The 64,776-nt window shown below is 39.2% G+C and overlaps 1 protein-coding gene and 1 long non-coding RNA gene across 2 annotated transcripts; both read right to left on the bottom strand.

Annotated features, from left to right (window-relative positions):
* Window positions 1-7,052: 7,052 nt before the first annotated feature.
* LOC141378704 (E3 SUMO-protein ligase ZBED1-like) lies at window positions 7,053-9,781 on the bottom strand. The gene is made up of 2 exons (XM_073929789.1): window positions 9,543-9,781; window positions 7,053-8,993 (listed from the first exon to the last, which is right to left on the bottom strand). The coding sequence occupies exons 1-2, from the start codon at window positions 9,591-9,593 to the stop codon at window positions 7,305-7,307; spliced, it is 1,740 nt and encodes a 579-aa protein (XP_073785890.1). The 5' UTR covers window positions 9,594-9,781; the 3' UTR covers window positions 7,053-7,304.
* Window positions 9,782-32,508: 22,727 nt separating this feature from the next.
* On the bottom strand, window positions 32,509-34,768 carry LOC137488301 (uncharacterized). The gene is made up of 2 exons (XR_011007297.2): window positions 33,131-34,768; window positions 32,509-32,940 (listed from the first exon to the last, which is right to left on the bottom strand). It is a non-coding gene; the product is annotated as an uncharacterized lncRNA (long non-coding RNA).
* Window positions 34,769-64,776: the final 30,008 nt, after the last annotated feature.

The following is a 64,776-nucleotide window of genomic DNA, read 5'->3' as shown; positions in this document are numbered from 1 at the left end:
CAGACCAAACTCTAAAGATGGACCATCTACACTTTAAAGGATGACAATGGACTGAAAGACATCTGGAGACTAGTTAACCCTAGAGAAAGGGGATGCACTTTCTTTTCAAATTGCCACAAGACTTTCACAAGAATTGATTATTCTTTGATCTCCAAATCACTAATTGAGTTAGTTGCAGATTGTAAGATTGTAGCTATTACATTGGCAGATCATGCTCAGGTGGAGTTAAAACTAGACATGAAGCTCGAGCCTAAGAAAAGAGGGAGGCGGAGATTAAACACTTTTATGCTGGAGGATATAGTTTTTGCAAACTCACTTAAGGAGGATGTAAAGATGTTTTTTTTAATTAAATATTGGATCAACGCCAAGATTAGCAACAGTATGGGATGCCTCTAAAGCATATCTTAGGGGAAAATGTATTGCATATGCCTGTAAAAAGTCAAAAGTGGGCTTTAAAAATCTTTGGAAAAACAAATCAATGATTTAGAAAAGGAATTGGTGCAGGGTTTTACAGATTCAAAATTTAAACAGTTTTTTAACCTAAAATTTAATCTACATGAATTTTTAAATAAAAAAGCAGAACATGCATTATTTAGATTAAAAATAAGTATTATAAGAGCGGGGAAAAAGCAGGGAAACTCCTTGCTAGACAGATTAAACAGTATGACGCCTCTTATCATACCTGCAATTAAGAAGGGAAATAACTTACACACCTCTGATAAAGAGATTAGTAGGGTTTTTAGTCAGTTCTATTCAAAATTGTTCACATCATAATCCAATTATAGTCAAAAAGAGTTAAAAGAATTTATAGCCAAAATAAGATTACCTATTTTACCTGAAAATGATCGAGATCAAATAGATGGACTGATATCACAGAAAGAAGTTAGATCCACTATAATGTCCCTGAAAATTAAAAAATCTCCCGGCTCTGACGGATTCCCAGTAGAGTATTACAAAAAATATGTGGATGGATTGACCCCAATACTGACTGAGATATATTCAGAGATTCTTGAGAACAATGTGTTACTGTTTTAACGAAGCTTTGATTTCACTTATACCAAAAACAGGAAGAGACACAAGAGATCCTGCAAATTATCGTCTAATAAGTTCGTTAAATGTAGATTTTAAAGTCTTAACAAAGCTACTGGCTACAAGAATAGGAGGGATCTTACCTAAAATAGTACATTAAGATCAGGTGGGATTTATTAAAAACAGACCCTCGACTAATAATATAAGGAGGTTACTGCACCTTTTCTGGATGAACCATACTAACTTAGATCCTATGGTTGCAATAGCACTCGATGCAGAGAAAGCCTTTGATAGGGTGGAGAGGGGTTTTATATTTACAGCATTAGAAAAATATGGTTTTGATGAAGGCTTTGTGAGATAGATCAAAATTCGTTATTCCAATCCTAAAGCAGCTGTGATAACTAATGGAATAACCTCAACTTTTTTCAACCTAAATAGATCCACCCGTCAAGGCTGCCCTCTTAGTCCACTACTTTCACACTTATTTTAGAACCACTTGCCTCAATGATTAGAAAAAAAACACACAAATAAAGCGGTAATTGCAGGGGAAAAAGAACACAAACTATTGTTATACGCTGATGACATTCTACTTGTAGTTAAAGACCCAACAAGCTCATTACATGCTCATTACCAATAAAATGGCTCATAAGAGATGCCAAATCTCTCACTCATCTCAATATGGAATAACAACTTTGTCAAAATTGGAAAAAAAGCCCTTATTTTGGGGTCGTTGGCTCAGAGTATAAATATGTTAGAAACATTTTTCAAATTCCCAAAAACGGCTCCAAAAAGTATCTACGTTTTACAAAATTTGTTCAAAGATTAATGATAAAAACTGTGAAAATTTAAGACTGATTTGGCAAAAAGATATTAGCAGTGATATAGATAAAGATACCTGGGATAGAATTCTTTTTCAAAGAGGAAAATATATATAAAAAGCAAAAGGTAAATGTTTACACTATAAGATACTTCATAGGTACAATTATACTCCGGTGTGACTTTTTAGAATGGGATGCTTAGATGATAATAAATGCTAGAAATGTAAACAGGAGATTGGTACATACTTTTATGCGTTATGGCAAGGTACAAAGATTCAACCCTTTTGGGAATCTGTGTTAAGACAATTAGGTAGATGTTTGGGATTTAATATCCCTCTCTCACCCAGGACATGCTTTTTAGGTGACAAAACTGAGGTTCCACAGGTTACAAATAATGAGTTCACCCTTATACCTTTGGGCATTACTACAGCAGCACATATAATACTGAGGTTTTGAAAGGATAGTTAATACCCAAAATTTAAATTATGGATGGAATCCAAGATAGAGAATGTATCATATGAGAAAATGTTAGCCAAAATGAATGGTGATTACAGGGAAATAGATATGTGGGCGATTTTCATTTCCTCGCTTGAAATGTGAATGTATCTATCCTGTTATGCTCTGTACTATTATTTTTTAGTATTTTTTATACTTTTGTTACTGATTGTTGAATTATTTATTTATTTTCTAAATTGATAAACAAATTTATAAATTGTGAAGAACCTATATACATTTTATATAAAAAACTAATAAAAATCTAATTTCCAAAAAAAATTAAATAATAATAAACTATATTATTGGATATACATGATTTAAGATTAACTCAAAAAGTTGTAATAAAAAAAGAGACTTCTGGAATGTTATATTGTAATAATATATATTAATGTAATATAGTGTTGGTTCAAACCCCTCTCTGACAGTAGAAGCATCAACAGTGTAAATAAACATGATGTAAAACAAAAACAATTAGAAAGTGTTAAGATTTCTGGAAACATTTACATGTCTTTGTAAAAAAAATCAACCAGTACTGAATTCAAACCCCTCTCTGTTAGAAGGAGTACCATCTAAAAACATAAGACATTGTTAATGTTTAATGTTTCTGAAAACATTTGTCTTTATAAAAAGATTGGTTAACTTCAGACCTTTCTGTTATGATGAGTTTAATATAATGTAACCAAATTCAGAAACATCTAAGATTTTTTTTGTAATTATTTACAGTGAATATAAAAATACATTTTATGAAAATGGTTAAAAAGTCTATTCAGTTGTAGAGGAGAAAAATTGCATTGAGAAAGCATAAACTATTCAAAAAGACAAAAAACAAAATAGTGTAGATAAACAAAAAGTAAATGACAAAGAGACAGTAATAGAGTCAATTCAGTGGTTGTGGATGATTGGGAGGCCATGAGGAATAGGGGCCAATGAAGGGAATTTGGCCAGGACAATGTGTGCCATGGGATTTTTAATGACCACAGAGAGTTTGGACCTCGGTTTAACATCTCATCCAAAAGATGGGACAAAAAAAGACAACTACATTGAAACTGAATCAGCACTTTAGGAGAAGCACTTTAGCAACGATACCACAGCTTGTAAGTACATTTACAGTAGTTTTCAGTTGTTTGTGTGTGCTTCTTGGATATTTAGACTTGTTAGGGGGTCAAGCGCGAAGCGCTGAAACCCTATTGTATTTGTAAGGATTTTTATTATTATTATTCTGCCGAAGTCACTATTGCCCAGACCAAACCGTAAGTCCGAGAGAGCTGAAACTTGGTCAGATGGTAGTACTCCGGTACACTACATTCTCACCGAAGATCAGCCAAATCGGCCCATAGGTGGCGCTATTGCGCCAAAACCCAATATTTTGGCCGCCATTTGTACATCGTTTGTCGTAGACTCAAAAAAATTACATATTTGGAATCCTTGGGTCAGCCCGAACAAAAGTGGAGTGACCCAGATTTTCTCTACGGTGGACCGTTTTCCCGCTACATCGCGATTTGTCCAAAACCTACTTTTGCGAACTAGTCCTAGGTTTTTTGCCCAATCTGAACCAAACCAGCTCTGAAATGTTCTCTGGACACTGAATATCAATAATTATCAAAAAAAAGTTGACATTTTTTTTCTCGCACGAAACAGTACACAACAATGTTCGATGCTAATTGAAGCTAATTGCTAATTGTAGCTATAACTTTTGAAAGGAATGAGATATCATCACCAAACTTGGTACACATACGTGTACGCTTAATTTGATGTGACAGTGCAAAACCCGTGGACTTTGGCCACATGGTGGCGCTATAAAGTTAAAAAAACATAAAAATTACTCTAACCTTACAACCATTACTCCAATCAGCTTGAAATTTGGCATGCAGTGTCTTTGACCAAGTTGTCAAAACATACTATAAGGACATTGGCATATCTCAAAAAACATGGCCGCCATTAGCCAATAAAAATTGAGCAGCCATTTAACAAGGTTAACGATGAGTGATCGAAACGAAACTCGCTGGGCATGTTCGACTCACGGTCCTTGAGGTCTGTAAGAATTTTGAAAGAAATCGGCCACTAGGGGGCGATTTTACGTATTTTTAGTGTGTAATGGGTTGTGTATCACACAACCTTTTGCGCAACCACACAAAATACATATCATATGATAGGCCTGCTCATACCGAACAGTTTGACACTCAAACCACTGCTCTCACTCACACCGTTCGTTAAATATTCATTAATATAGGAAAAACCTACTTTTGCGAACTAGTCCCTGGTTTTTAGTTCAGTCGCGACGAAACCAGTGTTGTTAGAATCTCTGGACTGTGTAGATCAATAATTATCAAAAAAAAGTTTAACTTTTTACTTTGGCTAGCTGTAACAGGCTAATTTACAAAAGAGGCGTGTCCACACGAACCTACATGCCTGTAAACCAATGAGGAAAACTCAAAACATCACAGAAATTGGTGAGCACATGTGGCATATCAATGTGAAGAAACTTGCAAAATTTTGTGAAGATCAAACCATAGGTGGCGCTATAATAGCAAAAATAGTCTTTAAATAATGCTAAATCGCTTAAAAATAAAGTAAATTTGCTTCATTTACACACTATTACACTAAAAACACTCAATCTACATATCATATGATAGGTCTGCTCATACTGAACAGTTTGAGACTAAGACCACTGCTGTTACTCAAACTGTTCATTAAAAAACCATCAATATAAACAAAACCTACTTTTGCGAACTAGTCCCTGGTTTTTAACTCAATCGCAACGAAACCAGTGTTGTATAAACCTCTGGACTGAGTAGATTAATAATTATCAAAAAAAAGTTGAACTTTCCATTTTAGATAGCTGTAACAGGCTCATTTACAAAAGGGGCGTGTCTACACGAACCTACATGCCTGTAAACCAATAAGGAAAACCCAAAACATCACAGAAATTGGTGAGCAGATGTGGCATACCAATGTGAATAAACATGCAAAATCTTGTGGAGATTGGGCAATAGGTGGCGCTATAATAGTGGAAATGGTTCTAAAAACATGCTAAAATGGCTTAAAAATTAAGTAAATGTGCTTCATTTACACACTTATCACTGAAATGATTTATAAGTTATTTTATCTGTCCATCTTGGATGTTTAAAGGTCTCAAACACATTTTCAATATTATATCATTTTAGCCACTATAGCACAGACTTTTAACTGTCACCTACCATTTCTAACCACTAGATGTCACAACAAGACCACTTATTTATTGTTCAAAACATTTGCATACCTTTGTTGTTTTACATTTTTTTAAGTTTAAAGTCAGGGGAATTGCATTTAGGATCATTCTGAATCATATTTTGACCTGATGTAAACACTGTTATGCATTAAACATCTAATTTGGTCCCAGTTAACCTCTTCATAATAATTCTAATAGGTAAAACTGGTTCTATGATTAAACACATTGTTTTAAAACATGTGTAAAGAAAAGCACAACTGTGGCTTCTAGATGGCAGTAACAGACCACTTATTGTTTATTTTACTGCTCTATAGCAAAGAATGTGATGTAATGTTATGTAATGCATTCTGAATCCCAAACTGACATGGCATGAACACAGTTAATGCATTTAAGATCAAATTTAGTCAAAGCTTTTCACACTTTTTACTCTGTAGACTTTTAATTATTTTAATAAAATACAAATTTTTCATTTATTACAGTTAGAACATGCTCAATTATAGAAGGGATATGTTTATGCACACCTAAATGGCTGTAATCACATAAATAAATTACACTGTGGCCACTAGATGGCAGTAGGAGATCACTAATAGCGTATTCACTGCTCTTTTGTCATTTTTATTAAGAAGAGCTAAAATAGCCATAACTCATGAAGGAATTAAAATATCTTCACCAAACTTGTTACACATATGCAAGAGGTCAGTCTAAGGTCATAGCATAAAACTCGTAGACAATGGCCACATGATGGCGCTATACATTGTAAAATCACTGTATCTGAGTAACCATTTATCTGATTAACTTAAAATTTGACATGTCTTGTCTTTAACATAAAAGCGGTCACTCGAAATGTTCATAAAAAATTTGTCAATATGTAAAAACTGAAATTGCTTTTCTGGAATGTTTAATCAAACATTTGTTAGCTCAATCTATAAACTTTAACACTCTAATCGTATATTTCGTTGTCGATTAAACTACTTACAGGCGTCTTAACTGCTATATGACCTTACCCTGCTAAACTGCTTGACCCCCGTTAATTGCTGCTTGCAGCTATATTTTTCAGTTGTTTGTGTATGGTTCTAGGACATTTAGATTTGTTTTCAATAGTTTGTGTGTGGTGCTAGAAAGTTTACTCACTGTTTCCTTGGTTAATGTAAGATCTTGTGTGTGTTTATCGCGAATGGTTTCGCGCCCCCCACCTCAGTTTCTGTTGTTTTTACTCTTGAGGCGTGTCCAGCTGAATTCAATCAGCAATGCTCTCAGGGGTGTATGTAAGCAGCTAGTCTCACTGCGGCAGCGGTCGCGGCAGCCTCATGTGAAGAACGATGAGTGTGAAGACCATCGACTCTACCTGCGCAACTCTACCGAGTAGGCATGTGCCGGTATCACATTTTCATGCTGCGATTAATTGATTGAGCTTTTATCACGGTATACGGTATTATCACGATATTGTAATTTTACTAGAGAAACAGGTAAAAAAACACAAAAAACTTCAGTTTCGTCAACTTAGTAACTTTAAGAACTTTTTAATTAACTAAAAGTACTTCAAACATTTAAATACAAATAAATATAAATAAAAACAATACACAATTTAAAAGTAAACTTGAGCAATTATATTAAAGTGAATGTGCAAACTGCAAAAGAACAACATTTGTTATACGTTTTTAAATAGATTTAAGAGCAAAAAACTATTTTTAATGAATCAACAATAAACATTTTCAACCAATTCCTGGTATCTCTTCTGGGCTGCCTGGCATATTTTAGTCCTTGAGATTAAAGTGCAAAAATGTGAGCATGTTCACTTTTTCTGGCTTGAGCTTTGAACGCTGAGGTGAGAGGATATGTCCACTGGCACTAAATACCCTCTCTGAGGGAACACTTGTTGCAGGAATGCAGAGAAACTTCTCAGCCAAGGTAGCAAGATGAGGAAGTTCTTCAGCATGCAAACTCCACCACTGCAATGGATCTGCCTCTGATTTTATTAGTGGCAGAGAAAGATACAGTTTGATCTCAGCTTCAGTCTTTGACTTCATGCTGCCTTCACCCTCCTGCTCCTCTGCTCTCTGCTGCCTTGTGGAGGTGATTTTGTTGAGCAGGGTGGCCAAGCTTTGCTGCTGTTTTTCAGAGGTGGGTGTGTGTGTGTGAGTAAAGGGCATGGGGGTTGAGCTGCTTTGCTCTGTTTGGGCAGCTCCCTCACTCAGTGTTGTCATTTCTGCCAGTTTTGAGGCTTCCTCAATACAGCAGTTAACCGTGGCATCAAGGTCATCAGAAAAGCTTCCTTTAAACCGGGGATCAATGAAGCTTGTCAAGTCCATCACCTTCTTTGCATCAACACTGTACCTGGATTCAAGATCTGACTTCATTACCCTCTTCAGGTCTATGGTGAGGGCACTGTCTTCATTTTTGACCTCAAGAATGTCTGAGATGATGTGACTTAGCACCGGCCTCAGGGCTGACAGACTTACCCTGCTCTCTGAAGCCAAAGCATCAGTAAAAGCACTGAGTGGTTGAAGGATTTGCAAGACTTGTTCAATGACTGCAATATCTGCATCCTTTGGGATCAAATGCCATGCACCTCTCTCCGTTGCCAGTACAGCACAGACTGCCTGCTGTTGTTCAATAAACCTCTGCAGCATTTTCTGTGTCGATCCCCATCTAGTGACTACATCATGGATAAGTGACCTCTGAGGGACATTTAAGGCCTCTTGTTTATTTCTGAGCTCTCTTCTTCTCTTCCAGCTTCTTGAAAATCCCTGCACCAAATGTCGACAGCTTCGGACAGCTGTGTCCACCCTCTGGATTTTCAGAGCTTTAGAAATGGCCAGATTCAAGTTGTGGCCAAAACACCCAAACCACTGGCCAGGAAAGGTGGTCTCGAATGCCTTTTTCATGTTTGTAGCATTATCAGTTGTAATACTAACAAAAAACTCTTTGTTGATGCCCCACTCCTGCAACATGTTATCAAAAAATTCACTGATATTGTCAGCAGTGTGGTCTTCTGGAAAAAACTGTGTTTCCAGGCAGTTTGATTGAAGTTTCCAATCTGTGAGGTAGTGGATGGTGAAGCTGATGTATGGATGACCACTTCCTCCACTGCTGGTCCATAGGTCAGTAGTTGCTGCATACCATTTTCCTTGGGCTATACGCTTGCCAACATCCTCTTTTAGACTGTTATACATTTTGGGTAATTCTGTCTTAGAGAAAAACTTCTGTGAGGGAACTTTGTAAAGTGGAACTGTTGTCTTCATCAGTTTCAGAAATCCTGGTTTTGCTACTGTGTAAATGGGGATCATGTCTTTAGCAATACAATATGCTATGGCATGATTGATTTCCTTGGCCCGATGAGATGAAGGTCCATATGAAGCCTGACGCTGGAATGCCTCTTGAACTGTTGGTTGAACGATGGCTTCAGCTGAAGATGAACCAGCACTGCTAGATGCATGGCCACTCTGTAAAATAGGAATGAAAAATATTACTTCATACCTCTGATAATTTAAATAAAAGATGCTGTTCAGACAGAGAATACAAGCAAAGTAAATTTTCGTTTTTTTTTGTTTTTGTTTTTAGACTAAAAATAACCCAAGTTGCAACTTTCAACTAAATGCATCTGTCATTTCATACTATATTTTAGTAATAGAAAACACAAGATGATGAGCTTAAGTTTTGCACTTTACTAGTACTCTCTTGTAAACATGTAAACATCAAGTTTACTCTAATGTATGATTGTGTTGCATTCCTTTTTAACTTAAAATCACATTATTCTGCCTAACTTCAATTATTAATTACAGAACTTACTTTTAGCTGAGTATTGTATTTTGTTGTTAAAATACGAGATGCAAACTTAAGTGTAGCAAGTGGAGTTTATGCTAATTCTTAAACTAACTTACATGGAAGCAAGCAACACGCAGCAAATGGAAATAAGTTAACGTAATTTTGCAATCCTGTCTTTCAAATAGTTGTTTTATGTGGTATTCAGCATGAGAAATTAAGTGTCTTACCTTTATCTCCCTGAATTGCAGTGGATGGTTGTCGCGAATATGAGCAAACATGTTAGACGTGTTCCCGTGTTTAGCAGCCACTTTCCGTCCACATGTTTTACACAAAGGGAAACCGTCTTCGATCAGCAATCCCTCTGCATTTTTTTGGAACCCAAATATTTCCAAACCTCTGACTTTACCCTTTTTGAAGGGGGATAAATTGTCGGCAGCGTTCCTCCTTCCGCCATGCTTCTTCGTGTGAGGATAAGAGAGCGGTGGCAGCGGCGGCGCGCACTGTGTGCACACAGTGCTTCTACATGCGGGGATTGTTTACATCCGAGTGCGCATCAGTTCTGCGCAGCATATACGCAGTGTTTCTTCAAGCGGTTGATGGAAAATAAGCTGAAGGGGAATAAATTGTCGGCAGCGTTCCTCCTTCCGCCATGCTTCTTCTTCGTGTGAGGATTATAGTGCGGTGGCAGCGGCGGCGCGCACTGCGTGCACACAGTGCTTCTACATGTGGGGATTGTTTACATCAGAGTGCGCATCAGTTCTGCGCAGCATATACGCAGTGTTTCTTCAAGTGGTTGATGGAAAATAAGCTAAGGCGCGTTCTAAGAATAAAAATCCGGATATATTATTTTTCACGGTATTTTGAAGTGCCCGCGATAACAATATCGTGCATATTCATTACCGTGATTTATCGCATTACCGAATACCGGCACAAGCCTACTACCGAGCAAAGACACCAACAAAGCACTTGAGTACTTTACTTATTTATTTTAATTTATCTTTGCATTTATTATTGTTTTCATTGGGATTTTATGATGTGTTTACTAATTATTGTTGTTACTAACACTTGCAAAGCACGGGAGGTACGCTGCAGGTGTAATCCTAACAACCTTCGTTCGATACATGTATCTGCTATTTCACAACTCTCTCTCTCTGTGGGCCTCTGGAATTGTCAATCTGCTGTTAACAAGGCAGATTTTATTACCTCCATAGCTACACATTCTGACTATAATCTCATGGCTCTAACTGAGACCTGGTTAAGACCGGAGGACACTGCTACACATGCAGCTCTTTCTGCTAATTTCTCTTTTTCCCAAACTCCTCGTCAGACAGGGAGAGGGGGTGGGACTGGACTACTGATTTCCAAGGAAAGTAAATTTACTCAGAGACCGTCCCTGGCAAAGATCAGCTCCTTTGAATTCCATGCAGTCACCATTATCCACCCCTTCTACATAATTGTGGTTGTCATCTACCGCCAACCAGGTACATTAGGTCACTTCTTAGATGAACTGGATGTTCTTCTCTCATCTTTTTATGATTATGACACCACTAGTACTAGGTGACTTCAACATCCAGATTTAAAGACCTCAAGCTACTGACTTCCAGACTCTGCTTGTCTCTTTTGACCTCAAAAGAGCACCTACTTCTGCTACTCACAAATCAGGTACTCAGCTAGACCTTATTTACACTCGATATTGTTTCGTTGATTAAACACTAGTAACTCCACTACACACATCGGATCATTTCCTTCTGTCTCTCAACATCCACATTACTCCTGAGCCACCACACACCACAGGAACCTACGCTCTCTCGCACCCAATCATTGTTTCAGACTCTCTTCCTCCATCTTGCAAACTCTCTGCACTTGATACGAACAGCGCCACTGGTACACTCTGCTCCACACTAGCATCATGTAGCAACTCAGTAAAAGTTTTACTTTAAGTAGAATTTTGGGTGTTTGCAGGGTGTTGTTCTGTGTCCTTAGATTGAGATAGTCTCAGCTCAGGAAATAGGGCTGAGGTCTGCATCTGTTTAGAGACCAACTCTGTTGTGCAAAGGCAAAAGACCATTACTTAATTTTTTTTTTTTTTTTTTTTTAGACGAAACTGAGTTATTGATATTTTTGGGACGATTAAGACCTCCTTTATTATGTGGATAAGCTTGACTCAATATCATTGTTTCTTCAAGAAAATAATGTGTTGTCTTAACAGTACCCGGACACCACTCATACATTGAAGCTCGAAAGGTCGGCCCCTTTAATTCTAATTATATGGTCAGCCAAACATACGCATGATAATTCAGTCATGTCTCAGCTCATAAAATATAGGTTCTGCATCGGTTCATGACCCGAGGCTGATGAAGCACTTAATAAGTACTTTATCTCTATTGCCAATGAAAGAATCCGGCAACGTATTTGGTTTACAAGTAAGTTTACATTTGCATACTTTAAAAAACGCGACATACATCATGTCTATTGCGTTGGTTGGTCCAGCTTTAAACAGGCACAAAAAAGTGTGACTCTGTAGGGCTATAAAAATACTGTAAGCACATTTAACATTTTAAAACTACTTATCTTACCTAATGTAGAACTGTATGTCATCAGATGCAGCAAATTGGCCCAAGCTAAATTTGTGATGTGCAGAAAGTTCTACCAGTTTTATCAGTTTTTAGACTTTCTGTCATAGATCTTTAGTTCAGTCTGATCTAAAGAAAGATCGACTGCCACAGGAAAGAGAGGTCAGAGGTGGGTAGTAACGAGTTACATTTACTTCGTTACATTGACTTGAGTAAAATTAATGTGTAAAGTGTACTTTTTTAGTACATTTAAATATGTGTATTTTTACTCTTACTCAAGTAAATAATTAGAGAAAAATCAGTACTGTTACTTTGCTACATTTAGCCAATAGTATGATCCTGCACAACTGGTGTAGCTGCACTTTCAGGCCTGCATTTATAGGACCGCATTTTTAGGACCCTAGTTTTTTGGCGGTAGCTCCACCTACCCGATTGTGTCAAAGCAGCTTAACTATTATTAAATTCACTTTAGTTCAGTGTGGTTTAGTTTTCACTGCTGAATGTCCAAACACTGAAGAGCAAATCCATCGATGCGCAGCTCCACAAGTCCCAAACCAAGCAAGCCAGTGGCGACAGTGGAGGAACACAACTTTACCAATTGAAGAAAGTGAAGGAATAAATCTTGAGAGAAACAAGGCTCAGTTGGGCACAACCATTTCTCCTCTGGCCACACTACACATGCAGAGCTGCAGTCTAGGAGCTGGAGGTTGAAGAACACTGGGCGTCCATCGTGGAGAAGCTGCAGGTGTGAGTAGGTCATCAGCGGGTTTTCAGGCTGGACCACAGGATCAATGCGGGCACTTATCTGTCACTGGGGTCTTTTATTAATCAGTCTCATGCTCTCCACTCCTCCATGACCACCACAGCATCTGCTCATGAAACGGTCTGGTAGGATTCTGGATACATCTAGAAGTCCTCTATGGTGGCATCATCTCTTCACAGGTCATGATCTCTAGAGGCCTCGGGAAGAATATCCCCAGGTGGAAATAGGGAACAAAAAAAATTATTAGCGCAGCTGCTGTTCATAGTGTATTCAAACAAGAGATATAAAATATCAAGGCAAAACTTAAGTGCTATGATATAAAATAGCAGTTATATGAAAAAAAATGAAACGCACATGGTTATTTCTAACAAAATGTCTAGTGCATTAAGACAGCAAGAGAGTGCCCTCCATGTGGTTTGTGAAGCCCACTCACCCGTATAGAGCACATAGGGCAGCACAGTGGTTAGCACCGTCGCCTCACAGCAAGAAGGTCCCTGGTTCAAGCCCCGGTTGCAAGTTCTCCCCGTGTTCGAATGTATGAGTGTAAATGGGTGTTTCCCGGTACTTGGTTGCGGCTGGAAGGGCATCCGCTGTGTAAAACATATGCTGGATAAGTTGGCGGTTCATTCCGCTGTGGCAACCCCTGACAAATAAAGGGACTAAGCCAAAAAAGAAAAAGAATGAATATATATATTCTAGAATATGTAAAATCATGTATATGTATTCAAAAGGTTAACCAATTGTTATGCAATTAAATTTAAATGAAGTTTCATAAACTAATTTCGAGAGGAGCACGTGATATGATTGACTGCAGCCGGCCACTCATCTAAGCTCATTAGCTAGCCAATCGGAACGATCCAAACCCACTATAAATAACCTAGCTAAAATGTACACCCCTATCTTCGTTTTCCGAAGAAGCACAGAAGGACGGACACAGCTCCTCTTCAAATCCTCAAATCTTCATCTACCATACCATCGCCTGCGACATTAACTTCAACCTACTACAAATCAACAACGACAGCAACAACAAAACTCAAAAAATTCAACGGACACGCCATCATCAACTAAACAACAACATCATGGAAAGAGACGATACACCCGCTCCCCTAGGAACACCAGCACAAGGACAACAAGCCCCAACCGGAAACCAAACAAACACCGAAGCTCCCATAAGAGGCAGAAGACCCATCCGCTCTACAGTTTCAAGGACCCATCGCCGTACACAGTCTCCATCCCCCATAACCCCAAACCGCAACTTACCTTCTCCATCTTCATCATACGCATCTGCAAGATCCTCATCCCTCATCTCAAATAAAATGACAGTCGCCGAACTCCGTCAGACCATTACAAACGCCGGTATATCCATCCCTAACCGCTGCAACAAAGCTGAACTGTTGAAACTCTACGAAACCATCCCTTCACCAACTCCTCCCCCTCAGGACAGCAGACCAACTCGATCCCGGCACACCCCCTATCCTCAACCGACTTCTGCACAGCAAGCAACTAACCACCCCGGAGCACCCAAGAAAGCAACCAGGAAAACAAATAAAAAGCTACCTCACGCTACTGGACAGTCTGCACCCGTTACCATTACCTTTCAAAACACAGACAATCCACAGGAAAATCACGCCACTCCAGGACTTCCCACTCCCCTTCTCTGGCCTCCAGCTCCACCTTCCAGCGGAAACTCCATTCCTGCTCTTCCAGACATCTCTCCCTCTCTCAACCCTCCTCATTCTATTCTCCCTTCTAACCTTCCCCATTCTTCAACTCAGTTTTTTCCCACTCAAACTTTTCCTACGATCCATAACGCCGTTCCTCTTCCTACTAATTTCCCCTCTTCTACTACCTCCTTTTTCCCCTCTACATCCCTCCACCAAGCACCCACTGTCATTACTAACCCTCCCCAACAGTCTACTCTTCGTACTAACATCTCTTCCGCACGGCCCCCCTTCACTCTAAGCACCGCCACACCCCTTCCCATTCCGCAAAATGCTCCAGTCCTGGAACCACCCCCGATCTCCAATGCCATCAGAAACCTCATCTTATCAGGTGCCGACATAGACCTTTCAACACTCCTTTCACCCATAGCACCTCCCTCGGCAGAGCGACAGGTGGATTGCGGCGAATTCACTATTACCCTTAAACCACCAGTCAGTTCACAAACTCGCACACTCTCCATTGCCGAATTTCACGTAGCCTTCGCACGATACACAGAAACCATCTGCTCAGTTTTTCCCCATAGGAGGCTCAGTTTTTCCCCATTTTCCTCCTATGGGGGAACACATTTCTACACATATCATAAATTATTCTCAGCTAAATGCACAATTCGCGTCACTCAGTGGAATCAGTGTACTTATTGGGGGGCTTTGGACACTGATCTCCACAACAGAGTATTCTTAGGATGTCGCAATCTATCCTGCGCGGTCTGCCGCTCTAACCTTCACCCGACCACTTCCTGTCCCTTCGTAATTCCCTCCGCCGATAAAGAACTACAAACCCCAAAATCCACCAGCTACGTACCTCGCCCTTCTACTTCCACTATCCCCTCTCTACTTCCTCCTCCCTCCTCTCAAAACCCTCCTTCTCAAATCTGTCAAAGCTTTAATATCGCTAGATGCTTTCGCCACCCGTGCAAATTCCTGCACACTTGTAGCTACTGCGGCGGCGCACACGCTCGTGTCGTCTGCCAAGTACTAAAAGCAAATAAAAAACATAGAAATTACTTGTCGACTCCTGTTGATATTTCTAATCTGTATTCTGAATTATGCTTGCACCCAGATCCTAATTTTTCTGAATTTCTCATTTCAGGTCTGTCTAATGGATTCCACCCTGGTGTTTCGACCCTTCCTTCCTATAACCTCGCATGTCCTAATCTCCAATCCGCTAACGCCGAACCAGATGTGGTGGATCATCTAATCAAGAAAGAGATCGATAATAAATTTATGATCGGTCCCTTTCTTGCCCCCCCGTTTAGCACCTATCGGATTAGTCCAATCGGCGTAGCAACCAGAAAATTTTCTGGGAAAAAACGACTAATAATCGACCTGTCTTCTCCTCATAATTCTGCCTTTTCAAGCATTAATAGTTTAATTTCACCCGATGAATTCTCATTGAACTACCATGACATAGACCAAGCAATTTCTCTAATTAAACTCGTCGGCCGTAACGCTTGGCTCGCTAAAGTTGACATTACGTCAGCTTTCAAAATTATGCCGTTACACCCTGATTTCTGGCACCTCTTTGGCATCAATTGGAAATCCCAATTTTATTTCGCAGTCCGTCTTACGTTCGGCTGCAGAAGCAGCCCCAAAATTTTCGACATGCTTTCAGAAGCTATATGTTGGATCCTCGCTAATAATTACGGAATCCCGCACGTAGTCCACCTCCTTGATGATTTCCTCATCATCTCTCCCCCCCATACCCCACCTGCTCAACACCTAGCGACTACTAAAGCAGTTTTCGCTAGGCTGGGTATCCCCCTTGCAGAAGAAAAAACCGCTGGACCCAGCACTCGCTTAGAATTTCTAGGCATTAATTTGGACTCCCAAAAATTTGAAGCTTCGCTGCCCAAAGAGAAAATTGATCGAATCATTTCTCTATCTTCCATATTTTTGGAGAAACATGAATGTTCTAAACGCGAACTGCTATCAATATTAGGACATCTTAATTTCGCTATGCGTATCATTCCTCAGGGTCGCCCGTTTATCACTCACCTCCTACAACTCGCAGCTTCCGTCCACAGCTTAGAAGATAACATAACGTTATCCGACCCCTGCCGCAATGAACTCAGCCTGTGGATTTCCTTCCTTAAGTGCTGGAACGGCTGCTCATTCCTGTATAGCGATCTAATTGCATCCCCCGTAGACATCCAGCTATACACGGACGCAGCTCCCTCGGTAGGATTCGGTGGTTTCTACCAAGGCCGCTGGTTCGCCTCTGATTGGCCCTCTCAAATGCTGGAAACTCCTCTACCTCAATATTCGTCTGCTTTATTCGAATTATACCCCATAGTAGCCGCTGCCTTATTATGGGGAGACGAATGGTCTGCCTCTAGCATTCTCATTCACTGTGACAACGAAGCCGTTGTGCACTGCATTAACAGAGGGCGCTCTCACTCTCCCGCTTTAATGCCGCTTCTCCGTCGCCTTATTTGGACCGCAGCCAAAAAACAATTTATCATAACTGCTATACATGTGCCCGGTTTTCATAACCAAATTGCTGACGCTCTTTCTCGCTTTCTTTTCCAGAGATTCAGACAACTAGCGCCGGAGGCAGAGCAGCACCCGACTCCCATCCCTCCTTATTCAGAGATGATATTCCAATAAATCATCCAATGCATGAGCTGCACCAAACATCCATATCCCTCATTCTGCAGGCTGTGGCTCCAAGGACCTTACAAGCATATCTCACTGCATGGAAAACATTCAAACACTTTCATTTCACATACAACACCATATTCCCAGATTTCTCCCTGCTTACAATAAGCTCATTTATTACATACCTTCATTTTCATAAAAACATGCAGGCAAACTCCATTAAGAGCTATTTAAGTGGTATTCAGTTTTTTTCACAAACTCATGTACGGCTCCATTTCTGAATCCATTGCCAACTCTCAAGTCAGCCTTCTTATTAAAGGCATACAGAAAGCCCCCCCACCCCAGATGCCAGATTGCCCATCACACATAACATACTCTCCAAATGCATTTCCACGCTCAGGAAAGGCTACATATCTTTTCATACAGACCGCACACTAGATGCAATGTTTATTCTTGCCTTTTTCGGATTTCTCAGATGTTCTGAATTTACAGTAACATCAAAATTTGATCCTTCTATCCACCCCACTATAGCTGATCTGACCCTGATTGATGAGGAGACAATTTCTTTCCTCATCAAACAAAGCAAAACAGATCAATCAAGAAAAGGACATTGCATCTACATATTTAACATCCCCTCCTCCACAAGCCCCTTCCAAACACTCCTAGCTTATATACACTATAGGAAATCACTAAGCAACAGTCCCTCAGCCCCCCTGTTCATAGACGACACACACAACCCAGTGACACGCTTTTGGTTCCAAAAACACCTCAAAGCTACCCTACATCATTCAGGCTTCCCATCAGAATCATACTCCAGCCATTCATTCAGAATCGGAGCCGCCACTACAGCCGCACACAAAGGGTTAACGCAACAACACATACAAACACTTGGAAGATGGTCTTCCGACACCTTTAAATCTTACATTAGGCTGAGCCACAGCCATCTTAAGGAAGCCCAGAGGACCCTCACTAGCAGAAATGCCAATCCCAGCGGCCAAGGGTACAGGCATAATCCAGGGACAAGTCAAGACCCAGCCATGCCAGCTCCCCAGGGGCGGAAGAGCTACCCAATTATGTAAAGGAGCAGGCACGACCCAGCCTCCTAAGGGTTTCCCTTCTTCCAGCTTGAGTTGCACTCAGCTTCTCTACCTAGACACTCACCTTACTACAGCAGACGTTCCTCCTGCCCAAGCCCCCTTCTGCCACTCCGCCCCCCCAGGCCGCTGCCACAGAAGTCTCCACTGCCCCCACCCCATTCTAGGACTTCTGTAGGACCCCGCCCCTTGGCTCTGAACCCGTACAACGTTACACAGAGCTTTGATTCCGGCAGGAATCATATTAGTCTTGCCCCAGCCCTAGCTTTTATTTATTATATATCATTTCTTATAATGCTATATAATATAGTCTTATTTTATTTATTTTCTCTGTTCGATTTGTTTTATATAAATGTATATTCATATGCACCCACGCATATAAATATAAATTTATATATAGTGCTGCCACCCTCATGCTCAGTTCCCGCTGGAACACTCCCAGAGCACCTATTCCGCCCGTCACCCTCCAGTAGAAGTCTCCATCTCCCCATCATCTCTCCCGACTCCTACTGGAGTTGGCCAAAATTAGCTCACCCAACCCTGAGCTGTGACACGAGCACGAGTCACTGACCCTCCCCGGCCCTAGACCTTATTTTTCTTTATTTCTTATTTATTTTTCACATTTATCTTTTATTTTTTAAAATTTTTTTTATATATCTATATATCTATATGCACCCACGCATATAAATATATACTTATATATAGTGCTGTCACTTTCAAGCTCTAACACTCGCAAGAGTTGCTCACGAGCATTCGACCCCCGCAGGGGTCATCGCCCAAACGCCACTCACCCTTCAGCTGGGGCCTCCACCCGCCCTCCATCGTTCCCGTCCCTAGCTGGAGACGGCACTTGCAGCTCTATCTCCCGCTGGAGAGCCCAAAAGAGCTAGACTCCCGCTGGAGTCAAGTAAAATCGCCCCCCCCAAGGCCTTAGTTTTTCCCCATTTTATATATATATATATATCTATATATCACATATACATATATATTTATATATAGTGCTGTCACCCTCAAGCTCTAACTCTAGCAAGAGTTGCTCCCGAGCATTCGACCCCCGCAGGGGTCATCGCCCAACCGCCACTCACCCTTCAGCTGGGGCCTCCACCCGCCCTCCATCGTTCCCGTCCCTATCTGGAGATGGCACTTGCAGCTCTATCTCCCGCTGGAGAGCCCAAAAGAGCTAGACTCCCGCTGGAGTCAAGTAAAATCGCCCCCCCAAGGCCTTAGTTTTCCCCATTATATATATATATATATATCTATATATTGCATATACATATATATTTATATATAGTGCTGTCACCTCACAGCTCTATCTCCGCAAGGAGTGTTCCTCGAGCAATTACTCCCTAGGAGCCCCTGACCCCCCCGCAGCCCTAGTAACCCCCTCATCCAGCTGGAGTCCTCACTTTTCACTCCTCATCATTTGACTCCAAATGGATCCCCGTCCATCCCACAGCTCTGACCCCCGCTGGGGTTTCCCTTAGTTTCTAATCCAGCTGGAGTATTTATAGCCCACGCCAACTCGGCACGGGCTCCCGCAAGAGCCCGTATCCCCCTTGGCTCCCATCGGAGCCCCTTCACTTTCAACCACTATATCCAGCAGCCGGATATAGCATTTCAAGCCTTTCGGGGAGTTTCTTCGAATACACGGCTGCTGTCCCGAGTCTCATGCATTTGGGGAGCTCTCGAGAACACCTGACCTCGTACTCCCCTCACATGCTTTATGGACCTGGCGGGAACCCTGGGCTCAACTATCTCCGAGCTCAGGGTTCTCTCCCGGGACAGCATGCCAAACCTGCTAACTTGCTAACAAGTTGTCAAACAGTATCTAAGTGTGAACTCTTGAAATGAAGTTTCATAAACTAATTTCGAGAGGAGCACGTGATATGATTGACTGCAGCCGGCCACTCATCTAAGCTCATTAGCTAGCCAATCGGAACGATCCAAACCCACTATAAATAACCTAGCTAAAATGTACACCCCTATCTTCGTTTTCCGAAGAAACCCCCCATCCACCCCTTCTCCTCCTTTCCTCTTTTGCCGAGGGGAGCTCTCGAGAACACCTGACCTCGTACTCCCCTCACATGCTTTATGGACCTGGCGGGAACCCTGGGCTCAACTATCTCCGAGCTCAGGGTTCTCTCCCGGGACAGCATGCCAAACCTGCTAACTTGCTAACAAGTTGTCAAACAGTATCTAAGTGTGAACTCTTGAAATGAATATTTAGAGGTATAATAACAAACATTTGCTTTACAGTGTTAGCTATATATATATATATATATATATATATATATATATATATATATATATATATATATATATATATATATATATATATATATATGTGTGTGTGTGGGAGCATTTGAAGCCATGAGACACTCAGAGGTAATTAATAATATACACTAATACTGAAACAGTTAAGGCATTTTGGAATGACTAAAACAACATTTCAGACGTGTTTCAGTGTGCCTAGCCTGCTGGTTTGTCCATTTACACAGATTTTTATCATTATATGATCTCTTATAACAAACCTTTTTTAATGTACATACTGTAATTTGTTAAGCAAAAGTGTTTCCATTGTAGTCTATGTGTATCTTTTCTATCGAATAAAAGTTTATCCTACTTAGTTATGTGCGTGTTTTTTATGCATATTTTCAAAAGTTATGTGCATCATAACGTTTCCATCAGTAGTTTTTTTTGGCTCTATTTTGACAGTCCATGCGCAAAGCGCAAAACTCAGGGCGCAAATGCTTTCAAGGTGTGTCAGGACTCGTTTTTTTCTTAATGAGTTATAGGTCTGTTTTAAGAATAAACCATTTAAAGTCTCATCTCCCATTCCCTTTAAGAGTCAGCTGCGTTGCGCCAAGAGCGCATTCGCTATTTACAGGACGCAAAGTAAGTCTAAGTGAAAATATAACATTTCACAAGCAAACAGTTAATAGTTCACAGTTTTTTTTTTTAACAGAAAACTGTTAAACAGAGCATCTACTGCGTAAGAATGAGAGATAATGGATCACTTTCACTCTTGGATAGGGAAACCTTTACGCACAGACATCAATTAGTCTAAATAAATACTAATACTAAATAAATACTAATAAATAAATACTTTTGTTTGTTAAGCGCAAATATTAGTTTCAAACCTTTTTCTAAATTCAGTTCTAATTTTCAGCAAACGAATAAATGAATAATAATAGCAAAATGTGCTCAAAAACCTGAGTTATATCCTAAAACACATGCTTTGCCCCATATGGTCTAAAACCTGACAGGTTGGCAAATCTAAGCTTGTTTTTAATAAAACAAATAAACATATGGATATAATAAATAATAATGCTAATAATAATAACATTATACAAAAGCAAATTGTTATGAATGAACTGAAAAAGCCTCCCGAGATGAAGAAGACATAAAAGCAGTGTTTTTTTCATATTTATGTAGGCTAGAAAATAATATGTTTTGTAATATTTTAATCCTTTATATTCTATATCTATTCTTATTATATCCTATATATATATCCTTAATATTTACATTTTTTCATATGTAAAGATATTTGCCTATTGCTCTCTTGTGCGTATTAAGCAGTGCGGAGTTTAGACCGGGTTAGTTTTGGTCTAATGAAAAATCTATAATAGATTCTCAAAATAGCAACGCGCCAGTGGTCCGCCTCAGAACGCCTTCCTTTTTAGATCAGAACACCTATGGGCGCACAAATGAGCGCTAATGCATTTGCTATTTAAACAGCGTAGCGCAACGCCTCAAAACGCCTCTTGCTCCAAGCTTAAACTACCAAAAGACTACTGCGTCACGCCCTGCGCCACACTGCGCCGGGTGTATGATAGGGCCTTTTATGCGCATATCCAAAATGAGCATTAAAACAGGTGGGTGGAAACGTAAAGCTGAGGCGAGAAATACCGCTTTGTCTTTAAAAAAGGGGAGGAGACCGACAGAAACTCTGAGTTTAGAGAATAAAACCTGCTCCTGACCAGGTTGGGTTTACAGAGTAAGTTACCACAGTAACTGACTCTGAGTTAAAGTTACCTCTCTTTCAGAAACAGGCTTGACTTACCCTGCTTTCTCGAGTTTAACAAACCTGCCATTTTGAAAAAGAAAACCCAGAGTTTCTCTCATTTTAGGGTTAAAATACTCTGAGTTTTCACTTAACCTCCTTTCTGAAACAGGCCCCTGGTCACCAGGCCTCAAGTTCAGTCTGTTTTTACTTCAAAATGTCAACGGCAATAGTCAGATAATGCGATGCGCGCTGCACATTGAACTGACATCGAAGGATATACATGAATTCCTGCTCCAACCTGAAAAAAGTAGTAATAAGAGTCAACATTATCCCATTTTGAACCATATTCATGTTAAATATGCAGGCCCATAGTCTGGGTGGTTGGAAAACCCCACCCCTCAATGACAAAGGTCCAGAATTTGTCCCACACATGAGCTCATTCGTCTTATTTTGACTGTTATGCCATCATAAATAGTGTAATTAATTCATTGAAAAAGGCTTTAAGATCAAGTAGAATCCTACATTAAAATTAATTTGAAAACTAATTTGGCTATTTTTGTTATCCGTGAATTTTCATTCAAATCAAATGTACTTTTTTTACAAGAGAGGCTAGAAAAACTGTGAAGCTCTTATTATTATTATGTTTGTTATTTTTTATTATTCAAATTGCCAAATTCTGACTGAGGACAGTTGAATGTTCTGGCCAGTTTATAGGCTAAAGCTACAATAGGCTACAATTTTTAATTTTTTTAAACTTCAACAGATTCATATTTTTTTTCTAATGATTCATGATCTAATAAATTTATATTTTAAAATTAAGTATTTATTCATTTTTCTTTATTCTAAATATTTAGGGAATATTTTGGTACATTAAATGTGTCACTATAATGACAAACTAACAGGCTAATCCAGCGAAAATAGTGCTTAAAATGTCACTAAAATACAGTATTTAAATCTTATACATTGTAAATGAGGTGAATAACTGCAAAAAGGTGCACATTTTGAGAAAAAAAAAAACTTATAACAGGCAGGCTACGGGCCTGCTATGGGATAACCAAGCAGCTGTTTAATGGAATAAAAGATGATCCCAGTACATATTAGTCATCTAGTTTCCCAGAGATGGGTTGCGGCTGAAAGGGCATCCGCTATGTAAAAACGTGTTGGATAAGTCGGTGGTTCATTCTGCTGTGGCGACCCCAGGATAATAAAGAAAAAAGAAAATGAATGAATATTAGTAATTCAGGCTGTTAATCATAAAGAATGTAACATTTAAAAGTTATTTTTTTAACATAAAATCATAAAATGGTGTTTATATATATAATAATAATATAATATAATATAATTAATAATTAGCCCCCTGTATATTTTTCCCCAATATCTATTTCTAAACATAATAGTTTTAATAACTCATTTCTAATAACTAATTTAATTTATCTTTGTCATGATGACAGTAAATAATTTTTGACTAGATATTTTTCAAGATACTAGTATACAGCTTAAAGTGACATTTAAAGGCTTAACTAGATTTATTAGGTTAATCAGGCAAGTCATTAAGGATGGTTTGTTCAGTAGACAATCAAAAATATTGACCCTAAAATGGGTTTAAAACAATTAAAAACTGCTTTTATTCTAGCCGAAATAAAACAAATAAGACTTTTTCCAGAAGAAACAAACATTATCAGAAATACTGTGAAAATTTCCTGAATCTGTTAAACATTTGAAAAAGAAAAAAAAAATCAAAGGAGGGCGAATAATTTTGACAAACTATATCTGTGTGTGTGTGTGTGTGTGTGTGTACATATATATATATATATATATATATATATATATATATATATATATATATATATATATATATATATATATATACATTCATTCATTTTCTTTTTGGTTCAGTCCCTTTATTAATCCGAGGTCGTCACAGCGGAATGAACCACTAACTTATTCAGCCCTTCCCATCTCTGGGAAACAATTTAGCCTACCCAATTCACCTGTACTGCATGTCTTTGGACTGTGGGGGGAAACCGGAGCACCCGGAGGCAACCCACGTGAACTCGGGGAAAACATGCAAACTCCACACAGAAACGACAACCGACCCAGACGTGGCTCGAACCAGCAAACTTCTTGCTGTGAGGCGATGGCACTACCTACTGCGCCACTGCGTCACCCTATATATATATATATATATATATATATATATATATATATATATATATTACTATATACTACATATAACTAATTACTTGAGTAGTTTTTTCATAAGGTACATTTTTACTCTCACTCGAGTAACTTTTAAGATTGTTACTTTTACTTTTACTTGAGAAAAAATTTCTGCAAGGTCTTGTACTCTTACCCACCTTTGAGAGAGGCGAGCACCAGTCATGCTCCTGAAGCTGGAGGTCCATAGACACAGGATCCTCCTTCAGTGAAGAGAACTCATCTCCTTTGCCATACCTTTGTGCAACCTGCTGTTGTTTCGGAGTAGTTGTTCCACTCAAACAAAGTGGAAACTGCTCCTTTCTTCATTAACGGGCATCCTGTAGGAGTTAATGGCTCAATCAAATCATCACTCCTTAAGTGATGTCTGCAGACTCTCGTGTTTGGGTCGACATTATAATCTGCATGCCGTATATTATGAATCCATCTTTTATGCATTTCCTTGAGTTAAACCTTGAGGATATACCACGTAAAGGGACACAACAACACTGAGATGTCACTCCCTCACACCAAAAACACTTAGGACCCTATCCCGGCGCAGTGTAGCGCAAGGCGTGGCGCAGTAGTCTTTTGGTAGTTTCAGCTTGGCGCAAGAGTCGATTTGAGGCATTGCGCTACGATGTTTAAATAGCAAATGCATTAGCACTCATTTTTGCGCCCATAGGTGTTCTGGTCTAAAAAGGAAGACGTTCTGAGGCGGACCGCTGGCGCGTTGCTATTTTGAGAATCTATAATAGATTTTTCATTAGACCAAAACTAACCCGGTCTAAACTCCGGCGCAGAGTTGCGCCTCGCTTACGCACTGCTTAATACGCACAAGAGAGCAATAGGCAAATATCTTTACATATGAAAAAATTTAAATATTAAGGATATATATATATAGTATATAATAAGAATAGATATAGAATATAAACATAAAGGATTAAAATATTGCAAAACATATTATTTTCTAGCCTACATAAATATGAAAAACCACTGCTTTTATGTCTTCTTCATCTCGGGAGGCTTTTTCAGTTTATTTATAACAATTTGCTTTTGTATAATGTTATTATTATTAGCAGTATTATTTATTATATCCATATTTATATTTGTTTTATTAAAAACAAGCTTAGATTTGCCCACCTGTCAGGTTTTAGACCATATGGGGCACAGCATGTGTTTTAGGATATAACTCAGGTTTTTGAGCACATTTTGCTATTATTATTCATTTATTCGTTTGCTGGAAATTAGAACTGAATTTGGAAATAGTTTTGAAACGAATATTTGCGCTTAACAAACAAAAGTATTTATTTATAGACTAACTGATGTCTGTGCGTAAAGGTTTCCCTATCCAAGAGCGAAAGTGAAAGTGATCCATTATCTCTCATTCTCACGCAGTAGATGCTCTGTTTAACAGTTTTTTGTTAAAAAACTGTTAACTGTTTGCTTGTGAAATGCTCATTTTTTCCACTTAGAATTACTTTGCGTCCTGTAAATAGCGAATGCGCTCTTGGCGCGACGCAGCTGACTCTTAAAGGGAAAGGGAAATGAGATTCTAATTGGTTTATTCTCAAAACACACCTATAACTCATTAAGAAAAAAAACTCAACCCTTTTAGAACATGCGCCGTGGAGCAAGGCAGATTTCCCGTCCTTAAATTAGCGAAAACGCGTCCTGACACGCCCTGAAAGCGTTTGCGCCCTGCGTTTTGCGATCTGCGCATGGACCGTCAAAATAAAGCCCTTAAACTGTTTAGTGTTGATTGATAAAAGTGTTATGAATCAAATCTAATCTGCTAGAATGCTATATAGCTACAGTTTATTAATACTAATATATACAATTTTTATTTATTTTATTTATTTATTTAAAATTAATTTGAAAACTAATTTGGCTATTTTTGTTATCCGTGAATTTTCATTCAAATCAAATGTACTTTTTTTACAAGAGAGGCTAGAAAAACTGTGAAGCTCTTATTATTATTATGTTTGTTATTTTTTATTATTCAAATTGCCAAATTCTGACTGAGGACAGTTGAATGTTCTGGCCAGTTTATAGGCTAAAGCTACAATAGGCTACAATTTTTAATTTTTTTAAACTTCAACAGATTCATATTTTTTTTCTAATGATTCATGATCTAATAAATTTATATTTTAAAATTAAGTATTTATTCATTTTTCTTTATTCTAAATATTTAGGGAATATTTTGGTACATTAAATGTGTCACTATAATGACAAACTAACAGGCTAATCCAGCGAAAATAGTGCTTAAAATGTCACTAAAATACAGTATTTAAATCTTATACATTGTAAATGAGGTGAATAACTGCAAAAAGGTGCACATTTTGAGAAAAAAAAAAACTTATAACAGGCAGGCTACGGGCCTGCTATGGGATAACCAAGCAGCTGTTTAATGGAATAAAAGATGATCCCAGTACATATTAGTCATCTAGTTTCCCAGAGATGGGTTGCGGCTGAAAGGGCATCCGCTATGTAAAAACGTGTTGGATAAGTCGGTGGTTCATTCTGCTGTGGCGACCCCAGGATAATAAAGAAAAAAGAAAATGAATGAATATTAGTAATTCAGGCTGTTAATCATAAAGAATGTAACATTTAAAAGTTATTTTTTTAACATAAAATCATAAAATGGTGTTTATATATATAATAATAATATAATATAATATAATTAATAATTAGCCCCCTGTATATTTTTCCCCAATATCTATTTCTAAACATAATAGTTTTAATAACTCATTTCTAATAACTAATTTAATTTATCTTTGTCATGATGACAGTAAATAATTTTTGACTAGATATTTTTCAAGATACTAGTATACAGCTTAAAGTGACATTTAAAGGCTTAACTAGATTTATTAGGTTAATCAGGCAAGTCATTAAGGATGGTTTGTTCAGTAGACAATCAAAAATATTGACCCTAAAATGGGTTTAAAACAATTAAAAACTGCTTTTATTCTAGCCGAAATAAAACAAATAAGACTTTTTCCAGAAGAAACAAACATTATCAGAAATACTGTGAAAATTTCCTGAATCTGTTAAACATTTGAAAAAGAAAAAAAAAATCAAAGGAGGGCGAATAATTTTGACAAACTATATCTGTGTGTGTGTGTGTGTGTGTGTGTACATATATATATATATATATATATATATATATATATATATATATATATATATATATATATATATATATATATATACATTCATTCATTTTCTTTTTGGTTCAGTCCCTTTATTAATCCGAGGTCGTCACAGCGGAATGAACCACTAACTTATTCAGCCCTTCCCATCTCTGGGAAACAATTTAGCCTACCCAATTCACCTGTACTGCATGTCTTTGGACTGTGGGGGGAAACCGGAGCACCCGGAGGCAACCCACGTGAACTCGGGGAAAACATGCAAACTCCACACAGAAACGACAACCGACCCAGACGTGGCTCGAACCAGCAAACTTCTTGCTGTGAGGCGATGGCACTACCTACTGCGCCACTGCGTCACCCTATATATATATATATATATATATATATATATATATATATATATATTACTATATACTACATATAACTAATTACTTGAGTAGTTTTTTCATAAGGTACATTTTTACTCTCACTCGAGTAACTTTTAAGATTGTTACTTTTACTTTTACTTGAGAAAAAATTTCTGCAAGGTCTTGTACTCTTACCCACCTTTGAGAGAGGCGAGCACCAGTCATGCTCCTGAAGCTGGAGGTCCATAGACACAGGATCCTCCTTCAGTGAAGAGAACTCATCTCCTTTGCCATACCTTTGTGCAACCTGCTGTTGTTTCGGAGTAGTTGTTCCACTCAAACAAAGTGGAAACTGCTCCTTTCTTCATTAACGGGCATCCTGTAGGAGTTAATGGCTCAATCAAATCATCACTCCTTAAGTGATGTCTGCAGACTCTCGTGTTTGGGTCGACATTATAATCTGCATGCCGTATATTATGAATCCATCTTTTATGCATTTCCTTGAGTTAAACCTTGAGGATATGCCACGTAAAGGGACACAACAACACTGAGATGTCACTCCCTCACACCAAAAACACTTAGGACCCTATCCCGGCGCAGTGTAGCGCAAGGCGTGGCGCAGTAGTCTTTTGGTAGTTTCAGCTTGGCGCAAGAGTCGATTTGAGGCATTGCGCTACGATGTTTAAATAGCAAATGCATTAGCACTCATTTTTGCGCCCATAGGTGTTCTGGTCTAAAAAGGAAGACGTTCTGAGGCGGACCGCTGGCGCGTTGCTATTTTGAGAATCTATAATAGATTTTTCATTAGACCAAAACTAACCCGGTCTAAACTCCGGCGCAGAGTTGCGCCTCGCTTACGCACTGCTTAATACGCACAAGAGAGCAATAGGCAAATATCTTTACATATGAAAAAATTTAAATATTAAGGATATATATATATAGTATATAATAAGAATAGATATAGAATATAAACATAAAGGATTAAAATATTGCAAAACATATTATTTTCTAGCCTACATAAATATGAAAAACCACTGCTTTTATGTCTTCTTCATCTCGGGAGGCTTTTTCAGTTTATTTATAACAATTTGCTTTTGTATAATGTTATTATTATTAGCAGTATTATTTATTATATCCATATTTATATTTGTTTTATTAAAAACAAGCTTAGATTTGCCCACCTGTCAGGTTTTAGACCATATGGGGCACAGCATGTGTTTTAGGATATAACTCAGGTTTTTGAGCACATTTTGCTATTATTATTCATTTATTCGTTTGCTGGAAATTAGAACTGAATTTGGAAATAGTTTTGAAACGAATATTTGCGCTTAACAAACAAAAGTATTTATTTATAGACTAACTGATGTCTGTGCGTAAAGGTTTCCCTATCCAAGAGCGAAAGTGAAAGTGATCCATTATCTCTCATTCTCACGCAGTAGATGCTCTGTTTAACAGTTTTTTGTTAAAAAACTGTTAACTGTTTGCTTGTGAAATGCTCATTTTTTCCACTTAGAATTACTTTGCGTCCTGTAAATAGCGAATGCGCTCTTGGCGCGACGCAGCTGACTCTTAAAGGGAAAGGGAAATGAGATTCTAATTGGTTTATTCTCAAAACACACCTATAACTCATTAAGAAAAAAAACTCAACCCTTTTAGAACATGCGCCGTGGAGCAAGGCAGATTTCCCGTCCTTAAATTAGCGAAAACGCGTCCTGACACGCCCTGAAAGCGTTTGCGCCCTGCGTTTTGCGATCTGCGCATGGACCGTCAAAATAAAGCCCTTAAACTGTTTAGTGTTGATTGATAAAAGTGTTATGAATCAAATCTAATCTGCTAGAATGCTATATAGCTACAGTTTATTAATACTAATATATACAATTTTTATTTATTTAAAATATGACAGAAAACCCACAATTATGTACCACTGCTTGCTATTAAAGTTTGCTATACTTGAAATGCGGATGAGAAACTCCTCGCAGGTGCTGCCGCTTATAATCAGTTGAATATATAAGATATTTGATCTAATCCGACTTTCACACACACTGAAGAGACAGCAAAGTTCAGCTCCTGGTTGAGTTTTTAGGGTTTCAGTTTCCAGTGAGGTGATGGTGCATTCAGCTGTGGTTAAGCAGGGCATTTGCTGGGTGTGTATAAAGAGCAATAAAAAAAAAAGAGCAGTTTTACTAAGAAAGCATCACGGTTGGCTAACATGTCTTTCTGCTGATGTTCAAATCCATTTCTGAATGCAGTAGACACCTGTCACCGGATGATGGGCATTATCACTGTGCCACATGTCTGTGTGTCCAGTGGTGCTCATGGACAGCAACAGACTGTTGTGCAGCTAATGGCTCGTTTCCACTGACTACTACAGTATGGTACGTGTGACCTTTATCACGCTTGCATTTTCACTGCTTAAGGGTACCATTCTGGTAGGCGTGTTTTATGCTAAAGCCGTAACTTCATAGGCGTGATGCATGCCTGAAGATAGCTAATAGAGCGAAGATCACTAAAAGACAACAAGGTTTGCTTGAGCAAAGGCTACTAGCAGCAAGAAGAAACACATTTGAAAAATACCAGAGAATGAAAACGAGGAAGACAACCTCTCAGGAAACAACATAGGAAGACAAAAATGGTGATGCAGGAGGGTGAGCTAACATAAGATATTCATGATTTTTTTGTTGTGTGTTACTAAGATCTTATTTTATGTTTAACAAATAACGTTAGATGATATGTAACTTATTTAAAACACGTCACTTGAGATAGTTGCACAGGTTGCATCTCGTGATTATAAGTTCCTCACACGAACTCTGCATGATATCTGTAAAACTATGTTTTTGCCAGAAATTATAAGTTTGTTTGCGCAATGCAACGCAGTTTATATAAGCGACATAGGTTCCAATGTTTGGTAAAATTAATAAAAGTGTACTGTGGAAGCTGGCAACCAACAACGACTACAGAACTATTGGCCACCTTTTTGGAGTCAGTAAAAAGACTGTGTCAGTTTGTGCAGGACTTCTGCGAGTCTGCATGCAAATTATTGGTTCCAGAGCAGATAAGTTTTCCTGACCAGCAAAAGCTTGGGGAAATGGCAGCATACTTTGACAATTAATGGGGACTTTCACAGTGTGTTGGTGTAGAAATTATAAGTTTGGGTCTCACATACCCAATATAGCCCCAAACGAGTAAAACTGCGACTATTTTAATCAAAAAGGTTGGCATTCCATCATTCTTCAAGGAGTTGTCAATGAAAAAGGGCTGTTTTGGAGTGTGTATGCAGGTATGGCTGGGAGTATGCATGATGCTTGGGTTCTGAGTCTGTCCACATTGTGGTAATTAGTTGAACATGGAGGCCTTTACCCAGCTTGCACCAGGAACATTGGTGTGACAAATGCTGGCTATTATGTCCTGGGAGACTCTGCATACCCATTACAGAATTGGCTCTTTAATTCTTTCCCTGACAATGGTAGGCTGTCAGTAGAACAACAGACCTCAACAAGAAACTATCCAGGGCACGGGTGGTAGTCGAAAATGCATTTGGAAAACTCAAAGGCCGGTGGCAGTGCCTTATGAAGAGGAATGACAGCGACATCAAACTAGTCAAAACTATGGTGTTGACTTGTTGTGCTCTGCACAACCTTTGTGAAAGACATAGAGAGAAGTACCAGCATGAATGGGATAAACCCGTTGCTGCCGAGCTAGTGGAGTGCTAAGAATGAAGGCAGGGATGTACATGTCGGTCTAATGCGTTATATGAACAGTGAAAAATCTATTCAGTTATTACAAAGATCAATATGTAAATACTATGGTTTGTTTACAAGTGTTTGAACTTTGGTTATGGAACCCAATAAAGCATAATTACTTTTACCTTGCCTCCTTGTATTCTGTTAAATGTAGAACATAATACTCTCTGCGCTGTAAAGTAGGGTCCTCTCCATAAGTCTGTGCTTTACATTTCTCCTGGCTGGTGATATGTTAATTGAAATAAAAATTAAATTGTCTATCTTGTGATTATAAAGTCAAAGACTGAAAAAATAAAATCCAGTCTTATGTAATTATAAAATTTCACGACTGATTTTTTTTTTAACAATAACCCGTTTAATGTTTTATTGGTTAATCCAGTGTTTCTGAAATTTTTTTTTTCATTGTAGATAAGTATAATTACTGTGTAATGTAACACACAAGGTACATGGGCAAATGTAAAATAAGTTTATTTTAAAGTTGATATTCTAATTGCAACTCAGTCATTATTTTTCTATGTTGTAAACATTTGCAGAATACTGGCAGATCAAGGTGATTAAGACAAGTGTTTGCCAAAACGCATAGGTGCAATTTTAGGATTTAACCATGTTAAAAGTCTTTAAATATTTTTTTTTGAGTGCCCTGGACAATATTTTTATTGTTTATGCGTTATAAATCCCTTACTCAAAGAGCACAGACACATTTATTACCCCTGAAGCACTTTTCATTTGATTTTGGATTTTTCTATCTGGATTTTCTAATCTCTAACTACACAATGTTTACATAGAACAACTCAATTTATGTTGCAACCGGATACTTTTAAACTATCATAAACAGCATATTCATATCAATTGATTTTCTTTTTTTGCTCTGCAATTACAGTAGAACTTTTTCATAGTGTGCAAGGTGCAAATTAAGCTACACTTTTTACCCAGTGTTACCGCAGTATTTTAACATTTCCCTTATCAAGCTAAACTACACTTTGAGATAACCACATGACAAGAATAATGGTAACAATGGTTTATTAATAAAATAGACATAGTAGGAAAAAAAAACAATAATTATCAAAGTTTCAATAAAATATGTTGTGCAAAACTAAGAGAGTGGTGCAATCAATCATTAAAAAAAAAGTGTCGACAGTTTCAAGTCAGTGCTCAAAAGTCCAGTTTTTGGATGATTAGGCTGGGTTACAGCTACTACTTAGCACCTGCACCAGCTGGCCGAGTGTGCTGAGGAAGGCCTGATTGTAGCTCGACGTCTGCTCCATGTGTTGACGGATTATTTCAGCCTCATGCCGTCTTGCCTCACGATCATCCTCCAGCATCATTTCAAACCGCTGGTCCTCCACCCTCTCCAGCCATTCCTGATGCCTTTCATCAGATGCTTGTAACTGTGCCAGAGCTGCATCAACATCCTGCTGTCCTTTCTTCCTCTTGCCTTCAATGCAATACAGACAAGAATGTTGGCTGTTTAAAAAAAAATGGTTTACCTATGCAATGCAACTATTTCATATTAGTTTATATTCGGGGAAGATGTTAATATTTTACAATATTACTAACAATCAATAAAGTACTGTGCAAAGTTTGCATAAAGTACAAAGAGTTTGCATTAGATATTTATGTCTTACCAAATGGCACACGATGAGGTTAATTTTAAGCTGATTAAGCTGGTTGTATAGGTGTCGGTGTTGAGGTCCTTGAGGCTGAACTGGAACTCTCTGTTGTGCACATGGACAACCTCTCATCAAATCCCTCCATGGTGTAGTGATGCAGTGATCAGCGGTAAAGTCACAAAGTTGTGGAAATTAATTTCCAATATAATAAAAAAGCTGCAGAGTTTACACTAAACTCTGACCATTTTCTTAAGCTCATCAGAAAGTGGCAATTGAGACATTGACCATCTGTCTTTTGTTTTTCTGATAGACAAAGGTGTTAAGAGCCCAGGGGTCTGTTTTTCGTAGGTGGATTACTCAGTTAGCTGGATTTGGATATTGACAATTTGACATGATCCAGGATCGTTTAGTTCTTCAAAACTCATCTAAGAGTTGTTGTCATAGCAACAGTTCTGGTAGCTCAAACCTGGTCGGGAGCAGGCTCATTCATATAAACAGGATTAAATCGGGTAATTTTAAGCAAAGATAATACTGAAACTATGTACCAAATGCTGATGTTTTCTTAGTGTATTTATATACACTTGGCAAAATAATAAATATAATTTTTTTTAACTATATATGCATAAAGTAAAAAAATTATATTAATAAATCATATGCAATCTGCAATCCGAAATTAGTACAAAGACTGCCACCTGGAGGTTCAAAGAGAACATTTATTGATAATAACTTTTTAGTTACAAACGCATACATTCACAATATTCAACTTTTTAATTTTTTTTTAAATAATTTATGCAGTCATGCACGTGTTTTGACTAATTCGCTAATATACCAGTGATTTGATGCTTTGCAAAAGTTGCAGACACCTTTACCAATATAAAAATGCTGTTTGATGCTAAATTTATTTATAGTTATTCTTAACGCCGATTAAAAAAACTTGAGTAGGCCTAGGCTACTATAATAAAGAAAATCTTCTCTAAATGTAGAACTAATTGCATTGATATACATTGAAATACATGATGAATACTCTTGACACATGAAAGTGTAAAGCCTGCAGCTCACAACAAATGTGGAAAGTAATATGCGCATCATGTTTGACAAAACATTTACTGCTAATTTTATGTCATTTTGCTTGTATGGATAATTGAATATTAATTAGATGATGTCATTCTGCTGCTGTGCCATCAGCCAATCGTTGCATTGCTGATCATGATTTTGGGAATCGATAGTTCTGTCTTTTACAACACACGCAGCGATCTCAGATCAGTTCATCCAGACATTTTAATCTGATTCCCGAACTAGCCGAACTAGAGATCAGTTATCAAGATTAAAAGATCCAGGATCTGCCAAATCATCTTAGGTCATTTAAGCGAGGTACGAAGAATGGACCACCCTTAAACTTGCAAAACAGCTTCTTGATCTAATCAACATTCAACATCGTCTCAGACACAGAGAGACACATATATCAGAAAGCTAACATTTCACAAAAGAGACACAAATGGAATATTTATTTTCATATACCTGTAGATTCAAATGATCATGTATATATTTAATATGCACTGCTTGCAATACTCCACTGTATGAAACTTTGCTTATTAAGGTTTATATATGAATGCTTGGGTAAAGATCAACATTACATAGTGATGTTTAGACTCTACATATTGCAAATAATGCCATGGTTAAATTATATGTGGTTTGAAAAGTGAATTTTGCATAGGAAAATAGTTAAGACTCCTAAATATTATAATGATTAACCAGTGGACTATGACTATGCTAATGCTGGATTTGAAAGGTGACATCCTTTCAATCCCGCCTTCCAGAGGAATTATAAAGACATTCTCTCAAACAATGAGAGGTGTGGTTCAGTTCAAAGTGGTTCAGTTTAGTTCAGTTCGGTTCAGAGCAAGAGTTGTGCATGGTAGTACCAACAAAAAGGTGTGTTGTATGCCCAGGAACTCTACGTTTAAGGATAAAGACATTGGTGTGTCCCCGACATCAGAACCCCCACCTCCAGACATCTCCAATTCTGCATGTTCCAGAATCCACAAATTTCTACATTCAAGGATAAAGTTGTTGGCGTGTCCTCAACATCAGAAACACGACCTCCAGAAATATCTCAAGTTCTGCGTGTTCCAGAATCCACAGATATTTCTACATTCAAGGATAAAGACATTGGTGTGTCCACAACATCAGAACCACCACCTCCAGAAATCTCCAAGTTCTGCGCATTCCAGAATCTACAGATTTCTACATTCAAGGATAAAGACGTCGGTGTGTCCCCGACATCAGTACCACCACATCTAAAAATCTCCAAGTTCTGCTCGTTCCAGAATCTACAGATTTTTTCTTCTCAAAGCTCAATAGAGTCAAGTCTGCTTGAAGATCCAACTTCTTCCAATCACTGCACCAACGGCAGAAACGTAAATATGTCAATTTCCAAGCCTCTAAATTAGACGTTGGCATATTATGTTTTAGTATAAAATATTCTAATTAATTAGATGTTTATAACTGATATTCATTAATAACAAAAACTTCTTCAGTTCTCACCTTCATAACTTGCCTATGCACTTTTTTTTATTGAACATTTAGTAATTTTAATTACCTTTGTTTACTTATTTGTCAATAAATACACATTTATTACAATTGTGTCTTCCTTGTGTTGATAATACAGTAAAAGGCTCTACAAGTCACACAATCTCATTATCCTTCAGATTTGGCCAAATAATAAATTCCTTTATATTTGTATATTTTAATTGCTAAATAAAAAAAATTTAATAAAAATTAAAGCTGTCTGGTGCCCTGTTTAAAAGGAGTTATTTATCAGTTATTTCTACATTAATTTGTACCCGTGTGCGAGGTTAAAATATCTATATTAATATCAACACCAAAATGTTGATTTTAATATATGAAAAAAACAATCATCACTACATTATTTAGTGCCCTGTGTGAGGCTAAAATATCAATATTAACATCAATACCAAGATATTGATTTTAATATTTGATAAATCCAATTATCACTACATTATTTAGTGCCCCGTGTAAGGCTAAAATTTCAATATTACCATCAATTCCAAGATATTGAATTTAATATTTGATAAATCCAATTATCACTACAATGATCACATTAATTACATAATACAAACTCACACACAGCTCTTACAACATACAAAGACTCAATAAGAAGTTACTTAAAACTGATGGAATTTTAAACGTTGACTGGCTGGCTAGCAAACAATCAACAGACAACATGCTTGCTTTTAAGTTCAACATAAAAACAATAGTTCTTTTTTTAATATCACTATGAGCTTTTATTTGATTTATCAACTTACCAAAAGAGTCCATTAAAGACTCCAACAAAGAAGTGGCCGAATCGGCTTCTCCCCAAACTTGCTGATCGGTGTCTGTAAAATAGTGTCTATGGTGTTGAACCACTTCCAGTTCTTACGATTCACACCACTTCTGATGTTCATTCATTCATTTTCTTGTCGGCTTAGTCCCTTTATTAATCCGGGGTCGCCACAGCAGAATGAACCGCCAACTTATCCAGCAAGTTTTTTTTTAAGCAGCGTATGCCCTTCCAGCCGCAATCTCTGGGAAACATCCAAAAAACTCTTACAAACAATTTAGCCTACCCAATTCACCTGTACCGCATGTCTTTGGACTGCAGGGGAAACCAGAGCACCTGGAGGAAACCCACACAAACGCAGGGAGAACATGCAAACTTAACACAGAAACGCCAACTGAGCCGAGGCTCAGACCAGCGACCCAGCGACCTTCTTGCTGTGAGGCGAACATGCTACTCACTGCGCAACTGCGTCGCCCACTTTTGATATATTATATCTGTTATAGTCTTTTATGTTACAGAAGTCACCAAGCAGTTTCTTGCATTTCAGGCGACACTGATCAGCTGTCCGCTGGGACCCTTCTGCAGCCATTCTCTCCAAAACATGCTGAAAAACCTTCCCTCCAGTTTCTCACTATGCCGTCCAAGTTCTAATTGTACCTTCTCATCGCCGATTATGGCCAGGAAGGTTTACATCTCCTGGGTCGACCACATTTGACTGGAGCGTGCAGACATTAGCCCCTTTCACACATACAGACCTTTCTGGAAAATTACCGGCAATTTTCCAGAAAGGTGTGTATTTGTGAACAGGCCCTTTTTGAAAATACCGGTAAATTCATTCTGGCTATTTTCCAGAAAGAGAAGTTGTAACATTACCGGTAATTTGCCAGAATGCTGCGCTGTGTAAACGCAAAAGGAAGATTGCCGGAAAGAGCGCATGCACGTCTAGAACGTGCTGACGTGAGACGTCTGCTTTAGCCAATCAGAACAGTCAGACGCATTCACGTCCATGTGGTTTATGAGAATAAAAGCCTTTGAATATTTTTCAAGACACATTTAGCTGCAAGAAATTAGTCAGATAACGTTTATATGTTTATCTTAATGCCAACCGTGTAATTAATTATCGATAAGATACTTATGATAAGCCGTTGTTTGTTTACCTTCAAGCTTTGCGTGTGCCCATGAAACAGTCCATGAGCGCCAGCACACACACACATATCATGTACATCTCGACATGCGAAAGTGTTTCTCTATATGTTTTCATCGAAGTTGTTCACATTACTGATCCATCCACAGAGTTTGTGATGTAGTCAAATGTTTACAAATACAAGCGTAGCTGTTTAGCTCATTTCTGATTAATGATGTCAGAATTACAGATATTTTGGAATGGATGTGTGAACAGCGCTTTTTTTGAATTTACTGTTAAAGTCGTTCCAGAAATTTTCTATATATTTACCGGTATCACTGTGTGAAAGGGGCTATTGTTTCGCTGTGTTTTTAAAAATGGCGCTGCTTCCTGTGTTGTTTCTTGTTTTACTCGCACACACAAGTAACGATTCTCTGTAACCAATATGTGTTTAGCTGCGCATGTAGCTCCACCTTTAGGTACCCTTTCTCGTCTTTGGTACCCTTTTGAAAGGGTGCCGAAAAAGTAGTACGATACGCTTCCACTCAGTGGAAATGGGCCATAAGATTGTGGCTGACACAAAATTATGACCCACCAGGGTGGGCTTCACAGCCTGGGGAAGTGGAAATCTACCCTTTGCTAAACCTAATTGATATACAGGACACAGATGTTCTTGATAACCCCATATCACAAACATTTCTGTGATTTGCACAGTTATTTACTGTATATTACCCAGTATAATACTGCAAATTCTTTTTACAGTAAAGAACTGGATTTACCGTTGCATTATGGGAATTTAGTGTGACATCGGACAACATACACAGTGATTTACTGTTTTTTCCACAACCTTGTGGCGAGAATAGAACAAATTAATGTTTAAAGTTGGCTAATATTATTTTCTCTGGTTTGGAGTTAAATCGCCCAATTGAGAAATGTAACCTATTAAGTTGTTACCTTTATTTAGTTTATTACATTAACACTGCTATTACTTTAAATAAGACTGTTTATGACTATTAGCCATTGTTCTCATCATATCTTTTTATTTATTTACATTGGAAGCGGTGTTGCAGCGGGTTTTTGGTTTTGGAGGGAACCAAGAATGATACAAAGAGTTTCTGAGGACACATTAGCACAAGCAACGGTCCGACGAAGAGTATTTTCCCCCAGAAGAATATGAATGAAAGACCAACAAATAATCCAGGTAAAAAGCGTCTGTCTGTGCTGACAACACTCGACGTTGATTTGAGCACCCTTATAACTTGGTTAGCATTTGCTCGGCGACGCTGGCTGAAGCGATCTTAAAATGGTAAGTTAACATTAGCTAAACTGAGCTAAGTTAACACCGAATTGAACTCAAACTCATTTTAACGTGCAACGTTTAACTTATATTGATTTTACATTATATATATATTATCTGTTGTGAAGTCATTTTTCTCTGGTTTGGAGTAGCTAACGTTAGCTTGAGAAATAACATTGCGACATAACGTATAATAATGTTACTTACACTAACGTAAATCTATACAATATGCAGATAACTACCTTTTTGCTAATTATTGTTTTAGATTTCTTTGGTTGGGTTTCAAACATACTGTATTTTGTAAATTTATATTAACCTACTTATATAAATAAAGAAGTGTTTTTTCTTTATCACAACTCTTGACATTTGATTTAACATAATTGTTATCATTGCAATTTTTTCTGTTTAGATATGGTACTGGCACAGCAGCGCTTACAGGTTTTGTCTGAAGAAGAAAACCATTTCGGAGGAACACCTTGATCAACACAGCATTATGCTTAAAAATAAGCAAGTAAGCAACCAAGGTAAACAAATAAAAAAGCTGTGTGGAGGTTGTGCATTGTAGCATGCTATTCTTATCTGTATTTTTGGCTTTGTTATGGTTTCAATATAGAATACTGGGAGCCTGCCTGTGCAAACTGGAACTCATACAACAGTAAGCTCTTTACATCTATTTGTTTCTCAATATAGTACTTTTAATACAAACTGTGTCACATGTTTAGTTGCCAGTTAAGTTAAACATTTGTTTCCCTTTTTATCAAACCATTTAGTAGTTGTTTTTTTATCTTTTTTTTAATACTTTATTTATAAGGATTTTTATTTTTACATTTGCACACACAAAAAAAAAGAAACAATCAACAACAACAAAACAAAATATATAAACAAATATCCCCAACACTACTTTCCCTTTTGTGGCTTTAACAGAAGATATACATAGCTAACAGTCTGCAAACATAAAGTCCTCAAGATATACGATACACATAAAAAGTGAACAGTTCAGTGTGTAATAAAAGAAAGGTTCTGTATACCTTTATTACAAGCACTGCCATTGTGAAAGGCATTACAAGGTTACAGTGACATGAAAGAGGAATAAGAAAATATGAAAAAAAAGGGGGGGGGGGGGGTTCTTTTGGGATTATGAGAGATTTTATATATCCTCCTGCTCCAAAAATTGTAAATGGTCAACGTATTTAAGAAAGGGAGACCAGGTTTTTAAAAAAGTATTTTTTGAACCTCTTAGAGTAAATTTGATTATTTCAAGCTGAATAAAATACATAACGTTTTTAATCCATCTACTATGTGTTGGGGCCTCAGTTTTTTTCCAATACAGAAGAATTAAACGCCTTGCCAGTAGCGTGGTAAAAGCAATTACTCTACATATTTCTTCTTTAAGCACAATATTTTATGGACTGGTTCCAAAAATTGCCAACAGGGGTTCAGGTTCAATAGGAAAACCATACATATCACTAAATGATTGAAAAATATCTTTCCAAAACCTCCCTAGATTTGGGCAGAACCAAAACATGTGGGCAGTTGTGGCTGGTGAAATTGAGCATCTACTGCATGCTGGACTAACAGTAGGATAGAACGTAGACAATTTTAAATTTGTAAAATGTAACCTGTGAAGTATTTTAAATTGAATAAGGGCATGTCTGGTACAGTGTGATGATGAATGTACTTAATTTAAAATACCATCCCATTCAAAGTCTGTGAAGTCTCTGCTCAAGTCGAGCTGCCAGGAGGTTTTAATATGTTCTAGACTTTGAGGATCAATTGTACAAATTAAAGAGTATATATGAGAAATTAGTCCTTTACTTTCGGGTTTTAAGTCTAATAATGCATCAATTACTGAGGCAGCAGGTAATTCAGGAAAATATTAAAATTTTGACTTAACAAAGCTTCGTATTTGCAGAAATCTAAAAAAATTGTTTTTGGGCAGAGAAAAATTATGAGCAAGCTCTTCGAAGGAGCAAAAAAATATTATTAATAAATAAATCTTTCAGGCAATTAATCCCCTTCTCCTCCCACACTCGGAATGCAGAGTCTGTACAAGATGGGGCAAATAAGCAGTAAGAGGCAATGGGACCTGCAATTGAGAGAGCCTGAAAGCCAAAATGCTTTCTTAACTGTGACCAAATTTTTAATGTATGTACAACTATTGGATTAAAAGAAGTCATATAATTCTTTTCTGAAATTGGAAGTGATGCACATAACAAAGATTTAAGAGAAGCTCTGGAACAAGCTCTTTCACCCTGTACCCACAGTGGAATTGACTCTGGGTCCCAAGAAGATACCCAGTACAACATTTTTTGAATGTTGCTTGCCCAGTAGTAAAACAAAAAATTTGGCAGTGCCATGCCTCCTTGGGATTTATTCCTCTGGAGGAATGATTTTCTAATACGAGGTGATTTACCTCCCCATATAAAATGGCTTATCAATTTATCTATGTTACAGAAAAACTGTTTTCTTATGAATATGGGTATATTTGAAAAAAGGTATAAAAACCATGGGAGAACTGTCATTTTAATTAGATTAATACGTCCAGACAGTGAAAGAGGTAGAGTGGACCATTTCTTGAAATCTTGTTTACAACGTTTTAGTAATGGATAAAAGTTGGCTTTAAACAAGCCATTAAAGGAGCGAGTAACTGATATGCCTAAGTATTTAAACTTATCCTGAACCACGTCATCTGCATATAAGGAGATTTTATGTTCTTTGTCATTCTGAGTGATTCCTGTAAAAATAGTAGATTGACAAAGTAATATGGCCAAGGGCTCAATCGAAATGGCAAATAGCAAAGGTGAAAGGGGGCAACCCTGCCTTGTACCTCTATACAAAGGGAAATATTCTGAATAGATATTATTTGTGCAGACTGAGACTATTGGGGCAGAATACAAGAGCCTGATCCAGGAAATCAAATTTTCAGGGAAGCCAAATTTTTTGAGAGTAAAGAAAAGATATTCCCACTCAACTCGATCAAACGCTTTTTCAGCATCAAGGGAAACGATGACTTCATTGATATCAGAGTGTGAATGCATGTACATTACATTAAACAAACGCCGAAAGTTATTAAACGAATTACGTCCACGAATGAAGCCTGTTTGATCACCATGTATTACTGCTGGACAAATTGGTTCAAGGCGCAATGCAAGAGCCTTGGCTAGTATCTTAAGGTCCACATTTAGCAGTGAAATTGGCCTATACGATTCACAGAAAATGGGGTCCTTATTTTCCTTTAACAAGAGTGAGATAGATGCCTGTGTGAGAGTCAGTGGGAGAGAGCCCCTCTTAAAAGATTCATTATATACTGCTACAAGAAGTGGGCTTAGTAAAGCTGAGAACTTCTTGTAGAACTCTATAGGAAAGCCATCCGGCCCAGGTGCTTTACCACTCTGCATAGCCACGATGGCTTCCGTGATCTCTTGCTGTCTGATACAATTTCCTAATTCAGAATCAATGTTAACAGGAGGGAAGTTTAACTTCTCAAAAAATGACTCAAAAACAGAAGAGTTATTAGTACAGTCTGTTGAATATAAAGAGGAGTAATATTGAAAAAATCTATTGTTTATATCATGGGGAGTGTGTAATACAGAACCAGAAATGGATTGGATTTGACTGATCATTTTGGAAACATCGCATTGGCGGGCTTGGTAGGCTAATAATTTACTGGCTTTATCACCAAATTCGTAATATTTGTGGCAGGTCTTCAATAGCCTTTTCTCTTCTTGAGTAGTTGTCAAAAGATTAAACTCTGTCTGAAGGCGCAGTCTTTCCTTGTATAATTTAGGACATTGTTTTACAGCATATTGTTCATCTAATTTGTTTATCTCATCTGAAATTTCTCTAAGTTTGGCAGTCTCTTTTCTCTTGGTGTAGGAGGAGAAGGAAATAATCTTTCCACGTATAACAGCTTTAAGAGCCTCCCATAATGTGGCTCTTGAGATTTCTGGTGTATCATTTGTCTCCAAAAAGAAGATTATTTCTTTTGATAAAAATGTAACAAATTTTTCATCTGACAATAATAGAGAGTTTAACCTCCAGTGCCTGACACCTGAATGATAATTAGGAAAGCTAAGTTTAAACGAGAAAGTAGCATGATCTGATATTACAATGTTATGATATTTGATTGATGAAATAAGAGATATTAGGGCTTTATCGATCAAAAAGAAATCAATACGGCTGTAGGTATGATGTACTGGAGAAAAGAATGAGAATGCTTTAGAGGAGGGGAAATAAAATCTCCATGGATCAACTAGCCCATACTGTTTACAAAAATCTTGTATAAGTATAGCAGATTTAGCAGGTGGTATGACTCTGCTTGAGGATCTGTCTAACGACATATCCAAAACACAATTATAGTCACCGCCTATAATCAAAGCATGATTGTCAACTGATGGAACTGTGCTAAAAACTTTGCTGAAGAAAGAACAATCATCAAAGTTTGGGGCGTAGATGTTGATCGGTATTACTTGTTTATCAAACAGATGGCCTGTCACAATGATATATCTACCATTAATGTCACTAATGACATTATCATTGACAAATGGAACATCTTTTCTAATAAGTATAGCAGTACCTCTGCTTTTAGCATTAAAGGAGGAATGATAAACATGCCCACCCCAAGGTCTTTTAAGTTTCACCACATCTGTATTCAACACGTGTGTTTCTTGCAGAAAAGCTATTCCTGTCTTTAGGAAATGTAAATGTGACATAACCTTATTCCTCTTAATCACGTTATTAATGCCTTTCACATTCCAAGTCACAAAATTGATCTCACTTACTTGATGCTTGGACATTTTCTACAGGAAAACAACTAGTAAGCGAATCAAAATAGAGAAAGAGAGACTATACATGACTATAAGCATTGGCAACATATAACTTAAGCATTTGCTGATATGAAGGGATTCTAACTGAGAGCTAATTAACAAAAAAGCCACACAAAAAACCCAACCACCTCCAAAATTAAACCCAACATAACTATAAGAAACCAAACGTCTACTGGTTTACAGTGTACCATCACTTACCAGTTATCATTTCTACTCTGTAATGTAAAAAAATAAATAAATAAACAAATCAAATAAAAAAAAATAGTAATACAACTATTGAATTCTCGTCAAAAAAAATAAAAAATTGAAATATTAACGTTACCAAGAGCACCGTTTTATCTTAATATGAACACTTTCAAACAACGATTATGAACTAGATTAACAGGTGAATCAGTTTTTAAATTGTCCGTTTAATCGCTTAAGTGATTATGTAATCGAGAATACGTTTAGAAGCAAGCAGTTACGAAGCAGTCTACTATGAGACATTTACAGCTGCTTGCTTATCGCGGGTGGCAAAACCTCCTGAACAAAATCAGTAGCTTGCTGAGGAGAATCAAAAAAATGTTTCTGACCATTATGGGTGACTCGTAAACGTGCAGGGAAGAGAAGACCGAATTCTATACCGGCCTCTCTCAGCCGTGCTTTGATCGGGTTGAACGCTGCTCTCTTCTTAGCCACCTCCGCGCTCACGTCTGGATAAAAGTGTATCCGAAAGCCGTTGTAGAGAAGATGTCCCTTTTCCCGTGCGAGTCTAAGAATCAGTTCCCTCGTCTGGAAGTGGTGAATTCGAACAATAAAGGGTCTCGGGGGTTGGTTTGATTTTGGTACTGGAGCCAGGGAGCGATGCGCTCTATCCACCACCGGGGGCTTGGGAAAACTCTCCTTCCCGAATACTTTAAGTAGAAGTTCTTCAGTAAATGCGGTTGGATGCGCGCCCTCAGTGTGCTCAGGAATGCCAATTATTCTCACGTTGTTCCTTCTTGAGCGATTTTCTAAGTCGTCGAGTTTCATTTTCATTCGTTCGTTGTCTTTGGTCAGAGCTGCGCATGCAGTTTCCAAAGAAGTGACACGGCCATCCACGTTGGTTAATGATTCCTCGACATCTTTCAATTTTTCCCCCTGGGTTTGCAGCGATGCTTTCACAGCTGAAATGGAGGTTTTTAGCACGGAAAGAATCTCCACTCTGAGCGCTGCGACCTCTGATCTGATGCCCCCGAGAAGCTTTAGAATATTAGGTAATAAGCGCTGTCACGATGTCTTGTTAAACGCGTCTTGTTAAATGTCTTGCGCTTAAAACGAGTAGAGAACTCAGATTAGTCAAAGTGATTGAAAGTAATATTCAGAGCAGAAACGTGCGACTTCTTACTCCGCCATCATAACGGAGTTATTTTTTTTTAAATCTTTTTTTATAGTATTTTTAAGCAAATTAAGGTCTGTCATGGGTCAGACATTTCGAATACAATAATTAGTATTGGGATACATGCATTTGTCTATGTATTAAATGTATTTTTCCCCATTTCATGTTGCCTGAATATTTTTTGTATAAATAGATCCAGAGGATGAAACAAAATTCAAAGCAACAACCAGAGTGAGCCAGAAGAAGGCAGGAGAAGTAAAAAAGAGAATGACAACCATGAACAACAGAGTGTTATCCTTGGAAAAGGTGAGACACTCTCAATAATTATATCAGCATTCAGTCTGTTTTAGTTTATTAGGAATACATAAAACAAATTGTCTAACCTGTCCTGCAGTGAATCACCCCAATATCTCTCAAGGGCTTTTTTCTACACTTTCGTCAGTTGGTGAAGTTTGTTCCATGCCACTGTCGCCATTAGCTCGCTTGGCTTCGATTGGTGGATCGAGGATTTGCTCTTCGGTGTTTGGACTTTCAGCAGTGACATTTACAACATCAACTCTGAATACTGGACTGAAGCAGCTTCAATTTACAAGAATTTATATGTTAAACTATGTTAAGCTGCTTTGACATCATTGATCTACATTGTAAAAATGCAATAGAAATAAAGATGAATTGTATATGAACGTGAATTCAGACAGTGTTGAGCATTTGACAACAGAATTAGTAATATTTTGAAGTTGGGTTCTTTCTGAGTCGGCTATTGTTTACAAATATTTATTTTTCCAACAATATGCAATTCAGACAATTTAAATATTATTGTACGTATTATTGTATGTTGTGCTTTGTGTGATTTATTTATTTTTAATCTGTTGATTTCAATGCTTAATGTAATTTCACGCATTTTCAAGTGCTTTTATTGCTTTAAGCAATATCAATGTTTTAAAGAATGGAATATATTGTAATTGTGTCTGGTTTCATGTCAATAGTACTAAGCACAATTGGGGTTTTTTCTCTTAACAATATGCAGGTCAGAAACTTAAATTAGTTTTGTACATGTATGTTCATGTGCTTTGTCGTTTTCAATGTTTTTTTCTTAAAATAAGATAATTTGAACGATTAAAATGTAATGTTTTTACACAGTTTTCTTAAATGATTTAAACATCTCCAATGTTTTAAATAAAGAGTGTTTATTTTGTTAAATTTTGTAATCATGTCTTTTTTATGTCAATGGTACTAAAATAATATTAATAAAATTATATGATAAAATATTTAAGACAAAATTTAAAGGTTTACAGTAGGTAACTGTTTACTTTTTACAGTAATTAACCATTTTCAGACACTACAGTAACAAAGTAAACTGATTTACGGTTGTATACTGTAAATCTCAAATACAGTAAGTTTCTGGCAACAGTGCAGAATGTGCAGTTCAATGAAAGTACAGATTTTCTTTATCTGGCGGTCAGTTTGGGCCACATTGCCTTACAGGCTAACAACTTTGATGTACCCCACACCACAGGCTCCGAGAATCTGACAGCATGAACTCCATCCTCTAACACCTACAGCCTCCCTATGGGATACTGGGAGAAATGTGAGTGCCAGTCCTTCCGAAGAGAGCACTTATCATCTTGGGCTGCCCCACTGCTGGTACATCAGAAATCGTCTCAATGGTGCCAGCTCTGTCAGCCTGTCCATCCATTCAAGATGGCTCTTTTAAGCAATCAGACTCAGCTATGCAATTCAGTTCACCAAACTGCTGCAGGCCTTGCTAAATTTGGTAGCCCGAAGTCACATTTATTCTTTTTTCAGTCATCGAGATTTCAGTCAATCTAGATAGCCTACTGGGAATGGTGTAGATAGACTTTGGTAGCCCAACTGAAAAAAACAATAGGCCCCAGGGCTTTGGGCTTCCAGCAAAGGATACAATTGAGCTGATCTCTCCATCGAGCTGAACCCCACTTCATCGTAGCCAAAAAAAAATTAAAAATTTTCAGCTAATCAACTTGCTCATAAGAAGTCCTCTCCCAAGAATAGAGCTACCCATATTTGTAGGGGTGTCAAAATTAATCGTTTTTTCGGTGCATCGCGATGCAGACGCGGACAATTCGGTATCGGTTTAGTAATAATCATAACCGGTTTTTACTGACGTCATTTACCTCATACGTGCTCTGTCGCGAAGGAGGCGATTGCGAGTATTTACAACGCTTTACCTACTTAAAACTCATAAACTGTGCACAATTTCACTGTGTGTGTTTGCTGGATCAGTCTTTCACTGACATACACAACAATAGCCCCTATTTCACTGAGATCGAGAGAATGAACGTAGCCTACTCCTTTCTCTCTTTCTCTCTCTCTCTCTCGCTTTCGTTCTGTCACTCTCTCTTTCTCACACACACACATACACACACACCCAGTGGCCCATTTGACCTGCTGGGGTGGCTTTTCTTCTCCTCTCGGCTGTTTTACAGCATTACGTTTGGATACAGAAACGAGCGCGTGTCTGCAGAGTTTTCTCCACCGTGTCTATCATGCATCAGCTGTGAGATCGCCGCTGCCGCCTGCCGCTTATCAGTGTCACTTATCTGAAGAGCGCAGCGCGCAAGAGCCAATCGCAACCGTTTTTGTTGAGGGTGTGACCAATCAAAGAGGTGTAAGAGAACTAGACAAGGATCAGAAATTGAGCTGAATGTTTATATTTGTTTATATTATTTGCTTAATGCTCATTTTGTTTAAAGTTACAATCAAAGAGGTGTAAGAGAACTAGACAAGGATCAGAAATTGAGCTGGATGTTTATATTTGTTTATATTATTTGCTTAATGCTCGTTTTGTTTAAAGTTACAGTTTGTATATCTGACTGTTTGTATTAAACAACAAAACTGTATTACAAATAATATATAAATATAAATATATTCATACATTTTAATACAAGAACTGCTGCTGTGAAGAAAATACAAAACTGTGTATGGAAAGCATCGTCAATGCACCGTGATGCACCGAAATATCGAATTGAACCGAATCGATGGCATGATAATTGTAACCGAACCGAACCGTGAGACTAGTGTAGGTTCAGAGCTCTAGATAATTGTATATTGTCACAGTGTCACATTTAGGTAGATTCTAGGACATTGGAAGGTTGCATCATTGTTGACAATAACAGCGTTTCCACTATTGTGACTAAAGCAAGCGAGCCAAGGCCAGTCGCGTTTCCACTGTCACTTCCGGGGCCTGATTGGGCCAAAGTGGGCTTTCTCAGGGCCACCGCCTGGCCTTTTTCGTCTCGTTGAATACCTTGGGCCAAAGAGGGCCAGCTGGGGCTTTGGGGTAGAGTGGGTAAAGTGAAGGGAGAGGCGGACTTTGCCCGAGTCGGTTAAAGATGGCATGTCGTCATAACTCTAGTTTTCTGATCACACAAGAGTACATGCGGCAAACAAATAAATGAATAAGGGAAAGAAAACATATAGTATAGCTGCTCAGTTTAAGGCTATTCCATAAAAAAAAACTTATAGACTAGGGGCCTTTTTGCTTATGATCACACTTATGTTTCCCTTTTAAATGTAAGGGTGTCACATAAAATATTAAAGTTTTCATTTATAAGTGACTTTTCTTTGCTACGTCCTTCTTGATGTTTCAATTATGCATAATAATCTTTAAGCCATATCAAAGACACAGCTGCCAGTAAAGGTTGTCGAGAGTTTTTGTCAAGTTTAAAACGTGTGTTTGTGCATGATACATGCGCGTTAGATGCCTGTATGTGTGTGAGAGACTGGGTGAAAGAGCGCTCCCTTGAGAGCTCTGTTGATGCCATGAGCAGCTGTGTTTCTTTCCTTTTTTATTTAATTTGAAGACTTTTACAAATTCTTTGGATAGAATTACATATATCGGATACAATAAAATGACATTAAATAATTAAACCAATATAAAACAATCAAAAGCTATAACAATATAGGTATATACAATTTATAAATTAAACTGTTTTTAAGCCATATTTTACTTTCATTTTACAAAGGCCTGTCTAAAAATTTTTTTTTTTAAAGATTTTTTCAAAAATAGTAAACACCAAAGCAGTCCTGCATAACGCCGCTTTACAAACGCATTGGGAAAATACAAATACAAAATGCATTTTATGTCCTCAAATAAGTTTTAATGTTTTTACATGACGTAATAGAATTAAAAAACTAATTTTTAAATGTAGAGGTTTATAAGTGAATAGCTGCTGAGCTCAACAAAATAAATTTGCTTTTTTTTGTGTACTTACGGTAAACCCTGGCTAGATCTCCACCAGGTGCTGCTTATATACGGAGTTAAATAAAAGCCCCATTCATAAATTCACTGGCCTTTTGATTGGTTATCTTATTATTCTCAATTATGTTTTTCCAATTGCTGCACTACAATTCACATACTATCAATCCTAAATAGTATTCAAAAATAGAATGTTTTCCAAACAGTGTGTTCCAAACTGTACTATGTGAAAAAGAGTATGGTCCTGAATGGTCAACTATTTGCTGTAAAATTCAAACCTTAACTGATAATTTTGCCTACAATACATTGCATGTTGGATGTAAGTTCAATTAGAAGTACAAACTCGGGTAAAACGTACAAATAAACTACAAACAGGGCAGATGCACGAGACCAACCGTCAAGTTGCGTCAAGAGGCTTCAGTAAGGTTGTTTGAATGACTGTTAATTAATATTTAGCCAACTGGGAATTCAAGAATTCACACTTAAATATTGCTTGACAGCTGTAAGCAGGTTTGGCATGCTGTCCCGGGAGAGAACCCTGAGCTCGGAGATAGTTGAGCCCAGGGCTCCCGCCAGGTCCATTGAGCATGTGAGGGGAGTACGAGATCAGGTGGTTCTCGAGAGCTCCCCTTTTTGTAAAGGAGAAAAGGAGGAGAAAGGGGTGGATGGGGGGTTTCTTCGAAAAACAAAGATAAGGGAGTAATGTCTAGCTAGGCTACTTATAGTGGGTTAGGATAAATCTGATTGGCTAACTAATGAGTGTAGATAGGTGGCCAGCTGCTGTCAATTATATCACGTGCTTCTCTCGAAATTAGTTTAAAAACTTCACTTCAAGAGTTCACACTTAGATATTGCTTGACAGCTGTAAGCAGGTTTGGCATGCTGTCCCGGGAGAGAACCCTGAGCTCGGATCAGGTGGTTCTCGAGAGCTCCCCAAATGCATGAAGCTCGGGACAGCAGCCGTGTATTCGAAGAAACTCCCCAAAAGGCTTGAAATGCTATATCCGGCTGCTGGATATAGTTATTTGAAAAAGAAAAGGTAAAGGGGCTCCTTTGGAGCAAAGGGTGAAACAGGTTCCTGCGGGAACCCGAGAAGAGTTGGCTTGGGCTGTGAATACTCCTGCTGGAGTAGAGACTCGGGGAGACCCCTGCGGGGGTCAGAGCCATGGGGTGGGCGGGAATCCTGCTGGAGTCATTATAAGGGAAGGGGAAGGAAGGACTCCGGCTGGAGAGGGGGGTGAAGGGGGACAGGGGGGGCGGGGACTCCGAAGGAGTAATTTGCTCGAGGAACACTCCTTGCGGAGATAGAGCTGGGAGGTGGCAGCACTATATATAATTATATATTTATATGAAACATATAGATATATAAATATATAATGGGGTAATCTAGGGCCTTGGGGGGGCGTTTTTACTGACTCTTGCGAGAGTCGAAGCTCTTGGCTCTCCTGCGGGAGAGAGAGCTGTATGTGCCATCTCCAGCTGGAGTCGGGAAAAGGAATGGTCAGTGAAGCCCCAGCTGGAGGGTGAAATGGCAGTTGGGCGATGACCCCTGCCGGGGTCCGGTGCTCGGGATTAACTCCGCGGGAGTTAGAGCGTGAGGGTGACAGCACTATATATAAATAAATTGAAAAAATAAAAAGTGTGAGAAATAAACAAAAAATAAACATAAATAAAAGCTAGGGCTGGGGAGGGTCGGTGACATGACTCGTGTCACAGCTCGGGGTTGGGTGAGCTATTTAGCTGGCTCCGGTAGGAGTCGGGAAAGATGAGGGGGAGGTGAAGACTCTTACTGGAGGGTGACGGGCAGTATAGGTGCTCTGGGGGTGTTCCTGCGGGAACAGAGCGTGAGGGTGACAGCACTATATATAAATTCATATTTATATGCGTGGGTGCATATAGATATAAATTTATATAAATAAAATCAAACAGAGAGAAAAATAAATTGTGCTATACTATATGCGATTAAGGAATGACATATAATATAAAAAGCTAAGGCCAGGGCAGTGAGACGATTCCTGCGGGAATCGAAGCTTGGGGTAACGCCCCTGCGAGGGCCAGAGCCATGGGGGGGTGGGGTCCTACAGAAGTTAGAAAAGTTGGGGAGCAGTGAAAACTTCTGTGATAGCGTCCGGGGGGGGGGGGGGGGTGACAAGGGGGCCTGGGCAGGGAGAGAACTCCTGCTGGAGTTAGGTGAGTGAAAAAGGGGAGAAGGCTGAGTGCAAATCAGCTGGAAGGAAGAAAGGAAGCTAGATGGCTGAGTCATGCCCGCGCCCTTGGGAGACTGGGTAGTTCCTCTGCCCTCGGGAAGCTGGTATGGTTGGGTCGTATTCTCTCCCTGGACTAGGCCCATGCCCTTGGCCGCTGGGATTACTGCGTCTGCTGGTGAGGATCCTCTGAGCTTCCCTGAGATGGCTGTGGCTGAGTCAGATATAAGATTTGAAGGCGTCGGGAGACAACCTTCCTAGTGATTGTATTTGTTGTTACGATAGCCCTTTGTGTGCTGCTGTGATCTGCTGTGATCTGCGCATGCTCGAGTGATGTCACTGGCGTCACTGTCTCCGTTCGGTCACACACTGTGTGCTTGAAGTTTGGACTTGCTATTTACTCGCAATTTAAATCTTAATCATTAAATTCTTCCTCATTCGCTAAGTATTTGTCTCTCCTACTTAGGGTGACCAAACCCTTAATAACTTTATACAAACAAAACTGCTTTAAAAACGGTCTGTCCCTCGAGCATCCGCCTGTTGTTTGTAGCTTTAGCCTGCTAGCGCCGCTGGTCAGCTAAAGCTACCGACCTCTTAAACCATACACTTTTGACTTACTGGCTTTGCTCTTTACCCCGTAAAATGTTGCTTCCGTCTCTGTCCTTGTGTGCAGGAGAAGCATCGATGGAGGCGTTGGAGCTGGAAGAAGTGGAGTCCCAGATTCGCGTGCTGGTGGTAAGAGGGTCGCGGCTACGGGAATGACTTCTCGTCGTACCTAATGCTAAGGCCGTCTCATCACCTAAGGTACGTGGAAATTACAACCACATCATTCCCTCTACCTCAATCCCGCGTCCTTCTCTGTCCAGGCCCAGCGCACCCGGGGCGCGGCTCAGCCAGGCGTCGATCACGCCGACACCCGGCTACCACGGCGCCTGGGTGCAGCCGTGCAAGGTGCTTCCCAGATCCCGGGGCAGAACGTCTCCGCCTGTGTTCGAGATCTCCACGGAGAACCGCTTCTCCCCTCTCCGCGAGTCGGGTCCCGATGTGGCCATCATCGGTGACTCGATCGTTCGTCACGTCCGTGCCGCCTCCTCAAAAGGTAATAAAGTACGTACTTTCTGCTTTCCTGGTGCCCGTGTGAGAAATATTTCTACACAGATTCCAACCATCCTGGGCGCTGCCGAGAGCCCTGGTGCCGTTGTCCTCCACGTGGGGACAAACGACACTGGGCTCCGGCAGTCGGAGATCCTGAAGAAGGACTTCAGGAGCCTGATCGAGACGGTTCGACGCACCTCGCCCGCCACGCAGATCATCGTTTCTGGGCCGCTTCCTACCTACCGCCGAGGAAATGAAAGGTTCAGTAGACTTTTAGCTTTGAATGAATGGCTAATAACATGGTGTAAAGAACAGAAATTGCTCTTTGCTAATAACTGGAATCTTTTCTGGGAGCGTCCTAGGCTCTTCCGTCCTGACGGCCTGCACCCCAGTCGAGCCGGAGCTGAACTCCTGTCGGACAACATCTCCAGACTACTTCGCACCATCTGACTAGCAGGTAAAAACTCACAAAATTCACACTATAGCCACCTAGACTCTTGTTCACCCCACTTAAACATCAGTAACGCATATCTGGCAAATCCTATAGAGACTGTGTCTGTTCCTCGTATTATTAGATTAAGAAATAAACGTACTGTGTGCTCCAGGAAAAATCTAGTAAGAATCAAACCAGAAAAACCAGTAGAAAGTGAAAATACAAATTTCGTAAAACTTCTCCTAAACATCAGGTCACTTGCACCTAAAGCACTTATCATTAATGAAATAATAACAGAAAACAATCTTAATGCACTCTGTCTCACTGAAACCTGGCTGAAACAAAATGACTATATTAGCTTAAATGAAGCAACTCCTCCAGGATTCTTATATAAACATGAGGCTCGTCAAACTGGTCGTGGTGGTGGAGTTGCATCAATCTTTAGTGATTTCCTTAATATTAAACAGAGAAACGGACTTATGTTTAGCTCCTTTGAAGTATTATCGCTTAATGTTCAGCTTCCAGATACTATACAAAAACCTATGTTATCTCTCGCTTTAATCACCGTATATAGACCCCCAGGACCCTATGTCAAATTTCTAAAAGAATTTTCTGATTTTATTTCTGACTTACTAGTCAAAACTGATAAAATGCTAATTGTAGGTGACTTTAACATCCACATAGATGACGCTAATGATACATTAGGGCTCCCGTTTATGGATTTAATACACTCACTTGGGATAAAGCAAAACGTTGTGGGTCCAACCCATCGCTTAAAGCATACATTAGATCTTAATCTGTCTGATCACAGAAACCGCAACTAGACACCAACAACTTAGCTAACTATAGGCCTATTTCTAATCTTCCATTTATGTCTAAAATACTAGAAAAAGTTGTTTCCACTCAATTATGCTCTTATCTGCAGACGAACAATATTTTTGAAGTGTTTCAGTCAGGTTTCAGGGCTCACCACAGTACAGAAACCGCCTTAGTGAAAATAACCAAAGATTTACTCTTAGCTGCTGACCGAAGGTGCGTCTCGCTATTAGTTTTACTCGATCTTAGTGCGGCATTTGATACCATTGACCACAATATCCTCATAAATCGCTTAAAGTCTACAGGTGTCCAGGGACAGGCTCTACAATGGTTTAAGTCATACTTAACTGACCGCTACCAGTTTGTGAATCTGAATGGACAGCCTTCACAAATCTGCCCAGTAAAGTATGGGGTGCCTCAAGGATCAGTTTTAGGCCCTTTACTGTTTACAATTTACATGCTACCTCTGGGAGACATTATTAGAAGACATGGGATCAGCTTTCACTGCTATGCAGATGATACTCAATTATATATTTCCACTAAACCTGACGAGACGTCTGAACTTTCTAAACTAACTGAGTGTATCAAAGACATCAAAGAATGGATGACCAACAATTTTCTTCTCTTAAACTCAGACAAAACAGAATTATTACTTATTGGGCCTAAATCTTGCACACAGCAGATCTCGCAACTCAATTTACAATTAGAGGGATACAAAGTTAGCTTTAGCTCTACTATAAAAGATTTGGGTGTCATATTAGACAGCAATCTAACTTTTAAAAACCATATTTCCCATGTCACAAAAACTGCCTTCTTTCATCTGAGAAATATCGCTAAATTACGAAATATGCTATCCATCTCAGATGCAGAAAAGCTAGTCCATGCTTTTATGACTTCGAGACTGGATTACTGTAATGCTCTATTTGCTGGCTGCCCAGCATCCTCTATTAACAAACTTCAATTAGTACAAAATGCAGCAGCCAGAGTTCTGACCAGGTCTAGAAAATATGATCATATAACCCCAATTTTATCCTCCTTACACTGGCTGCCTGTTAAATTTCGTATTGAATTTAAAATATTACTTCTCACCTATAAAGCTCTAAATAATCTAGCTCCTGTTTATCTAACCAACCTTCTGTCTCGCTACGAACCAACTCGCTCCTTAAGATCTCAAAATTCAGGGCTTCTGGTAGTACCTAGAATAGCAAAATCAAGTAAAGGAGGTCGAGCCTTCTCTTTCATGGCTCCTACACTCTGGAATAGCCTTCCTGGTAATGTCCGAGGCTCAGACACACTCTCCCAGTTCAAAACTAGATTAAAGACCTATCTGTTTAGTAAAGCATACACTCAATGCATCACCTAGCGGGTTCCACACTGGCTTCTGCATCTTGCTTATATACACTATGAACAGCAGCTACGCTAATTATTCTCTTTATTCTCTATTTTCACCTGGGGATACTCATCCCGAGGTCCTCAGATTAGGCGGAGTCACTGATTGGATCCAAGACCAGCGACGTGATGATCCCAAGGATTCCATATCCGGGACCAGGCCATATCCTGAGCTGCTGCTGCGCTGATGGTCGTGGGGAGTGGAGAACATGTGTCTGATTCCAGCGACGCTCCAGGGACAGACGAGTCTTCATTGAGGCCATCTTCCAGCATAAACCACGGCGAATGAAGTTCTGCACAAGACTTTTGGCCAGCGGAGAAATTAAAATGGTCGTGCCCAACTGAGTCTGGTTCTCTCAAGGTTTTTTTTCTTCACTCCCATCAGGTGAAGTTTTTTTCCCTCTCCGCTGTCGCCACTGCCTCGCATGGTTCAGGATTGGTAGAGCTACGCATCGATGAATTTGCTCTTCAGTGTTTGAACTCTCAGTAATGATTAAATCACACTGAACTGAGCTAAACTGAACTGAACTGAACTTAAACACTAAAACCTGAACCACACTGTTCCAGTTACTGAACCACACTGTTCCAGTTACTATGACCATTCATGTGAAGCTGCTTTGACACAATCTACATTGTAAAAGCGCTATACAAATAAAGCTGAATTGAATTGAATTGAATTGCTGTGGTGGCGGCTCCAATTCTGAATGAGTGACTGGGTTATGAATCTGGTGGGAAGCCTAAATAGTCCTATGACTTTAAGGTGTTTCGAAACCAAAAATGTTATTGAACGGAATATGTGGATGTGTTGAGCAGTGAGAAACTGATAAGGTGTTCTGGGGTAACTTAAAATGTATAAATGAATGCTGACGCAAATTTGTGTATGCTGTGGTTATGGGATTATCATCTTAAAAGGAGAGATGGAGTCAGCTGCGGCTCTGCTTCTGATACCAGTTTCTGAAAATAAAGCAAAAAGAGAGTCAGCGATTTCCTATGCAACTAGGAACATGTACAACAGTAAAATATTTTATTTTATTTATTTATTTATTTTTTTAAAATTTTTTTTCCAGAATGTATTGACGATATTGCCCGTTAGAAGCGCATCGGCGGCCCTAATAATATACCCCACGAAGGGGGCAGCATCTGTGTAAAAGGATATACTGAGGATGAAATTGGATAGCTAATAAATGAATGGCTTCTATTCCAGCGCTTAAAGGGTCACGAAACACCAAAACACATTTTTTGAGCTGTTGACAGTCGTATATGTGTCCCACATTGCTAAAAACACTATTAGGACACCTATATTTCACTAAAAAGTGTAAATTGGTTGTTTTTGCGTTATTTTAAGCAAATTCGTACTTCCTGTTTGGAACGAATTTTTGAAGCTGCGTCACGGTCATGACATAATAGCGTGTATTCCAGCGTGCAGACTGGACGTCTGTGCCAGAGTGTGTCTTATTACGTCTTACAGTGTGTTGCATTAATGCATGAGTAAGGCTTGGGTCAAACCAATCAGCGCACTCTATTGTGCAACTTCATTAATATTCATTTCTATCACCGTGTTTTCAGGACAGAGACGCCACGTTGTGTTGGCAAAACAAGCGTGAAGTGTTGCTTTTATAGTTTGCTGCAGTTAAGTTTCGTTTTCATTTTCTCTCTGTGAGAGCTCAGACTCACGTGTGGATTACAGTGTACGCGACGCGCGACAACAATAACTTACGTGTCTAAGGAGGATTATTGTTTACCTGAGAGCTGTTCTCATCTGCAAACGCTGGGATCTGGAATCGTTTGTAGTATTCTCTTCATAAAGACGCGGCTCTAGTTGCTGGTGATTGTCCTGTCTCTACAGATTTGGTAAGTGAGCGACCAGTGCTCTTTGTTTATTCAGTTTGTTCGTATCTAACAAACTATTGCACAGAGTGTAAACACGTTAGCACCACAACCAAACTTTAACCTCGTGTAGGGTTTTTACCGCATTTAGTGACCGGAATAACACGCGCGGCTTTCTGACGCTACCTGTCGTGTGCATCTAAGTTTCTGGGAACTGCAGAGGGTTTTTTTCTCTCATTCGCCGTGCGGTATAAATCATTGCATGAAAAATACACGCTTAGAGCAGCTCCTCGAATCAAATATCTCGTGTGTCGCGAGGGGCATGAATGAATTCCCTGAATGAAAGAGCCAAACTGCAGTTAAAGTCGACCATTTAATAATTTGGCTAATAATTCGACTACAGATGTCAATGTAGGTTAAACACCATCACATTCTCCTGTATGTATGTGTGTGTGTGTGTGTGTGTGTGTGTATTTTGACTCTGAAACTCGCGCGTGCCCAAATCGACACTCCCACACCCTCCCACTTTAGTTCCTCCGACACTCCTCCCTAAACAGAGCTGGACACGCCCACTTTTCTGACTTTTTCCAAAGAAGAGGTGTGAAAACACCCTGCTGAAACGAGGGGGTTTCATGGCCCTTTAAGGAAGGAAAGCATAAGCAGGTCGCATGCTTTAAGCGCCACCTGATGGTTACAAACCTTTATGAATTTCTTTTCTGTTAAACCAGGAGTCACCAAACATGGTACCGGTGGGCACCAGGTAGCCCACGAGGCTCTCGTGTGTTGCTCACAGGCCTGTTCTAAAAATAGCTCACCATAACGCCACTTACAAGTAAGCTTTCTCTAATATAGAAGTAATCATTTAAAAATGTAAATATTTGCAAAGATAAATAAAATAGTGTTGCACATTGATATTGAATTACAGGTTATTTCCTACCCTGTTAAATTATTGTTGGTAACTTTGAGAGAATCATAACATGATCAGTGACTTCACCTGGATGAATATTATTAATTATTACCAAAAACTTAAATTATAATTATAAGTAAATTGAGGAACTTGTTATTTGAGAAGTGTTTATCAAACTGGTAGCCCTCCACGTTAATCGGTGCCCGAGAAGTAGCTCTTAGTTTCATAGAGGTTGGTGACTCCCATGTTAAACGCTAAAGACAACATTTTTGAAGAAAGCTGAAAACCTGTAACCATTGACTTTCACAGGAAGGAAATAAACACTAAGGAAGTCAATGCGGCTGTCCGTAGTGCCCAGCCACAATTCATGACACTTCGTATTCTGCCGCGCCGCGGAGCGCTATTTGTATAATTGATTAGTTTATTTTGATAAAGTATGAATGCGTGTGTCTGGTGTGCATTAATCTACTATTCTACTAGTCGTTAGCGCGCCGCGTCACCGCGCCGTCGTCGCCTATGGTGCGCGACGCCCTTCAGGCAGAGTTTGTTACGGCCAAGATCGGATTTATATAATTTCTCTTCTATTCCGGAGATTGATGCTGCAAGATGAAGTAGGTGAGTGACGAAAAGGCATCCCTGCGGGATAATGCGCATGTGTGTTTGATGTTCTAAGATGGAGAGCAGTTTATGCTTAGCGTGATATTTCTTCCAGAAGATAAAAGGGGACCAATTTGTCGATTTATTCAAGTAGCTTATTAATGCTTGAAATTCTATCACTCCAAATTGATGCTTAAGAATTCTATAGAGTGCTTAAGCCGGAGGTTCTTCCGCGATGAGAATGCACATATTAGAAACAGGGCCGGAGTGGGACACCTTTTCAGCCCTGGAGTTTCAAGCCTCAGACCGGCCCACCTCAGTTCACGACTGACTATATTTCCAAATCAGTTTCTAATGACACTATCACGTCTTTTTTTGAGAAAACAGCTGCTTTAGAACTTCAAATGTTCAACAACCCTAACAGTATTATATGTCTTAACAATAAAAATGAAAACAATAAGTTACTCTAACGAGGATCAAACCCAGGTCCGCGGCATCTTGATCTAACGTGCTAACCGCTGGACCACAATAGCGGTGTTCAAAAAAGAGACACAACTGAATTTTATAATCATTAAAATAGACGAAAAGAGAAGAGTTGCGGTAAAATAATGAATAAAAAGGCTGTGGTCAAGTAAATAAATAAATTTAAAAAGTGTGACTGCTGAGAGCAACAGATCTGCAGCTAGGGACACCGGCCCTCGCGGCCAAAAAACGGACCGGCCCACCGGGAATCATCCCGGTCCTCCCGATTAGCCAATCCGGGCCTGCTTAGAAAACCGGTCACTACTTTAGCTGGGGGATATTAGGGAGAGAGAAACGGGAAACTTGTAGATGAATTACGTGCAAACGCCATAGTTATTGGCGAAACTCCAGCGGATCGTTTTTAAGCATAAATGTGTGGGCTACTTCTGCATCCGAATGTTAAACGGACAACGAAATATAATTGTGACCTCCGATTGCCAGAAATCGGGTGGCGGGTGTAATGTTGATTGCAACCGAGCGTTGCAGCCGTCTAGATTAGAGAGATTGCTTGGTTTATAACCTGATAATTTAAGCATATTCATCAGGCAGAATCATGCTGTTAATGCTGAAAAAGGCAGAATTATGAGGAGATGAAAGAGCCGTTATTAGATGTTTTTAGAAACGTTCTAATGCCCATTTCAGTAGGGCTGGTATGAATGTGCTTAACAGGGATTTGCTCTGATTTCTGGTTTGGCGTTGGTGGACGGCTAGTGAGGTTATGGGAAGGGAGCGCCGAGATCGGCTGTGATCCAGTAGACGAACCTGGAATGAGAAATTCAGAAAATTAGGTCAGTTACAAACATAATTCAGTAAAAGCATAAACATATTGACAAAAGTCGACAAGTAATTTCTGTTTTCACAAGGCTTAGCACTTGGCTGACGGCATATGCATCGCCGCAGTAGCTGCGAGCTTGTAAAAATGAGAGGGTAAAAAGCAATGATACGCAAGGTAGAGGGGCGGGGTGCGTAGCCCGTAGGTGGTAAGGATCGCTGGAAGAGGAGGACTGGAGTGTGCGCTGGAATCGGGAGCTGCAGGCTGGAAGAGGTGAGGTGGAATTCCCAAGAGTTGCTTTATTGCCCGGGAGATTGGTTTTATTAGTGTTTAGAATTAATGATTGCTGCAATATGTCCAAATCCAATATTGCTTTTTAATCCTTTCCTTGATTCTCCGGGAAGGCGGAGAGATTGCGGGTTTATTGTCTGTTTAGGATAGGGAGTGTGGCAGGAGCGTGTTATGTCCTGGGGGTGGCGTTGAAGACATGGATTCGCAAGTTTTTTGGGTTTAATGCAGCGGCTTTGAATTGTGGTCCCGGCGTCTAGGAGTTTGGAGGAGTTCAGTGACAGTTGTTGTTGGATATGAGAGACGCATGATGATGCTGGAGAAGGTACGTAGCGGAGCTGGGGATTGCATTGTGATCTGGCTGGAGTGGATAGGCCTACGGCCTTTTGTTGGAGCCTCGGTCTCGAGCTGACTTTCATGCTGTGCTGGGTGTTGTTAAGACGGGGCTGGTGTTTCAGGGAGCGCGGAGCTTTCTTTCTTGTATGTAGCTGCGCTGATGCTGTTGTGATCTCCGCCGCCGTCGCTGTTGTTGTTGTTTTTGTCATTTTTTGTAGTTGCTGACGATGGTAGTAATGGTGTTGTGGTATTGTAGTTGAAGAATAGTAGGAGATGTGGAGGATCCGTTTTGTCCGTGAGTAACTTTTGGAGGAGCTAGAGCGGACCTGTCGTATGTTTCTTCGGAAAACGAAGATAAGGGAGTAATGTCTAGCAAGGCTACTTATAGTGGGTTAGGATAGATCTGATTGGCTAACTAATGAGTGTAGATAGGTGGCCAGCTGCTGTCAATTATATCACGTGCTCCTCTCGAAATTAGTTTAAAAACTTCACTTATTTAAATCACATTTTTCATGTTATCTTTCATCTGCAACAACAATCCTGCTGCTGCTGCTTCCAATGACAGATGTGCATGCTCGAGTGACGTCACTGTCATCACTGTTCGGTTCGGTCGCATTGCTGCGTGTTTGGAGTTTAGATTAGCAATTTACATTTTAATCGTAAAATACTTAATACATTTATACAAACAAATCTGCTTTAAAACGTTCTGTACCTCGAGCATCTGCTTGTTGTTTGAAGCTTTAGCCTGCTAGCACTGCTAGTCAACTAAAGCTACCACTAACCTCTTCCATTCACTCATTTTCTCACTTACTGGCCTTGCTCTTCACCCTGTACAATGTCACTTGTATGTTTGTCCTTGATTGCAGGAAAGGCATCGATGGAGGCGTTGGAGCTGGAGCTGGAAGCAGTGGAGTCGCAGCTTCGCTCCCTCGAGGTGAGGCGGACACGGCTGAGCGAACAAGCTCTGCTCGTTTTACCTCATGCTATGACCGCCTCATCTGAGGTAAGTGGAAGAAACAACCACATCACTCTACCTCAACCCCGCGTGTTTCTCTGTTCAGGCCCAGCGCACCGAGGACGCGGTTTACCCAGGCATCATTCACACCAACACCTGGCTGCCACGGTCCCTGGGTGCAGCCGCGTAAGGTGCTTGCCAGGTCCTGGGCAGAACATCTCCTCCTCCTGTGTTCAAGATCTCCACGGTGAACCGATTTGCCCCTCTCCGCGAGACGGGTCGTGATGTGGCCATCATTGGGGACTCCATAGTTTGCCACGCCCGCGCTGCCTCATCCAAAGGTAACAAAGTATGCACTTTCTGCTTTCCTGGTGCCCGCATTAAGAATATTTCTACAAAGATACTTACTATCCTGAGCGCTGATGAGAGCCCTGGTGCTGTCGTCCTCCACGTGGGGATGAACGACACCGGGGTCCGGTAGACGGAGATCCTGAAGAAGGACATCAGGAGCCTGATCGAGACAGTTCGACGCACCTCGCCCGCTGCCCAGATCATCGTTTCTGGGCTTAATGGCTCTTAACATGGTGTAAAGAACAGAAATTGCTCTTTGTCAATAACTGGAAACTTTTCTGGGAGCATCCTAGGCTTTTCGCGCTGATGGCCTGCACCCCAGTCAAGCTGGAGCTGAACTCCTGTCGAACTACATTTCAAGAATACTTTGCTCTATCTGATTAGTAAGTAAAAATACACAACATTCACATTGTAGCCACGTAGACTCTTTTTGTCCCACTTAAGTATCAGTAATGCATATCTGGCTAACCTCATAGACTGTGTCTGTTCCTCTTATGATTAGATCAAGAAATAAACACACTGTGTGCTCCAGAAATAATCTATTAAAAATCAAACCAGAAAAACCGGTAAAAAGGGAAAAGACAAATTTCGTAAAGCTTGGTCTCCTAAACATCAGGTCACTAGCACCTGAAGCACTTATCATAAATGAAATAATAACAGATTACTATCTTAATGCACTCATGTCTCCCTGAAACCTGGCTTCTTCTGGATTCTTATATAAACATGACGCTCATCAAACTGGTCATGGTGGTGGAGTAGCATCAATCTTTAGTAATTTTCTTAATGTTAATCAGAGAAACTGACTTATGTTTAATTTCTTTGAAGTATTAGTGCTTAATGTTATGCTTCCAGATATTATGCAAAAACCTATATTATCACTTGCTTTAATCACCATATATAGACCTCCAGGTTCCAATTTTCTAAAAGAGCTTTCTGATTTTATTTCTGACTTACTAGTCAAAACTGATCAAATAACTGGACCCTAACAACTTAATTATACAGCTAATTATAGGCCTATTTCAAATCTTCCATTTATGTCTAAAATACTAGAAAAAGTTGTTTCTACCCAATTATGCTCCTTTCTGCAGATGAACAATGTTTTTGAAGTGTTTCAGTCAGGTGTCAGGGCTCATTACAGTACAGAAACCGCATTAGTGAAAATAACCAATCACCTACTAAGGGTGCAACTCGCTCTACTCGATCTTAGTGCAGCATTTGACACCATTGACCACAATATCCTCATAAGTCGCTAAAAGTGTACAGGTCTCCAGGGACAGGCTCTACAATGGTTTAATACATACCCATAGATAAATGATGCCATTTGCAGTTTGAGACGTGTATGTCGGAAATCTGAGCGCTTATGGAAAGTGAAACAGCATCAAGTACATCGGCTGTATCATAAAAAACTCATGTTTTAAGTGAGTTCAATCTAGGATACTAGAACGTCTTCTTTGAAGAAATTGATATCAGCCAACAAAAGAAACACTAAAACTCTGTTTGAGACTGCTTGTTATACCAGCGTTTTCGAATGAGGATTGTAACCGCTTTCTGTTTCATTTTGTCAACAAGGTGAATGCTGTCAGAGCAAGCATTGTGCCATCAGCTGCCCCTTACAGTGTTACAAATCCCAGCCCTCCAATTCTGGACTCTTTTTCCCACATTACACTAAATGATTTAATTGAGTTAATGGGTGTGATGAAGTTATTCCAAAGCCCTGCAGATATTTTAACAGCATCGCTGATTATAAAATCAATCGCTTTTACTGGCCCTTGTTTAGTTTCGATTTTAAATCTTTCACTTGGGCTTGGTCAGGTTCCAAAGTGTTTTAAACATGCAGTTATTCAGCCACTCCTGAAAAAGAGTAATCTTGATCCTGCTTCACTTAGCAACTACAGGCCTACAGTATATCTAAATTGGCTTTTATTTCAAAAGTTTTAGAAAGAATTGTCGCCATGCAGCTGAATACTGTTTCGGAGGCTTATAATATCTTTTATAAATTTCAGTCTGGTTTCCGTAAGCATCACTCCACAGAAACTGCCCTTCTTAGGGCCTACTCACACTATGCCATCCGTACCGTGCCCAGGCCCGTTTCCCGGATCGTTTGAGAAGTGTGAGTGCGCTGAATCGGGCTCAAGCACAGTTCACTTGGCCGGCCCTGGCGCGGTTGGAAGAGGTGTGCCTGAGCGCGGATCACTTGGGCTTTGGCGCGGTACGCTTGTGTGTGAGTGCAAAACGCACCAAAGCCCGAAACTGAAAGCGAGACGTGACTTTTAAGGGGCTGTTTCATATGGATTTATTAATCATTTTTACTGTTCAGTGATCGCAAACTGCCGTAGTTTATTAAAGACGCAAACTCCTCACGGCACACCAGCTGCGCGCCTTCAGCAGACCTCCTCATTCCTGCAGCACGAGAGCTTTATGATTGTTTATGAGCGCCAAAAGTGGCGGATCTGTTCGGCGAAATATCTGACTGCCTGTCACCGTATCCCTAAGGACTGTTTGGCGAAATATCTGACTGCATGTCAATGCATGACAAACGACTGAAAGGATATAACTAGAGAAATCTCCACTGTGCTACTGGGTGAGAGCGTATGGCAAGCCGTTTTAGCATTTAAACCTTGTTCTGACTATCCATAAATATATTTAGAGATATCTCTAATTATATTTTGACTAGTCATAATTAAAATTCGACTCGTCAGAATGACAATTACAGATATCTGCAATTGCAATTGTACTAGTACGAAATCAGATTGGAGATATCTGCAAATATATTATGACTAGTCATATTCCTCCATTGAATGAATTTTGACTCGTCAAAAATCCAATTCAAGATATCTACAACTGTAATTTGACTATTAGTAAATTAATTAGAGATATCTTCAAATATATTTGTAAATATCTCTAAATATGACGAATTAAAGATATCTCCAAATGTATTATGACTAGTAAAAACTCAGTTAGAGAAATCTCTAATCACAATTGTGAC

Source organism: Danio rerio, chromosome 18, assembly GCF_049306965.1.
Source record: "Danio rerio strain Tuebingen ecotype United States chromosome 18, GRCz12tu, whole genome shotgun sequence".
NCBI classification, from domain to species: domain Eukaryota; kingdom Metazoa; phylum Chordata; class Actinopteri; order Cypriniformes; family Danionidae; genus Danio; species Danio rerio.
Note: the sequence above shows the minus strand (reverse complement) of the source record. Positions and strands in the feature narration are given on the sequence as shown.

Bases quoted from the DNA above. Each gene is read 5' to 3' on its own strand.
- LOC141378704 (XM_073929789.1), bottom strand. From the start codon at position 9,593: ATGTTTGCTCATATTCGCGACAACCATCCACTGCAATTCAGGGAGATA. The intron at 8,994-9,542 runs GTAAGACACTTA...CCTATTTTACAG, and splicing joins TGCAATTCAGGGAGATAAAG to AGTGGCCATGCATCTAGCAG.